Below are 57,853 nucleotides of genomic sequence, written 5' to 3' on the forward strand. Positions count from 1 at the left end.
AATTTATGCTGTAAAGAATGAAGGAAGTTGAGAAGGCAAACGCACTTCCAACCCAGTTCTGACAAGGGGTAATTAATAAAGTGGCCAGTGAGTGTACATCTGTACTTATCCAGACAGGATCTCTATATGAAATTGCTTTTTAATGCCGAGTGTAAATAGTGTTGTAATGATACATCACTGACCCACTCAACGCTTCCATCAAACTGCCTTCTAGGGGTTTTATTGCATCACTTTATTATTTTGTATCCATGCACCGAGGTCATAGAGTTGTTACAAACATGATAAATATGTGACATTTGCTCATTGCCCAGATATCAGCCATGCCTTGGAGCTAAAGTGCTATAAAACCCAATACAGAACAAACACCCTAATAAATGGCAGTAACATAGCTGTCATTTGTTGTCTATACTTATTATTAAAGTTTAATTTTATGTCACCCACAGCTCATAAGTAATGTCAGAAGTGGACAAAGCAATATGGGTTTAATGTGCACTCATTTTCACGGCTCCCCTGTTTGAAGTTAGCTGCAGTTTGTTTATCTCAGTTCGTTAATCAAATCAGCTAATCTCTTATTGCTATTATTTCCATTATGCAAGTTGATAAGCTGGCTATTCTGTAATGAGGCCATGAGGAGGAGGTTGTACCAGGCCTGTGTGAGCTAGTCCGTGTGAATTTATATCAATGATTGTTTCCTTTTATCTAAAAACTGCTCTTCTCTGTGTTTCAAATGCCACACACGACATGAATTTCATCTAAACGGAACCTGAGTGGTGATATTTGGCCAAACTCCTGCTGTGAAATCATACAGACCTGCTGTCTCTATGTTAGAGATAATAGAAGATATCTCTCCAAGGTTTTTCAGATTACTGAGTGAACAATAACCACTTAGAAAAGAACAGATGCAAATGCACACGGCATTAGGTTTCCATATGAGGCTACTTTATTGCTTTATTGGTTTGGTTACAAGATGTTAAAGTGTTTTTATTTCACCCCAAATATGATCAGTTTCAGATCCTCCCACAGCACTTTAGTTGGATAAAATGTGTATTTTTTTCTCAAAATCTTTAAGTTCTTCCCTTTGCCATTTCTTCCTGCGTTTGCTTCTATGTTTCAGATCGTTGCCCTCTGTCCGTTGCAGTTTTTTAGCACTATCTTCAATCATTCTTTGATATAAAGAAGTCATAGTTCAGTCATTGTTTGCAAACCACACAGTCATTGAAACCATCATGTTTCAACCACCATGATTCACAGCTGTATGAGACTCTTTTCATTAAAAGCTGTCTTTGCTGTGCAAAACTCTGATTCAAAATCATTGATTTTTACATTTTCTTTCTTTTTTTTTTTTTTGGCAGACTCGTGGAGACTTATGTTTGGGTCTGCTCCTAGGGGAGTCCCGGGAGTCACGAGTTCGTGAGTTCATGTGTGGATGATTTTTCTTGCTGTGGATTGATTTATTCTGTGTTGAAATAGCTGAGAAGTGGAACTCCACATAAGGATTAGACAATCAGGAAGCTTTGCAGTGTTTAAAACCTACCTCACGCTTCTAATATGCCATTTATCTAAACATCAAATTCAAATTCTAATTTTATTTGTCACGTACACAGTCATACACAGTACGATATGTAGTGAAATGCTTGGACAACTGCTCGTGACCTAAAGAAAACAAAAAAGGAAAAGGCTATGAATAAGATAGGAAATAAATATGAAAAATTAAAAAGGGTAAATTTAACTAGGAAGGAATAGAATATAAATTAAGGTTAAAAATGAAATAACTGTACAACACAAATTAGAATGAAGGGTAAATTTAACTGGGAAGAATAAGATAAAGATAAATATATAAATTAAAGTTGAAAATAAAATAACTGTTCAACAAAATACACAATACACAATATAGAACTATATAAGAATGTATGAAGAAATCTAAATATAAATAAATATATACACAATAACAGCAGCTGTACAAGTATTAACCGGAAATGAAGAATATAGTGACCAGTGTTGTGCAAAAACAATGTCCAGAAAGTCCAGTGTGTGTGTAAGAACCATATGTGTGGGTCAGTACTGTGTGGTGGTGTGATTGAGAGACCGTATCGCCTGCGGGAAGAAGCTCCTCCTCAGTCTCTCTGTGTTGGTCTTCAGGGAGTGGAATCGCTTTCCTGACCTCAACAGAGAGAACAGTCTGTTGTTGGGATGGCTGAGGTCCTTCACGATCTTCCTGGCCTTAGTCCAGCACCGCCTGCTGTAGATTGAGTGCAGGTCAGGGAGCTCGGAGCGGATGGTGCGCTCAGCTGACCGCACAACCCTCTGTAGAGCTCGTCTGTCCTGCATGGTGCTGTTCCCGAACCAGGTTAAGATGTTTCCCGCCAGGATGCTCTCTATGGTGCACGAGTAAAAGTTCCTGAGCACCTTGGAGGGCAGTTGGAAGTCTCTCAAGCGTCTGAGGTGGTAGAGACGCTGTCGGGCCTTTTTCACCACAGTGTTGATGTGACAGGACCATGACAGGTCCTGCGTGATGTGAACTCCGAGGTATTTGAAGCTGTCCACTCTCTCCACTGGGCACTCGTTGATGACGGGGGTCTGGTAGTTCCTCTCCTGCTTAGTGCTGAAGTCCACTATCAGCTCCTTTGTCTTACTGACATTTAGAAGGAGGTTGTTCCTCTGGCACCAGTTCTCCAGATTCCTAATCTCCTTCAGGTAGGCCGTCTCGCTGTTATCAGAGATCAGGCCCACCACGACGGTGTCGTCAGCAAACTTGATGATGGTGGTGGAGCTGGTAGTGGCCACACAGTCATATGTGTACAAAGAGTACAGCAGGGAGCTCAGAACACACCCCTGGGGGGCTCCAGTGCTGAGAGTGGTGGAGGCTGAGACATGTCCGCCCATCCTTACTGCCTGTGGTCTGCCAGTTAGGAAGTTGGAGATCCACTGACACATAGATGAGCTGAGTCCCAGATGCTCCATATATACATATAACCTTTATTAATGTTTTGATGCATGCTCAATCATCCAGGTAAGGAAATCCCCCGGAGAAGTCACCTGGATGAGCAATGAAACGTTTCTCCCACTGAAAACGTTACGTCCAGATGAACAGAATCAACTTTTTGAAAACCTTTATTAATAGACACTATTCCAAAGAAGATCAAATGTTTCTGGTTGAAGTATAATTTCTTTGGCTTGTATGTATTTTTTTAAAACTATGTTTAACTTGAGAAACATAATATGTTTTATTTATATAAGGGATTGATATAGATCCCAGCTGGATACACAACTACCTGCTGAGGTGATGAAAGTAGCTTCTGTAACTGATACAGTGGATTGATGTGATTGGATAATATGGACTATTCTTTTAGGACAGGCCGTAACTTGTTCATTGGTCTTGGATGGGGTTAGCCTTGAAGTCGAAACATGTTGAGGGAACACTAAACAGAAGATGATTTTCTTCGCCCTGCTCTGCCGTTGGCCCTGATGACTGCAGTTACAGCTCTAGTGGGTAAACTGACTGCACTTAGAAGTGTTATTAATGAACTCAAGTCATTATTCCAATTAAATCCCCTTTAATTTCCTTCTGTGAGTTTCCTCAGCGGGCACCTCATCCATCTTCACAGATTGCTGCTCCTCAAAGCCGTGGAGGCGTGGGACGGGGGTGCGATGTAATCGAAAATGATGGTGACCTACAGAGACATGGACTGAGATACAAGGCCTGCCCTTGTCTGAGCGTGAGTGACTGGCTGGCACAATAAACCAGATCCACACGGAGGCCTAAGAGGAATCCACAGTCATGGTTAATTTCTTTGTTTATGAGGCCATCATCACTGTGGGGAGGGATGAGATGTCAGTGAAAAGGACAGTCTCTCTGCACCTGCAGCTATTGCATGTTTATGTTCATATGGATGTCACTATAAAGGGAACAGATCTGGAAATCTCCATTACACTCCTGCTTCACTCTGTAGCAAAGCATCTCTGATTGTGAGCTAAAAAAATCAGGTACAGGCTGATACAGTCACACAGTTCTGCATCACAGCTGTAGCCAGATGCTGATAATCAGATGCATCTGGTAAACTGATCATCAGCAATTGAGCACATCTAAAGAAGAGGGATTTTTCTATAATGTAATCATTTGTCATGAGCCTAATTTACATAAAAAGTTAATGGTATAAAGTTTGAACATATAGAATGGTTGCTGTGAAAATTTAGCTTCATATATCAAATAGTGTTCAAGACACATTTTGAAAAAAATCTGCAGCAATGTTTGATTATAAGTATCTCAAAAACTATTAAAGATAAAGGCCAGGAATTATCACTGGTCCTTACTATCAAAATCAATCAGGGTCTGTAATTTGGGACACGTAATAATAATAATAATGGATTGCATTCAAAGTCCTGTATTTGAGCAAATACTAACACAAGAGTTTATACTGGAAAAGACGTGATGATTTCTGAGTGATATATCATTCAATCACACAATACTGTAAAATAAAGCACGTGGAAAAGCTCCAGCCCAACAATCTGATGTTCACAAGGCATAAACTTTCTTCTTACAGTTTTCCAATTGTTCTAAATCAATTATTAGATCTTTTTAGGGTGATTTTTGTTGTAAAATACCTGTCTGTGGCTCTTAGAGCACCATGAGGGATTTTATAGCATCCACCTTTTTCATTTCTGCTTGGATTTAACTATACTTGGAAAGATGATGCCCTCAAGGCAGAAAGACCTGTTGCTTCCTCCCTAATCAACTAAAATTGGTTGAAATCTACCAATTTTAGTTTAATTAAAATTGGTTGAAATCAATTTTAGTTAAACTAAAAAATTTGTTGAAATCAACCAATTTTAGTGGACGTAAGCACAAATTCTCCATAGAGCAGGTCTGATCCAGCCTTACAGAGCTGCTAGCTGTAGGCTGTAAATCTAGTTATTCTTGCCCCAGTACCATGTAGCTTGTGGAATAGTACTACAGTCTGTAGTGAATTTGGATTTCTGTCTTTTCTGATTTTAAACAAATATTTTTTTTTCTCTTGTGAAGTCCTAAAAGAAGTTGCACCCACCCAGGTCTGTGAGTATACACAGTATTGAAACAGTATAAGAGCAAAAAGAAACTTTTCATTGAATTACAGATGGACACAACCCAACCTTTCCAGCAAGGTAGTCTGTATTCAACATTTTCTGCTTTAGACCAAAGATTTTTTCCCATTTGGAACTGGATAAGGAAATAGATTTGGTGTTTTTGCACGTGTAAAGAAGCATCAGTTGCATCGCAACCCCCTCTGGAGCGGCGAGAGTGGATGCGTGTCAACAATGCAAGAAGAAAGCAGACAACGTGAGCAAAACTTGGGTTTGAGTCTCTGGATGGACGTCAGCGTGTCTGTGCATGGGAATTTAATTATACCCTGTAGAAAAAAACACGTAATGCTTCATCGGCTGACCTGTTTCGCTGTCCCACCAGTCACACGCCGCATAAACAACCCTTTGCTTTCTAGCGTCTGTTTGTATTTCTGATCTCTTGTTTTCCATTCAAAGGCCTCGGTGGAGCAGAGCTCGTTTCCGTGCCGTCAGTCTAAAACAGAAGTTGCTTTTTTGCTCCGACTTGTGTAAGAGGCCCCAGAATGCTGTTTTGCCTTTCTGCTTTCAGATCAAATTTTAGTTATCTCACATGGAAACCCTTCTCTGAGGTTTATCTTCAGTACCATATCTGCAAACCGCAGTCATGCCGACCCCCCCGCTGCTGTTTGCCGCCCTTGTGTCACTGCTCTCTTTATATGATTCATTTTCTTTTTACTCACGTTTCATGTTGACTTGGGGCAGTGTGCAGCCCCGTTATTATCGTGTCTCTGTGATGTATGGATATAAGAAAGAATATAGGAAGTCTTCAGATCTAGTCAGTTTCACATAAGGTTTCAAAGCATGCCACCACCTTAAAGAAGTTGACTCATCAGCATTACCTCAGAAACATTTCCCTCCCACTTAATATTTTCATAACTGCTCAGTTGGTGATGCATAACCTGTGATTTAGCTTCCCTCGGTATGTAAAATCCACTTCTCAGTCATCCACCCTCTAACGACCACAGCACTGCATCTGTCAGTGGTGTGAAGGAGAGAAAGTGTGCTTTGCCCAGCATGTGACACACTGCCCCAACCAGCAGACTCATAACGGAAGGCTGTAGTCACCCATCCACAGCCATGCAGTCAGCTGCTACATGACCCCCAACTCCGTACTCATATTTCCGCCTCAGGAGACAATATAAATTACTCCTTCATCTCTTTTTCTGTCTGTTTTGTTTTTCGAGCTCAGAGATCAAATACCACCTTTGTTTCTTCCTTAAAAGGTGGCTTTGTTTGTAGTCCAAACACGCACACTGACGGCCATGCAGTAACACTGTGGAAAATGAATTTAACCTGCTGATAGATAGCGGTCACTTCTAACAGGGGTCACTGCACAGACATGACATTCCTGCAGTCAGCTCGTGGGGCTGAATCAAAGCCAGCTGAGACACGTGACTGCAGTTTAGTCTGTTGATTTTTGATCCCACAGGCTGCTGTATATGGTCAGAGTTCTTGGAGCTAGGCAGATATTTCCAGGAGGGAAAAAAAAAGGAGGAGGAGGAGGGGAAACAATTTTCGGAGTGCCAAATCTGAATTTTTAGCATGCCCTTGTTTGCTGGAGTCTCTCTTTGCTCTGGATTAACAGCCCCCACCCCATCCACCCACCATTTCACTTTTACCCCACATTTTCCGTTGCTTTGCCCGGGGTTCATGTGAGGCTCCACTGCTTGAAATCTTATTTCGTCGAAGGGTAAAAAACAAGGTGGGGCCGTGTTGAAGAAAGAGGGTGGAGCTGACCTACATTTTGCCCGTCTGCTTCCAGCGAGCTGGCTCGTGTGCTGTGTACCCACAAAGGACTCACTGACTAATATCTATTTTTGCTTCAGACTGTTTGCTATCAGGCATCAAAAGACATAACATTAGACCAGATGGAAGCTTGTAAAAGCCTTTTAGCTCGTAATGTGTTTCAATGAGATTTACATTTGAAGATAATAATAATGGCCCGTTTCCTGGCCTGTTTTCAGACAGTAATGATAAAGAGGCTTTCAAATATAGCATGCCTGAAGCTTTTGACTAAAGTGGCATATTGTGACGCTCCTATCCATCCTATATTAGTGCCAGAACTCAGTTTCCACCTCAGTACGACTCGGGGGTTGATTGCAGCTGTGCAGACTGTTGTATGTTAACTCTTTTTTCGTTTCTTGAGTGTGACAAAAGGTAAAATAACTATTTTATCTAGTGAAAACGGACAGCTTGTTTCTGATTGGATAGTGGAGCGGAACAACAACAAGAAATTAGTTAACATGGACACACACATAAAGATGAATGAACACTAAGACTATAAGAGATTTCAATAGTTATCACGGTGGCTCCATCGGTGAACTTATTAATAAGTTTAGAGGCCAGTGAGGGAACTCTTGGGATTGTGTGATCACTCTGCATGTTACACCCTTTGGCTGGCATTAATAAATGTGACCTAAAAAATAGATCTTTAGAAGCCTGCAGGCTAGTTCAGGCAGGCAACTCTAGCTGTGTTGAACATTGCATAATACACATAACATGCCTCGCTCTCCTTATGTCATAAAGCAAACACACCCACCCAGTTTGGCGCTCCATTTAAGCTGCAAAATTTCCCACTGCTGTGTCTGCTTGCATCGCCCCCTGTTGTTTCAACCTCTTCACCCGTAGGGTCAAAGGAGACCCTGTGTTGACGAATCACTCCACAGCTTTATATCTCATAGCATACCTGTGGGGAGCGATGAGCTCAAGGGCTAGAATCTAAAATCTAAACTGTGTTCTGCAGCTATAATAAATCGTCCGTTTCAAAAGTGACTTTTAACTCTGCCAGTTTTTTGCTGGTAGCTTCCAACTTCCTGACATGCAAGCGTTTCCTTTGGGGAGTGACAGTGTTAGAGACAAGATGCCAAATACAGATAGTTTATACTGTATATGCACATTTATGCAGTTAACCATTCAACAGGAGTCAACCCAGTTTTATTTATTTATTTAATTTTAGCGGGCTTGTGTTGCCTGATTTTAAATAGCTATTAAATCCTAAATAAAGCTATAAATGATCACCGAGGTTCTCATTTGAACTGTACCAAACGTTGGCGTTCATAATGTTTTTGATAGGTTTAAAACACATGGCTGCGGTTTCAAGTCAAAGCACCTATGTTGTAAGCAAAGGTTTCACAATGTCCCTTTAGTAATGTTTTGTCTGAGGTGGCAGTACTAACAAATGTGACTGAATGTTTAAACAGATAATACTTTTGTACTCGGTGACGCTGAAGATGATCTAATCGCTCCACAAAACAGTCTCCAGTTTTCTTTTTCTTCCATGAAAGCTTTCAGATCAGACACTGGCCATTAAATATAGTTATTTAATTAAGTATAATTATGTTAATATTTATTTAAAGATTAATCTCATTGTCTTCTGTCAGACTGACTAAAATTATATTACAGATGCCACCGAATGTTTGTCGTCTGTATGCGTACGTGGGCAGTTGATGCAGTGTTATATGTTTTCATTCCTGCATGCTTTTTTCAGGAAACTGCTCACACCCATCACAACTTAGCAGTCAAGTCAGCGCGCTCCAATTTGAACCACAACATGAGCCGAACATAAACACTGACTTTATTGTGAGATTGCCAAGCAGGATCCTTTATCTCTGTGACACTTAATGTTTGGCTCATTGTTTCCTCGTTCCTGCCACTCCTATCAGCAGACGCTCGTGTCAGGCATTTAGGCCGCGCGCATGCACTCCGGCACCTGTGACTGTGACTTTCCACAAGGTCACCGAGCCTGGATCCCCTCCAAAGTCAACAGTAAGTATAGCACACGGTCAACTCACATTTCCGTTGAGCTCTAGGGAGAGAAAACCCGTCTTTGTTTTGGCCCGTGAAGCTTTGACCTCAAAAAATCTGAAGCTAGTGGATAAATTTAAAGCTGAGCTACAGACTGCCAAAGAGGTATCTGTTAAGAAGGTTAAGAATGTCTCTGCTTTTCTTTTCCTTTCTTTTTTTCCGTCTCTCGTTGCTTTTTTGGCTTGCACACACAACATGTGACCGCTGACCTAATTTTTAGCCCTGGATGGGGAATTGAAAACAAGAACAGAGGAAAGTTTAGGGTAATTTGCCACGAACGAACCCTCCCCTCTCTTACACCCACCCACACCCACGCACATACACGGACACAGCTATACACACAGCACTGTCCTGGGTCCCCCCTGACTGAGCCTTATAAAATCAAAACAAACATTCCACGCTCACCCTGCCCAAACCCACAGTAACACACATGCAGCTGTATGTTACTCAACTATAACTACAGGCATTCCTAGTATTGTGTAATACCTTCCCCAGTGCAATTCAACCTACACCACAATATTGATGTGAATGCAGATTTCATAGCTAAAATGAAAACAAAACAAAATACGGCATTCAGTGTGTGATAAAACACAAAAACACAACAGAACAACACAAGATTTTATCTCCACCAGTGTGGTTTTGAAATGTGCAGTAAGCTCAAGGAAAGACTTTTTTTTTTCCTCTTGTCTTTTTGTCTTGATAATACACAAACATGTTTTTGGCATTTAGCTCTGCGCACTTCCTTAGAACTGTAATACTCATCACGCATTACCAGTAAAAAAAGATTAATCGTGGTGTGCGTCATAAAAGCTTTCACAGCATCCAGTCAACATTTAGATGAGGTGAGTGCGGCTTCGTTTATCACTCCTGTTTCTGTATGTCCGTCCCCCTTTAGGAGCAGCACACTTATCTCAGTCATGTTTACAACCACTCAGTTTTCTGTAGTAGAGTTTTGTAATCATTTTATGACTTCTTACTGTCCCACTATGTAAACACATTCCTTTTCAGGCACTTAACTGCTCCAGTGTACCACAGAGTACCCAATGAAACCATATCTGAAACATCCATTCAGCCTCACATCATCGTTATAAAATTATTGTGAAACTGATGATAGAAAAGAGGCTCAACTTTTGTTGTTTTGTTGTTAAAAACAATGTTTGTTTAAAAAAAAATACTTTTAAGATTAAAATCTTTTGAATCAGTGACACCTTAAGTCTAGTTGACTTTTGCCCTAGTTTATCTTTGTTCAGCAGTCACACCATCAATAAACACTAGCCCGCTTCACTCTGGTACTAGTTCATCTGGGTTTCATCCGTCTACCTATTATTTTTCAGAAACATGCAGGCTCCTTTAGATCTGCACTTCCTGTTCTTGAGTGTAACAAGTGGTTTTCACCTTGTTGTAAAGCTTCTGTATTTCCATTCAGACCTTGCTGCAAAGTTTTTTTTCTTAACCACGGAAATCATTGTGGGATGTTGTCACTCCTAAAATTACGGAGGTTTATTAAGTATTTTGTTTTCAGTCTGTTGATAACTTCCCTCACTTGCGTCAGTATCTCCTTGGATGTCATATTGAGAGTTTCAGTGAAACGATAATAGATGCAAGTTAAACACTTGAGATCAGCTCCAGATCATTTATTAACTTTAGGCCTCAACCTGGCCACAACACTTCTTGTCAGTCAATTGTTCATTAACTTTTGAGGGTCATGTATGAAAATGGCTGTAATTCCTCAACAGTTAATGCAACACTTTTGTAAAAGAGTTAAAGTTGGAAGGCTTCACATCATGACTGTTGATTTCAAATCCACTGGGGTGGTGCACAGAGGCTAAAACGTTTGGCCTCTGTGCACCAGACTTTGAAGGTTCTTAAAAATATACTGAAAGCTTTACTATTACACAGAGAAAGAACTGATACACTGTGAACTCTCTGACACTTTGTGCTCAAAGTCCCTTTGTGTTCCCGCTGTATGAGACCAGGCATCTCCCCCTGAGAAAGTGTCTCATTGGGCCACATTGGGCTGCAGTGAGTGTGTGGAGAGCTGCAGTGCGGGTGTGCCTAAAGCTGTGATGAATGCACAAACAGCACAATTTGTGGTATTTGTGTCACACCTACCGTTTATGACTTCTGTAAGTTAACCCACGGTTTTACCAAGGAAATGCAGGTGTGTGTGGGTGCTGCTTGTGTTGTTTAGGTGGGGCTGCAGCGGAGCGGGCATACTAAGCTGATTTTTCTTTTTTCTCTCTTTTTTTTCCTCCAGCTGCAGTTATTTGCTGTCCTCGCGGCCTTTCAGGAAGGAAGCCTGTGGGGCAAATGACACAGCAAGCTCTTTGTTTTACTCCCTGCAATGTTTTCCCACTCCCTGTCTGAGCCCTGCAGGCCTCCGTCATCATTCATTCTCTGAATCCCAGCCAAGCTCTTTTACTCTGACTCTGGCTGTTGTGAATTCATGCGTGCACACCTGCCGTTTCTTTCTCCCAGTTCCTCTCGTTCTGTCTAATATGAGCTGGCAGAACCTGGTGTTGCAGATAACACTCTCAGCCAGGTCGGTTGCTGCGTGCCAGCTAGGAGCACGCTCACTGCTGCATTTGCATTCTGCTTTGCTAAGGGGGAGGACTAGTAATGGGGAGCCCGCTGCACTGCAGGTGTAGGTGGCGACATGTAATTGGTGTGTCTTTTGTAGGATTTTATTCACACTGAGGGAAACTAGGACCACAACTAGGGCTGGAATTTTTACTAAAATGGCTTTTCTAGATGTAATTTTTTCATGTTAGATGGGTTATTTTCTGTTCTCATGTGCCGGTAAAATTATATTACATTTGTAAAGCTCTGAAACAAAAGGTATCAATTAGAATACATTTTTTAAAAGGTCTGTGGTATTTTTTATGAAATGCTTTTAATTCTCACGTTTAAGCAGAGGCTGAGGCTGCAGATCAACAGAAATTTCTTTATGAGTGTGTGTGTGTGTGTGTGTGTGTGTGTGTGTGTGTGTGTGTGTGTGTGTGTGTGTGTGTGTGTATGACCCAGTCAGCTCAGAGCTAAATCAAGGCCAGACCACTCCCTGTCCCGACTCTATTCACTCCACCAGCCGCTTCAAACCAGTCTGAATGTGGATGCACAACTGCACATGAAATGCTTCATCTTCGTCTCTCAATGTGAAAAACGTGTTTGCAAATGTAAAAAAGCTTTTTAAAAACTTCACCTAATTTCTAAACAGCTGAAGTAATGGTAATGCAAGAATGTAAAGCATTCATATACACATTAATAGTTTCTTTCTGATGTCTGAATGGATTGCAACACAACTTTTACATGAAACTGTCCCGGCTCTCGTTTTCCTGTAACAGCTTGTTAGACACGAGAATGTGACATTTATGATCTCACATGAGCAGGGGTGGGTGCCGAGGACTGTTGGCTAATACTGATAGCAGGAAAGTCAGGCTGGCCTAGAAACTTTGAAGTTGTTATGTGTTTCCATTATGTGCTCCACATTCATTGCCAAGAAAAAAAAAGTACTCAAAAGTGTTGGGCTCATATAATAAAGTCTGATAATATGAGAGAAAAACCATCTAAATGCAACATGACCTATAATATAATATAAGAAGGTTGCTGCCCCAAACTAACAACTCTGCTGTGCAGCATTTTTAACTGCTTCAGCAGAGCGACTGCCACATTGGTGGCTCTGATTACCCTAACTCACAATTGGGATGGTACTACAGCCACACTAGTGAAAACAGTAGTCGGAGATCACAGCATTGTGTGCAATGAACTTCCAAGCCAATTGTCTTTGGAAATGACAGCTTCAAAGACAGGGACCAATTCTGCATCCATTGACAGTCAGTTGCCATCTGAGAGTTTAGCATATCAAGGAAGCAATGAAACTGCGATAAAGAGAGAATCAGTCAGCAATCAGTTTGCCAGTTACATGCAATCTGTTTGTGGTAATTCAATGATTAACTGGAGACAAACTAGGAAAAATTTGCAAATCTGCTGCCAGTGCATTCGCAGAGATTCACATTCATAACTTCTATTCAGAGTCCAGCCAGGACGTTGTAGATTTGATATAAAGAATTAGAAATTCCTCCACAGATAGTGATATAGTTGCCTCCTCATGGCATTTAACTCCAAAAAAAGACAGGCACTCAGCAGCTTTGCATTAATATAGAAATATAATCATAAAACAAAAAGTTAGCAACTGTTTGGATCAAGACCTCCAATCTGTACGATACTGTTTTCAGCCAGTCCGAGTGAGACATTGAGATTGGTTTGGTGACAGGTTGCCCCCCACCAGGCAGTTGGCTTGGGATCATAGTAGCTGCCTAGAAGCTGAGGGTGTTGCACACATAACTTATAGACTTTGCCACAACGATTGACATTCAATCTATGACAGTGCAATTGCTGGTTGCTCTTTTCAGTCAGTAATGACTGAGATGTAATGTGAACTGTCCTGGTTTAGTTAACTTATCTAACCTGTGCTTATTATTTCTAGATTACGTCAAGTCGCTGTTTTGACTGAATACTTTGATGAAACCATTAAAAGCCCGAAGTTATCCTGGCATTCATGCTTGTGATGAATATATGTAAGCTCCTTGTCATACCCTGTGTATGCTGCTCCTTCTTTATACCCTACTCACTTGTGCTTTCTAGGGCTAATGAATCTGTATAACATGGATGAGATGTGAACTGTGCCGCAGGCTATGAGTTAGTTATGCAAGAAAAAAAGGGTTTTGGTCTTTACTTGCTCTTTTAACGGCCTCAAATAAATGTGGGGCCTTTTTCCCCCGAAGAAACACTTCAAAGCAGTGTTTTGTTGTCTTTATGTAACCACCATGTGTCATAGAGTTAGTGTAACAGACTCTGTAATAAGAACCTAGACTTGAGAAATGTGCCTTTAGGGTTCTGACTGACTAATTAGGTCAACAGCACTGTGCTATTGTGCGAATTCTGAATATATACACTCTGTGTTTGCATGAGCACATGTAATGTATGCTTATATGGATGTGTGTGTTTATGTAGAAACTGAAGAACATTTGCAAAGAGTCATAACTGCCCCCAATGACAAATGGAGGAAAATGGGCTTCTGTTGATTTACAGTGTGCAGACCGGGGCTTCTTCAGTCGTCTTACCTGAAGATGTGTTACAAATTTCTTGTATACCACTTCCCATCTTTCTCCCGTCAGCACAAACCAGTCACAGTAGATGGCCGCCCCTCCCTGAGCTCGGTTCTGTCTGAGGTTTCTTCCTGTTAAAAGGGAGTTCTTCCTTACCGCTGTCACCGAGTGCTTGCTGGCTTATAGGGTGCCATCTGATCGTTGGGGTTTTCTCTTTATTATTGTAGGGTCTTTACCTTACAATTTTAAGAACCTTGAGGCACCCCCCTCCCATTCCCTTCTGCTCTGTGCTCACATGCCTCTTTTACTCCTCCCACTGCCTTTCCTGCTCCACTAACCCTTTTACCCCAGACTGAGAAGGGGAGCCAGGTAACACGAGAGCCCTGTTTCTGCTTTGTTTGTCAAGAGTATCTCTGCTGCCACAGACAAACAAGAATGACACGGATGGAGCCTTAACCTTGATCGATCCATCTATCAGCACCCCCCACTCATCTCCCTCTCTCTGTGTCTCCCTCTCTCCCTGTGTTTCAGTCTCATTCTCCTCTCTTTTCCGTTGTTACGCACACTGACCTACTTTCCTGACCTGTTTATGCAGGCTCCGGTGGTGCAGCCATTCAAGTCAAATCAGGAAAATAAGAGACGCAGCAAAAAAATGCTGCCTGAGCTCTGTTATTCTCACAGGGAGTGTCACCTTGGAATGATCCTATGGGTGCTGGGTAGGCTGGCTATTATAAGGAATGCCCTGTAAGAGCCAAAATCCTATGAGATGATACTTTGTATACTTCTTTTTCTTTTCGTACATGTGTGCTCTTGGGCACTGGTGTGTGTGTGTGTGTGTGTGTGTGTGTGTGTGTGTGTGTGTGTGTGTGTGTGTGTGTGTGTGTGTGTGTGTGTGTGTGTGTGTGTGTGTGACAGTGCACTGTGAAAGGCACTGATGTGTCAGCCTCAAAGAGGTGCTTTGTTTGGAGGCTTAGATCAAGTTAGCCTACTGGGTTAACTCCCCCCAGTGTTGCTCCTCCCTTTGCCCTTTATGTTATTATGAAAATGACCCATTTTGCTTTAAAGGAGGGTGGGAAAGAAATGATCCAGACAGTTTCTGCATGTGACACCTGAGCCAAAGGGCAGTCTAGTGATCGATCCCTGAATATAGAATCCAAATACTAGTGCTGAACTCCGGCTAACACTCGCTTTGTGTTTAAACGGGGCTCCGTATAGCCCGTGAGTCTGAATGCGGACTTAGACAGGATTACACAGCAGCATTTTCTGTTTTAATACAATAAACGCACTGGGACTTGATCAGGAGGTTGGCAGGACAGTTGAGCTGGTGGCAGCAGTCAGAGGCTCAGACTGGCTCTGCCCTGGCTTTGTCCTCTGCATCACACAGCGCTGACTCTCACAGGTCAGATGCTGTTCAGTCCGGTCTGTGTTGCTCCTCTGCTATAAATATTCACCGACGTTATGTGGGGTACACCTGTTTAAGTTGTTGCAAATCTAAAGCGATCCCTTAACCTTTTGGCTGAACGTTTCACGTCAAGAGTGGGATAGAGTTGATATTTTTGTTTCATTTTAAAAGCCCTCAACGTCACGTGGAGAGAAATCAGAGGTTGAAAGCACGAGTCATAAGCCGCCAGAGAAGCCGTAATCAGAAGAACGCACGCACAAGTGTAATGTTTAGTGGTTATTTCATGCAATGAGCTTGGGTGTCTGTGTAGAAGTAGGCCAGTGTTACATCAGACGAGTTTTCTGGCGCCACCAGGCAAAGTGTGTCAGTGTGTTAGTGCGACGCTCCTCTCTCTGCAGATTGGTCTCGGATGCCAAAAAAGAGCAAGTGGGGACATTTAGCTAAGTACAAGGCTATCTCTGCTTAGTGAAAACAGGGTGTTCCTGCTAAACTTTTTGAGAACAGCAAGAAGGATCTTTATAGGAAGAACCTTTATAAACTTCAAGAAACACAAGAAAAATTGCTCTAATTTAACATGTTTGCGTTCTCATTGTGACTCACTCTCTTATGCCAATCACTGAGTAATTATTACCTAACTGATGACTCTTGCATAAGGTTCATGGATCATCATCTCAGTTGATAGCAGAAACTAGGCTGCCAGCTTGGATATGGTGCCTACAGACTGTGTTTTTGTACACTGCCAGCCAAGAGTCGTACACAGATCCAAACGACTGCTCACTTCAGTGTCAGCCGTGTGCAGCGGGCTGTAAAAGTCAGTGGATAAGGTGGATATGAACGTGCACGTAGCATCAATGTAGGTGCGATTGCATTAAGCCACCAAAACACAAACAAGGACAAACAAGAATTTTTCTTGATATGTTGACGGGTCAACATTATTTCTTTTTTATTTGAGTTTTCTTGAAATGCTCCCATCTTCCACAATGAACATTAGTGTCTTTACATATGTCAAAAGGAAGCGATGGTAATGACCAACCAGACCAACCACCACCCATCTCTACACACCACACTATCTTTGCCTTTTTTCTTTTCTTTTTTTTTGTCCTTGTCTTTTTCATTAAAACCATCAGCAAAACCACAAACATTACTGATTAATACACACTGAAAAGGGTGGGGGGAGCGTAATGAGGCAAATACATGTCATCACAGTCAGTAGGAAAAAAGACACAGTATAGAGGAAAACAGAACATCACCTCTTGACTATAAAACAAAACAAAACAAAACAGGATATAAAAACCAATGAAACAAACGTTACAGTGTTGTTTGAGGGCGGGGAGGGGAAACTTTACATTTATACACAAGCACCAAAAAGCCAAACATGGTACATAGACTTTTTTCTTTTAAAAACTAGAATCCAGTGAAGGCAATTCAGCACTGCCCAGTAGCAGAACTACCACGAATAACCCCTGATAATGAACAACGGAGAAAAATGGGAAACAAGGGAAGTGCCCTCTCTTCGTTCATTTCAGAATTGTTTACTCGATCGAAGAGTTAGAGAACTTCGCTGTAGCGTCAGCTTATGAGCTGTATTAACTCAGTTACGCATGTTGAATGCGAGCCATAGGGGCCATGCTTGGTCACACTACAAAACCACTTTTTCATGACAATAAAAGTAAACAGTAGTTGTGGAGGGCTCTTTTCTTAGGTGTTTCCACAAGAGGAACTTTGAGACTCAGTGCACTGTAGTGTGTTTCATAAGAATGTGACTTAATTCCTCCTGCTTTCGTTCATGCCTCCCAAGCGTCCCATGTCTGACGTGAAAGTTCAAAATCAAGGCTGCAGTATGCATCTAAAAAGAGCTGTACACATTCTCCATCTATGTTCCTGTGGGCTTTTTCTACAGTGATGGGCGTGTGAAGGGAGGGGAAATAAATACACTGGGCCAGTGAATGGTAACAACAAGAAGAAGATATGGTCGATAAAGCTCAAATGAACTAAAGGCTCATAGCCTGCAGCTGGTGAAGTCCACCGAATATTTAAAGGCTGGTTAAAGGTAAGAAAATTCAAAGATTCTTTTTTCTTTTTTTAACGAGGCCTTTGCCTCAGGGAACAACACGTTCTCCATTCAGTGCTGTTGGCGCTCCAAAATGGACGGCCGTTTAAGTGTAAACTAGGCATTAACTAACCGATTAATGCTAAAGCTCAACAATCAAGTGAGAGGTGATTCAAATCGAATGGGTCCTGTAGCCACAGTAGACAATGAAGAGAGTCGATTCGAGACAGGAGGGTCGCTTTCAGAATCCTCCAAAGATTTGTTGCAGTTTTTTTTGTTTTGTTTTTTGTTTTTTTGGTTCAATTTGTATTCAAATTTGTTTTGTAAAATATATGTTTAAAATAGATACATATATTCATATATCACAGTACTATACAAACCAAGTGCTTAAAAAATAAAGGTGATGGTGATCTTTTGAGAAATAATGGAGATGACTAGGGAAAGCATGGGGTGGTAGAGGTAGGGTCTGGGAAGAGGTATGGAACTTCTTATTGATAGTATTGTTGGTGCTTCTTTGGTCGAGGGAATGTCCCCAGTGTATGTTTGCATTTGATTTTAATTAAGGCAGATAGCCATACACGTGTATGCTCCTCTACAGTCGGATATGTACCAAAATTTTAGCACTGATAAAGCCTGAAGCGTTTATTTTTCTACATTCTTTATTTGTGTTTTTGTTATCAAAATGTGCTTTCACTGATGTACTCAACTGTATATTGTTGGATGACAAAAGTAGAAAAAGTGGACAGTTCCATTCCTCTTCTCATCACATAAACAAAAGTGCATCTGTAAGTATGGAGAGGATGTAAGAAATTACAACTCTGTACAATATATACAAATATAATACAGCCCTACAAGATGATCAGCCTCGTTGGGTGGGAGTGGAGTAGAAAAGCTAAGTTTCCTGTCCCGAGGGCTGAAAAGGGGCGAGTCAATCATAGGGCAAAAGGCATGATGGCAGGGTAGTTCTTCGATGAGAAATTGTGTCTTTGAGTCATTGAAGTTGTCATAACGACTTCAACTAAAAGTCCATGTCACCTAATCGCGCCTCTTGTTCCTTCGTCCACCTGTCTCCTTTTTTCCACCTTCCTTCCTGGCCCCCTCCCCTGAGGCCGCCTGTTTACAACCTCCGCCTGAGCTCTCTTGCTTAATGTTTCGTGGGGGCGTCAGGGACAAGTAGGGATGCTGGGGGAGAGGTGGCGGCGTAGCGGAGGGAGGGGTGGTTGGGGACTCTTGGCCGGAGCAGTTGCTGCCGCTACTGCTGCTGCTGCCGGTGCTCATGGCCCGGTGTTTGAGTCTCAGTTTGTGGGGCAAAGCGGTTCCCCTCACCTCCCCCTGAGGGTCCCAGCACTGAGCCTGAGGGCCCTGGGAGGAGGGCAGAGGCGAGGCAGGTTGGTGGATGGTAAGATGCGGGTTGTGGAAGCTGCCCATTTCTGAGCACAACGAGGAGGGAAGCTCATCGTCGTCTGTGGATGCCTCTTTTTCTGGACTGCAAGGATCTCCTTCACTGGATGTGGCCTCCTTACAAGAGGAGGTTGATTGGCCTTGGTAATAAGCCTCATGCCTGGGCCCGCCCTCATAAGTAAGAACAGGTGGCTCCTCGTCTTGTGTGCTGAGGTATGAGTGAGGCTGCTGGAGATGGTGGTACAAGTGTGAGTGGCTGACACCCTCCACTTGTTTGTGGTGGAGCTCCGCAGATGAATCGCTCTCCTGATGCTGCTCCTGCTGCAGTTGCTGCTGGGGGAGTTGGCAAACACGGTACACCTGTCTCTCTCTAGCCTCATTACGGCAGTCTGAGAGCTCATACGGAGGGGAATCTAATGTCTTCCTCTCAAGCTGCTTCGTCACCTCGGCCACTGTTTCCGTGGAGCTCTCTGTAATGGGCTGTTGGCTAGCACACACTTGGCTGCCGGTGCTGCCCTGCTTCTGCACGTTCAGCAGCTCGGCATCCTGCGTCCTGGTCAAGGAGTCCACGGGATAAGAGGCACTGCTGGCACCGTACAGAATGACGCTCCTCTGGGCAGCAGGCGGATGAGAGGCGGCCTGGCTGACAGTGTTGATAGAGGTAACGGGCTCCTGATGGGGTTGGGGCTGTTGGTGAAGGTGGTGCTGCTGCTGCTCTTGGCTGTGATATGTAGCCTCTAACTCCTGAGAATGCTGCTGGATCTGGTGGTGGGTGGGCACAGAGGCCAGTCCACGGTGGATGTTAAACATGATCTGGGTGGTGGTGCCGTTGGCGATGTCCATCTCCAGCCTGTCACCTTCCTGCTTGATCTCAAAGGGGATTGGCTCTGGGCTGTCTCTGGAGGAGCCGTCAGACATGTCAGAGAGGGAACCACGTGGAGAGTATTTCACCAGCTGCCTGTGGCCTTCACTGCGTCCCGACTGCTCCGTTTCAGAGGAGTCAGAGTTCACCATCACCTGAGAACCACTAGAGTAACCACTGGAGTAGTACTGAGTTGAGGAGGAGGAGGAACCTCCATTTCCTGCGTTGCTACCCGCACTGATTTGTTGACTCTTTTCAATGTAGGAGGCAGTGCTTATTAAGCCGAAGCGCAGCTTCAGCTGGAGCAGCTCTGTCTTGAGCCTCACATTCTCATCGTTCAGTGCAATGACGCGGTTCTCCAGAACCATATCATTGAGACGCCGCTTCTCCCGGGAGCGCTTGGCGGCCTCGTTGTTTTTACGGCGCTTCTCCCAGTAGGAGGCGTCCTTTTTCTCATCGGAAATGAACTCCCGCTTTCGCCTGCAGGTCATGTTGGGCTTGGGTTTGATGAGACGCCCCATACGAGTTGGAGTCCCTTGGATAGAAGGCAGAGACTCTTCATAACCGCTGAAGGTCTCAAGGCAGTTTAGGTTATTCCCTGAGTTTTTGTTTAACGTTTTGAGAGCCGATGTTAGATTTTCCATTTTTGTCGAGAGGCAGCCAGTTTGAAATGTTGCTGGGTGAACTGAGTGAAGAATTAGGCCAGAGGTTAAAGGTGGGGGGGGGGGGAGGTTGGGGTAGTGATGAAAACAACTGGTCTCCCAAGGCTCTGGGTCTAGTTATTGTAGATGTGGTATACTTATGCCAGGTAAACAGTCAAGTGTCCAAATTAGCCAAAAAGATAAAGAACAACTGTAGCTCAGCATTAGCAACCCACATTTATCCACTTGAAGGGTTATCAATTCAGTGTCCGAGCTCCTCGGAGTACTACAGACCCAAAGCAGTTCAGATCAGTCCTTTAGTTCCCTCTTTTTCTTCCCAAATTCTTGCTTTAGTTGGTTGTTAAAGGTTTAGCATAGAGCACACGGAGCTAAACTGGCAAGGAGGTGTCCCAGATCTCCACGTAAACAGCAGGATGTAGGTCGGCCTGTCTACCTCAGCGTGTCAGTCTCTTGGGGAGCGCCGCTCTCCCTCCCTCCGTCTTTCTCTGTTCTCTCTGCAGTTGACTGCAAGATGAAAGCCTGCAGAGATAAAAAACAGAAAAAAAAAAACATTTGTTAATCCACTGCTGACTATTGCTGTTCCATCCTGCAGCCTCACATCAGAACTACAGTTATTTGAACTTTTTTTTTTTTTTTAAATCATTTTCCAGCTTCTTTTGGCATGCAAAATAATATAATAAATACATGTCTATAACAGAAAAGCTTTCCTCTGCTGTTGGGATGTCTGGCCTTTACTGAGTGTGTCGCCCCTGGCAACCAGTGAATAGATGCTAGACCTCACTATCTGACCTTTCGGCCTTGCTATTGATCCGATCCGTCTGGAACCTATGACCCCCGGCCCGGTCATGTTGACTTTTGTGATGCAATGTGAGCAGTGGGTTCATCGCCAGGCTGATGATCCTGTTTTGTTTCAACACCCAGGATTTAAAAAACACACTTGTTCAATGCTGCATGCTAAAATGTCGCAAGGTCTGAGCTAATAAGGTTTTATGTAGGCGGCTGAGGGCAAAACTAAAGCCTTGTAAATTAAATAGAAGTATATCGCAATCGAGGCAGGCACACACACATGAAATAAAAACACAGAAATTGCATCAGTCTGGGACATGCTGAGAGCATGAAAACTAAACTGTTTAAGGATTAGCTCTTTTTTTGTTTTGCCAGATGAATATGTGGGCCAGACAGAGCAAACAGTGAGTCAGTCTCAGAGCCGTGGGGTTCCCTGACACACACACCAGACTGGCTCTCCACTGAGAAACCCCATCCACGAACACTGCTACCCCCCGCCTTGGTTCATCCGCACAGGAATGTGACAGCATTCTTTTCCGAAACAACTCAGTGCCAAATCGATGATGCAGAGTGAGCAGATAAGGCAGACAAAGGCATCGTTAATGCAGGTCAAGGATAAAAAAGCTGAAGAGAGATATGGAGGTGTGGGGGGCAGCTGGGAGGTGGGGCTTTGATAAATATAGGTCAGTGGCCCCAGGAAAGAAGGGAGGCGGGAAGCAGAAACACAGGCTGGGATAACACAGAATCGTTAGATTGGGGGTAAAATGCGAGGGTGGTCAGACCATGGCGAGGAACACCTCAGCGCTCAGTAATTAGCTGAACAGGTGCACCTTTATACCAAAGTAGTACAATTCTGCTGATTTTGAGGCTACGCAGAATTAAGCAAATCAGCAATTCTTCTAAATGCTTCCATCTGTTTAAAGGCTCGGTGGCTCGGTGGTGTTCAAAGTCAGTTGGTTTGTTGGTCCACAACTTTGGATTGGAGCTAAGTATCTCAACAGCTAGGCCACATTTCCTACATTTTCTAGAGCTATCAAAATGGTTCAATTATCCCATTAAGCATCTCAGTATTGCCTGGATAGATTGGCACAGACTTTTTGTGCAAATTGTAATGATCTGTTACTCCCCCAATTTCCACACTGAGATTTGTGATTTCTGACAACTTTTGTGATTTGTAATGTGACCTGACAGACTCCTGTTGCAAAAATAATTAGGCAGCGCATGCAGTTGTTGTTCTTCTGCATGACTTGTTCTTTCAGAGGTGTCAGACAGCAACAGTTCTCCCTGCTCTTAAATGAACTGGTCCAATTGGAAAAGCGCCTAAAAACTCGGGAGGTCAAGCTTATCAAGTTGCATAGAAAATGGAATGGTAATCTCATCCCAAGTGCAGCAAATCATCTGCATTTCCAGGTTGAAGTGCGTAAGCGCTGCTGTTACACTGTGACAATCTGTAATCTCATAATCTAGTGAGATATTTGCAGCGACTGTGCTCTGCTTGTCCTGTGGATTTCATATTGTTACGTAACTCCTCACAATAAACACGGATTTCAGCCCACTTTTTTTTTAGTTCTCATATACAGAAGAAACCAGACTAACTATAAAACAGGGCCACAAGTTTTGGCTTTTTGAAACTGTCTTTCAGAGTAATCCAATAAAAGCTACATTAGAGTTACACCATATTTGAAAGTCTCAGCTGAATGGTTTAAGGGTGTCCTCGTGAGCCTCCGACATGTGGCTGCTGGGCACGGCAACGCAAGAACGAGGGTAGAGACTGTTTCTCAGCCTGTCCCACTGACCCACAAACTGGGGACCGACCGCACTCTGTAAATACGTCTTAGCTGCCTCCAACTGTACGGCCTGCTGGAATATAGGTCAGCCCAGCAGTGGAGAGGTGAAGAGACAAGGGAGGGGCTGACAAAAAAGAAAGACAAAAAAAGAAAAGAAAAAAAGAAGGATGCATGGAAAATGAGAGCATTGTGCAAATATAGACAGAGGTGAGAGCAAGTGGAGCGAAGACAAAGAAACGAAGAGGAATCAGTGAGGGAGAGTTAAAACAAAGAAAAGGGATGGAGATGAGATTATACTGTAGCTGGATGGGGGTGGGTGAGTGTTGGGGGGGGGGGGGGGGTAAACAGTGGCAATTGCGACAGTGTTGGTATTGCATCAGAAGAAGGATCACCCATAGCAACAAAAAGGGGGAGAAAGAAGGGGGTTAGCCAATCATATTGGACTTTGTCTCAATGTTTCTGGACCAGTGGCTTGACACGACCCGAAGCAGATGGTGAGAAAACCATGTTCCGTAACAAAAGGAGGGTCGACTGACGTCACGTGAACATTATTCCACATCTCGCCTACAGTCAGGACGAGCCAGACGCATGAATTAACTCCTCTGTTTAATTAACTCACAGTGGAGGCTCGTGCTTTTTTTTCTTTTTATTTGTCTCTCCCTCTTTTGCACCTTCAAATATTCAGGCTGTGTGAATGAGCATGAATCATAGCAGAAGGTGTTGATGCTCTTCTTTCACTACTGAGCCTGCGTTACGTTTCATGTGTGCGCCATCAGAAAGAAACAATAGATTTCACATCTCCAAAGATGCTTTAAAACCCACAAAGGCATCGCCGCCAAGAACGAAGCGCAAAGTGTTTCATTTTGCATGCGTTTGAACCACACTGCCTAACCTCTGCACACGGTTCCTCAACCTAGACCGCTCTTTCCAGTCTATCATCTAGTCTCCACAAGTCACTGCCAGGTTTCTGTGGCACTTGTGGAATGATAGCACGGTAAAAGAATCCAAGTCGCCCCCGCCCGCACAACCACAGGGGCCGAACCGCAAGAGTCTAAATGTGGCAGTGAGCTTTGGAAATAGTGAAGTCAGTTCAAAAGCCAGCACACGTGTTTCTGTGGAGCACTTCAGGAAATGGGTTGCAGGTCTGACATAAAAGGAGAAGGGTGTGTGCACATGGGTCGGGGGTGCACATGCTTCAGAGAAAAGGCGAATGATGAAACCGCTGTCCAACCCCCCCAACCAGCCACTCACCCTTAGGAAAAATGCAATTTAAGGCACATGGTGCAGTGCCCCTGGGGGGAGGGGGGGGGGGGGTGTCACTGGGCTACAAGTCTTTTTTTTGGGGGGGGGGGGGGGGGGGGTGTTAACTTTATATAAAGGCTTGGACAGCATGCCATCAAGGCAAGGCAGAGTCCTCTGTAAGCTTGTTCCATGAACACAGGCCATATCACTCTGGATACTCAGCCTCTCTCCAAAAGGAAAAAAAGAAAAAGAAAGCAGAGGGACTCAGTCCATGTGTTGCACCAGTCACATGTGCTCCATTGGCCTACTAAATGCTGTAATTCGCCTCTGTGCTGGATCCAAACCGCAGCACAATAACAAAGCACAAACCCTCATCTTTTATCATCTTACATGTGCCAGGAAACCCCGAGAAAGCCGAGAGGCCGCAAAGTAGGACAGCATGGAAACCACGCCATACTCCTGACCATGAACTCTATTTAGGCTGGATAAAGAAAGGTTTTATCTGTTTTATTTTTTCAGAACTAGATTAAAAGAGGGAGTTGGCTCAGTCGCGCAATGCAATGATGCAATAGTCGTGGAATGACATGAAAGTTTTTTTGTTTCTTTCTTTCTTCCTCTTTTCAAAAATGTACACGTGTTAAAATGAAGCTGCTCGCAGTGCCACTTTTCTATTTCTGCATGACCGCCTCGTTTCTTTGTTACGGCGGGGCGAGGATTTATTTTGGTGGTGTTCTGATTCTGCCTTCCTCGTCAGCGGCAGTGGTGCGCCTCATCCCCTCCTCTCCACCCACCCCAGGACAGATGTGACCTACATTCTTAGCTGGCATAGAGACCCAGTGTGTGCGCCAACCAATTGGCAGCGACCTCTGCGCAGCAAAGCGCAGCGCTGCTTCGCCGCAGACTACGAGCTTCCGCAGATTGCATAATCTGCCCCTTTCTTTAATCCATTTGTTATTTAATTTATTTATTATGCAACCTGGAACCTTTGTTTAACACACCGCATATACACTGTGGCCACAGCGTGACCCCCAAACTGCGTGAAATCCCTTTAAGGAACGCATCGCTCCGCTGAGGACGGGGAAGCCGACCCACAGCAAAAACCTGAAATCATTTTTGTTTCTCTTTCTAAATCTGCTGTTTATACCATGCGGTGTGTAAAAACACCCGCACGCTGCTGGAGCGGAGATCTGGAAGAGAACAACGGGTACGATGCCCACGTGCTGTGTAAACCGCACAAAGCTGTTTGGGGAGATGAAGCCAAGGTGACTTTCAAAACAAACCCAAGCCGTAGAGTTACTTGTTACTAGCCGTAGAGTTACTAGTGCCTGAATTCAGCCCCCGCTCTAGTTGAGGAATGTTGCGGCTTCAGCCGGTGCTGACCTGCGGTGAAGCGCGGCTCATGTTCAACGTTATAATATCCTGATGCATATTTACACCAGGCGGACCCACGGAAGACCCAGAAATAAATAAATCTGAGCCAGTGAGCAGCCCAGTCAGAGAAACATGTCCCCCCACATTCCTCCTTTGTTGGACCGTCTAACAAATCGTGTTCGTGCACAGCGGATTCTCGGTCATCTTAGGAAAAGCGTGTATCCCAACTCTGCCGCAAAATTTACCCACCGCCTCAAAATCGCCTTCCAAGCGAAACTCGACAAGCTTTCCACGCGCTGCCATATTTACGAAAAATAAGCACGCGTCTATTGTAGCTGTCTGCCGAGCTACTGAGGAACACCAAGAAACATCTGACCCACATTTGATCCAGATGTTCTGATCCACACACACACATACATACACGCGCGCCTCACCTCGCACTCGGCTGCACTCATCGGAGCCCGTGAACTTCACCATTCCTCAAACGCGATCCACGCTGGCTCCCATCAGTCCGAGCCGGGGTTGTAAACAAAGGAGAGACAAGCAGAGCCGAGCGTCCGTGCGTATCCACGCGATCATGCCTCGATCACGCGTGTCGGTGTGCTCCGGTTTGTATTGTGCTTGCTTCAGACTAATACGAGCCTACGGGCCACTAAAGGGTTAAGGAGGGCTGCACAGCCGCGTTAACCTTTACAAAGAGCTGCTACACGTGACAGAGAGAAGTGTGTCCTCGGAGCCTGCATGGGATTTTTCCAGCTGTCTGCACGGACTAGCCTACTAACCCAAAAGAAAGCGAGGACAGATTTGTAGCTGCTCCAGAGCCCCGCAGCACGTAAACCCGACTCTTATTCACGCAGCTTTTGCAAAAACAACAACAACAACAATAATAATTATTGTGAATAATAATTTATTATTATTATTATTATTATTATTATTATTATTATTATTATTATTATTATTATTATAATAAGACCAAAAAGAAGGGTGTATAAGCTGGTGGAGTTCCCATTAATATCAAGTATTAGCCTATATATTTATTATTATCAGCCTATTTATAGGTCTGGTAATAATAACTGTTATTAAATATGATATAACTGCACCATGTATTCAGGTTAAATAACAATTACGTGAGCCACGTGTGTTACGAAAGCAGGTGTGCGGGTTAAGCACAGCAGATTGGCTCCTAAAAGCACCACAACAAACCATGAATATTCAATTTGGGCATGCGCGCTAAGAAGCGGATGCGTTGACCCTGCCTACAACTCCGCTCCACGGCGGGCTGTCCGCACTCACCTGCCCCTGCTTCCACCAAGCAGCCGCACCTTTTTTTTCTTTCTTTCTGAAGGAATCCCATAATCTTTTTGCAAAGCCCCCCGATCCCCCCCGGTCCCCCACACCGACTTCCTCCCATCCGCTTCCTCTCTCTGACACAGATCCTCATATAGCTCCATACACTCTCAAGGAGGCGGGGTACAGCCTCGCCTTGACATTGAGGCGAACACATCCAGGCACCAAAACAAATTGTAAACGCGGCGACCAGCTGCTCAGAGGAAAAAAGCAACTCAAGAATATATATATATATATATATATATATATATATATATATATATATATATATATATATATGCTCTGATCCACACACACATACATGTATTGGGCATGTATGCACCAGTCAATAACAACAACTTACCTTTTTGCTTTAAAAGCGACAGGATCCACACACAGTCCGGCTCCTGCCCAACAGTCCGCTTTGCTGGCTCTGTCTCTCTCTCCTTACAGTATCTCCCTCTCTCTGTCACACACACACGCCGTTTGCCACTTTGAAAACACCAGCTCTCCCGATTAGTGCAGGTATATGCGAGAGTGAGAACACAGTGCCTTGTTTTGAGCGCGCTCCTCATGTCATGTTTGCTCCAATTCCTCCCTCCCTCCAACTCTCTCTCTCTCTCTCTTTCGCTCTCTCGCTCTCCCTCCGTGTGTGTGTGTCTCTGAATGTATGTTAGTAGGTCAGTTGTTGCATAACAGGACGCTTTGGGTGCCTAGTCACGTTTTTTTGTTTCTCTCTCGGATGTGGCCCCCTCCCTGTCTCTTTCTTCTTGCCTTCAAATCCTGTTTGGGGTGGGGGTGGGGTGGGGTCAGGGGTAGTGGGGGGGGGGGGGGGTTCAGGGGGAGGAGACAGGTCCAGTAGGGGAGGGACTATGCTCAAAGGCAATTTCAGCCAGATGAGGGCATATGATACCCATAATGAGATTGCTAGATATTGAAAAAGCACACACACACAGACAGGCTGGTCCGGGGAAATCAGAGTCGCATCCTCTGTGCAGATACCCAACTTGACATGCCTGCCACGCAGCTTCTTGAGTGTGCTAGTCAACCTGCTTTTAAAAGTGAAAAGATCAATTTGACATTTCAGCTGAGCCCGACAACACTGACAACACCAAAGCTTCAGCAGCTGGGCAGTTTGGCTTTAACGTTGTAATTTGCACTGTTGCCCCATTTTAACCATACGCCACAACCTTCTATGTAACCTGATGTGCACCTCCTGAGAAACGTAACTACACGTGTACCGCATAACACAGGTGTGGGCAACTCCAGGCCTCGAGGGCCGGTGTCCTGCAGGTTTTAGATGTCACCCTGGGTCAACACACCTGAATTAAATGATGAGTTCATTACCAGGCCACTGGAGAACTTCAAGACATGTTGAGGAGGTCATTTAGCCATTTAAATCAGCTGTGTTGGATCAAGGACACATCTAAACCTGAAGGACACTGACCCTTGAGGCCTGGAGTTTCCCACCCCTGGCATAACGCAACAACTTGAATAGTGTGGGAGGTTGGATAAAAGGAGTTTCCAGTTACTATGTAAGTTAGGACGACTGGAAATAAAGGGGCACCCATCCTACATGGGATCTGCAAAAGTACCCTACATGGCTTCTTACTGAGCACTGGGAAGCACAAGAACTGTGAGAAGTACAGTTTTTGGATTTAATATTCTTGAACATTTGAATATTTCCTCTTTGTATTATTTTATATCAACTTTTCACTCCATTTCCAAGTAGGATGCTTTAGAGCAGGGAAACACATTTTATATTGAAGACTACATAAATTTGATCTTAAGTGAATCTTCCCATCCTGTCTGCATAAAGACATTTACCTACGCATGTAATCCCAAAGCTAGAAGTGCAGTTCCAACAGCGTGTCCTAGATTTCCCACATGATATAGAAATAGTGCTGTAGTGAGTGAAAAAAATCTGAAAATCTAAATTATAAGAAATTGATGTGTAAAATTATAGAAAAAAATTGTGGTAGCTCACATTTTCTTGTTTGTGTACCCAGTGTAGAAAAACTGAAATTTCTTCAATCACTGGTGAAAAAACAGGAACTTCTCTGGTATTTAATGTTTAGTTATTACTTAATTACTGTGGTGGGGCATAGCCAAAAAAAGCTGTCAAATTTACATTTAAAATACATTTAAAAGTACATAAAGTTATGTCTTCTCTCACATTTTCCAACGCCATCCAGTGGGCCGAGTTTTTGGCGGGCTCATTTTGACCCCCAGGCCTTTTGTTTGATACCAGTGTTTTAGAGGCTATGAATACATGATATAAGTCAGCTTTAGAAATATCTAATTATTTAATCTTGTGTAAATCTTGGCAGTTCTTGCTGACATTAACATAAAAAACAGATATGTGAGAGGTAAAGCAGCATGACATTAAAAAATCTCTTAAAAAACAAGTGCCAGTTTCTCCCACAGGAACTTACTTCAGTACTTTGAGGTCATGCTCGTGTATTTCTACCTCAGTGCACATTTGAATATAGCGTTTTAAATGTAATCCAACACAAAATAAGTCAAAGTTGACTTTCAGTAAAAAAGGCAGAGGTATTTCCAGTCTGCTGGTGCAAACTCAAACTGGAAATATGATTTAATTGAGGAAAAAACAATGATAAAAATAATGTCTTTCATTTTTCAAGTTCAGGCAACACGTGACGTGTGTGCGGCACGTGCTGCCTCTTTGGCCTCCAGCTACCTCGCCGATGGGGCAGTTTTGACTTCTTTTGTTGTCACTCAGGGAAGAACTTTTGGGCAAACCTGTGCGTGACCTTTAGAGGAAACCATGGACATTTTAGTCAGTGTTGCAAGTGGACGAACGCAAGTGAAAATCTTTAGTTTTGTTATGTTGGAGGTGTTTCCTGGCAGTCACGGTTCTTGCATTCGCAGAACTGCTCCGCGTACAGTATGTTCCCAAACGACTGTGCTCAATAATCCAGTCAAACCAGCTCACCTGGACTCATTGTAAGCATGTTGTGTAATTTTGATTAGTCCTCACCGCAAGCAGGAATGTGTGTCATGCTCAGAGGTGTAAAGTCTGGAGGAGGCTCAAACAAAGAGGAGAACAGTTAAGCTATTTGGTTCATCTTACTTCTCCACTTTAAACAACACCCATTTGGTTTGGCTTATGAGTGGGCTGAATGGATACCTGTCAGTGTGGCATGCAGGGGGACTGGATCAGAGACAGACTCACACCAGGAAGTGTGACTAACGTACTGGACGGGACTAATCAGCAATGTAATTGAGTTGTGATTTACAAAGACAATATATCAAACACTGCAACACCTTAAAACAAACAAACAAACCACCAGCTAGAACTACAAATATACTCACTAGCCTCTTTATTAGGTATACCTGTTCATCCGATTGTTATGCTACAAAAAATTAAGGCCATTCTGAAAACACCCAACTATTACATCCCAGTACTATAGCAAGGTGTACCTGAAAAAGTAGCATTAGTTGAAAGTTGAAACCCACCCAAAACAAAACGCAGGAACAGAAGCACATTTCCCATTGTGGTGCATCACCCCTACTTTCAGGAAACACAGCAGCTGCATGTTTCTCTACATCGTTCTGCAGATGTTTTCACTGGGTGACAGGTGAGGAGTGCAGATGGGCCGCACTCTTTTTCTGCAGAAATATATTACCAGCGTCCATTTTTGTTTTGCCCATTTAAAAAAAAAAAAAATGTTACAAATTGAAAATAAGCATGTATGTGGTAATCTGGGCGTAAAAGCCTGGTGATGTACCCTTTGAATGCAGTTTGGATCATCACCGGAGCGCCTCTGTGTGAGATAGCCCTGCTGCAGACACAGTGATGCTTCAGGCTCTCGGTAAAATGTGCATTATCCACAGAGTGATTTAAATTGGCAAAAGATTGCCTGAACGGCTGCCTTAAAGGCTGACTTCTGCTGCGGATGTGTTCATTATCTCCTTTTATCTTCAAGGCTGCGCTCTTCTTTTTTATGTCAGTGTCAAAAAAAGAAAAAGAAAGAAAAAGAATGGTTTGTGTGAGTGTTCACAATGAGAAATTGATCCTCTTTCACTAAAACATGAGGAAATTCCAGCGTATTACTTTAAGAATTGCAAGTTAAATACGTGTCAGTAATCGCAATTAGGCCATCTCTTTTTTCCTCCCCTGGCTTGAAGCATGTGTACGACTTTTCACCTTTTAAATGAGGAATTCCTTTTTTCCCTCTGAGCTCTAGTTTGATAAAAACACACCACCTAAATTGCTGCAACTTTTTGCATTAGATGCTGAGATCCTTTTTCTTTTACCCACATGTTTTCAGATTTGTGAAGCTGCCACACCGCCTTGTCTTTGTTCCAACGCATCATCAGAGGGTAACCCCCTAATGAGAAGCATCATTTTCAACATGTATGAATCACCATTCTTTCGCTTTATCTCCTTCTTCAGCCGGAGGAGACAAACATCACGATGTGAGCAGAGGCACCGGCCGTGAACTTGGGTCCCCCTCCCCCATTCAAACCACACACAGACTCACTCTCTCTCTCTGTCTGTCTGCGCATCACTCCCTCTTTTTTTCCCCCTTGCACCCCATCCTTATCCCCACCCCAACCCGACCCCTTCTAGCTATGTCTGCAAGCGTTCCCATGGCAACTGTCGCACTGTCTGCCTAGCAACAGGCTTTATCCTTTCACTAGAAAAAAAGAGGGGAGCAGAAAGAGGGGGTTGTGTGTGTGGGGAGGGGAGGGGGGGGTGTATGGGTGCATGGATGTGGGTGAGGATGATCGTGGAACGGCAGCATGTTGCAGTGGATCCATTAAAGCAGACTCCCTTTCTCCCCTCACCACACCTGCAGCAACTGCCTCTACCTTGTTCCCTTTCAGTTTCACCGCAGGCTTTCTTCACTTCACTCTCAGCCTGTTTTACTAATCAAATCTATTCTAATCCAGTGTTTGTATTTCGACATTTCAGAGGCTTATAGACAGCTCATCTTATTGCAGGGCGGATCTTTGTGTGTGTGTGTCTCTCAGCTGCTTTCTAGTGTATTTAAAAGCTTTCACAAGTCTTTGTTTTGCAATAAGAAAAAACAGTTACGCTGATTTTATGTCATTTGATTTCATGTCACTTTTCCATGTAATTTGGTTACATAATTACAATGTAAAACATCCAGTTATTGGAATCCAGTTAAATGAAATGTACTTTATTGGTGTTTATTCAGTTTACACCTTAATGATCAAATATTCAACCAAATAAACCTTTGATGTTTATATACTTTAGCTGCATTTTACTCGAAATTGTTGCCTCATGATTGTGAGTGCAAATAATCACAGTGACACACGACAAGCTGAATAAGCAGTTTACTACTCATAACAAAATAATAATAAGACACTAATTGAAGGCTCAGCTTTCTGCACGTTTCTTCTGATACATTAGTTGGCTTTAACTCTTGTGCATCACCATGTGAACTAGCTTCCAACATGTACAGGAACAATGAAAACTGCAGCCATCCACAGTAGGATTAACAAGATTTGGGTTAACGGTGAGGGCACACAGTGAAGAGATTGTCTTTGCTGCCCTCTGCTGACGCCAACGAGGCATGATTCGTTATTATTTTTCCAGACCGAGCACAAGGTGACAGTCTGGGGTAGCTACTGAGCGACAGGCATTTTTGTTGACTGCTAGCAAATGTATGATAACACACATATACTTGTACATAATGTCTGTGCTTGTGTGGGGTGGTGATTTATGCCGCATAACCATCAGTGAGGTCGTGTTTCTCCTTGTGGCTCAAGGAAGCAGAGCAGGTCATTTACAGCGTGTGAATCTTAGACAGGAAGCACTGACAGAAAAAAAGTGCTCATAAGAATGTGTGTGAATAGGCGAATGAAGCATGTAGAGTACAAAAGCCCTTTATGAGAAGTAGTCCATCTACCATTTACATGCATTTGAGTAGGAAAGCTAAGATGTTCTTCACTGCTGTTTCATAGTATTACATGAAGTGGATGAAGGAAATGAACGGCAGTGCATTCCTTCCTTGTTGAGGACTGTGCAAAAGGTTGTCAAGGTCTTCTGGTGGCCTTCGGGGTGCACATGACCTCACTATATTCATGTTAACCCTTCTTCATGACTTGAATTCTCTCCTGTCACTTATATTTCCAGCTGTTATCTTTGAGCTCTTGTGTTTTCCAAGGTCTGTAACAGAACTGTTGAGTAACAGCGGGCTCGCCCACTGTCTCTGTCTGCCTGGCTGTCAGCCCATCTTGCCGCCTGCAGGGACTGTGGGAGAGAAACTCCTCTTCTCTTCAGTCGACCCTTCTCTCATTCCCGTTCGCATTCTTCCTTTTTTTCTGCAATTCACTGTCTGGGAAAGAATTTCCAGCCCCAAAAGAGGCTGTGTTAAGTTTTTTAAGTTTGATAACCATTTATAATACCAATGAGCAATGATTGACTCGCCACCGTGATGCTGGATCCATCAAACGTTTCTTTTATTTTTGAATATGAAAACGCACAGAGAGACATTACTATTTTATCATTACCTCGGCACAGAAAACAGGGAGGTAACACAAATATGTTGAAACCCAGGCATGGAGAAAGATCAGTAGTAGGTGTGAAACACTAAAACAGAGCAGAAGTTACAGTGTGGTTCCCAAAAGACACACAACAACACCAGAGTAACAAGTAACACCCCGCCCTCCCCGAGACCCGGGGAGGTTTTGATGGCTATTAACCTCACCTCTGTGTGTGTTTACTGTCTGTCTCTGCCTGTGTTTGCGGGTTTTTTGCAGACCCATCTCAGCGGCGGGAAACTGTTTGTGCAGTAAGTCATACCGCTCTAATTACCGGACTGCAACTTCCCGCATCTCAGTGTGGCAACGACCTGCTGGCCGACTTCCAGCCGCATTTTAATCTGGCATCGCCGAGCGGTGTGAGGTTTGTGCTGTGATGATGTGATGTAAACAGCTTTGTGCTGCATGTTTTTAGTTGTCACAGTGTATGTAATAAAGAAGCTATTATCCACTTAACACCAATACAGTTAAGACTCCCTGTCTGGGGGAACATAGATTGCTCAGACTGAGTGTTTGTTATAGACAGCAGGTTTATGAGATGAGCTTTAAAGACATTTATTATAATACAATACAATACTTGAGATAAAAACAACACATGATGAGCTAGACTTAAAAGTCCTTTTTGGCTTTCTTAAAGTAAACTTTGCCCTTAAAAGTCTAGACGCCGGCAAATGCTGACTGGCTCACAGCATCTGTCCTCAGTTGGTTTTGGCCATGAGCTGCTCTGTGAAAAGCTTTTTCAGCTGAGCCACCTCCTCGCTGAGAGAGTTTAGCTGACACTTCAGGTAAGTGTTCTCGTGCTGGTACTGGACCTCAGGTTGCACTTGAGCAGGAGGGGGCTGGAGGCTGTAGTTGGATGTCGGAGCACTGTATTGAGGGGAGTGTCGCCCCCTCCTGCTTTCCTCCCCCTCGATGTGCTGGATCCAGGAGCTGGCACATGCTGGGCCTGCTCCTGCCTCGCTGCCTCCGCTCAGTCCTTTCTCTCTTGGAGCTTCCCGGCCTGCACTAGATAGCGTGGGGCTGCGTCTGGCGACGCCACCGTCTCCCTGGGCATCGGTTCCGTCGTTGCTTCCGGGGATCTTGAAACGCAATTTGTGAGGAAGGTTTTTCATCGCCTCTGCGTGATCCATCTTCCCCCCAGTTAGTCCTGCAGCGTGGTGGGGATCTGTAGGCGAATGGTGGAGGTCATACCCCAGCTCCTCACCCCGGTGTGGGGATAATTTCCCATGGTCGCTAAGGCGGTCTTCAAAGAAAATCGGACTGCCCACACTGGACCCACCTGGCGTAGAGAAGCCCGAGTCTTCTGACATGTTCCCAGCATCCCTGGAGCCCCTGCTGCTCATCTGGCCTGCTTGGTTGTTGGGATGTGGTGCTGAGGAGCCTTGGAGGCCTCCGTCCCCCCTTTGGAGGTAATATTGAGGAGTCAAGGGTTGAGGGGTGTGCTGGGGAGCTGTAGTGAGGGGCAGTATTGGGGCGTTGGAGGGGTCTTTAACCAGGCCAAAGCGGAACTTGAGTGCCAACAGCTCTGCTCGGAGTCGCGCGTTTTCCTCCAGCAGAGCCAGCACACGGCTCTCCAGGACCATGTCGTTCACGCGCCGCTTCTCTCGTGAGCGCTTAGCCGCCTCGTTGTTCTTCCTCCTCTTGTCCCAGTAGCTGTCGTCCTTCTTCTCGTGAGGTATGAACTCGCGCTTGCGGCGGGCACTGGAGGAAGGGCTCTCTTTGCGTTTGACGGCTGAGGTGCGGCCCAGCAGCGAGCGCGCCAGCAGGCTGCTGGAAGTCAGGATGGACACAGCTTCATCTGTGAAAGACAAAGCTCCTCCCGCTCCCCCTCCAGCAGAAGCCACTGCTGTGGGTGATTCCACGGCACGGAGCACTCTGACGTCTTCTTGGCCCCCCATCTCCTGGGAGTCCTCCTCAAACATCTGGGTAGTTGGATGATTAAATCCCGGCTGGCGATGAACGTCAAGTGCCACTGTGTGGTGCTGAGGGCTCACTGAACTCTGTTGGACGTCTGACGGGAATGTAGCAACAGCGCCTCCTGGTGATCAATTTGAGAGAGAGGACAAGGGAAGAGGGATTTAGTGGTTACGCAAGAACTATTACAACACAATATTATGTAACTCCATTACGACTCTCCAATAAAACTGGAGCAACTTCCATATAACCTTGCAAGCCCTCACTCACTCAGTGTGAGACAGGAGAGTGCTGGAAACTCCAAACTGTCAGTCACACCACACATTTTTTGGCAGTACTCCGAGTATAAGGCAGTAAATAAGAAGTACATGTAAAAATACATCTAGATAACAAGGTGACCCGATCACAGTCTAACCTACATTTACATTTAGTACTTCAAGTTTGTCCTTCTTCTGCAAATTCTATCGGAACCCCTAATCAACGGATTCACGACCGGTTTCCGGTGTGTCCGTCTCCACTCGCTCCATCAGCGCTGACCCACATGTCTGACACCGACATGCTGATCCCTGACCGGCTGCTTTTCTTTTTTTTTTTAAATCATCTGCCATGACCCTACTCATCTTCTTCATTTTTCTTCATCATGAGCGCAGTTTGAGGCAGCCGTAGGTGCTTTTGAAAAAGTCAAAAGTGCGACGATTTTTATGAAATACATAAAACATAAAGTGAACATTAGCGAGGGAGTAAAAATCACAGTCCCGCAGAAAAGGACACCCAGGTGTTTAAACACAAAAATACATTTTTAATTTATTGGTGTTATAGTAGGCTGATCAGATCACTGTAAGGAAACTCTGTTTACAAAATGATAATAATTGTACCTCAGTGGAATGAGGAGTTTCCTCCGCGGGTGCGCATGGCCGCTCTCGGCGTTTCCAAACGTGTTTTTGGTCCTGTTCAGGAAGAACGCGCTTTTCCTTCCTCTGTGGTGTCCACAAACCGCGGCTTCACTCGCCTCTGTTATCCAATATTATCATCGGTGTAGCGCACCTCCACTCTGCTCCACTTGGAATGCCGCAGCTCCTATTTGTAACGTCGAGTTCAGCTCAGGACGGTCCCTATCCTCACTTGAACCAGATGGGCCCCTGTTTGTGTGTGTGTTCCTGAGTGAGACCGCCCCCCTCCCCCGTCACCCCTCCCACCATCCAAAGGAGCGCTCTCATCGACCGTTCGCATAACACGGCGGTTCAGACACCATCATCATCACCACCACCATCATCTGACCTCCCTCGCCCCGCCTTCTCTGAGAGGATAATCTTCCCATAACAATTAGGTAATATTGCGCCTTTCTCTCTCTCTCGCTCTGCCTTTCTCTGGAGCATAATGAGACACCGGCTGTGAGTCAGTCTTACAAGAAAAGCATATAACCCCTTATATCAATCACAGGCTATGGAGCATTTTTTTTTTAGAAGTGTGAAGTGTGATTACAGTTTTTATATAACACCCTGCTGGAGCACTCTTGAACCCCGGGTCCTCTTTAGTAGCTCTAATACAGCATGTAACGTTCTTGATCAGCTTCGAGAGTTTTACTAATTGTCAGGAGAACTGTAGATTCTCCCGTGCTCCAGCTTAGCACATAGCACAATATAGAAATATCTTTCCTTATGTAACTATACTTTAATACACTTGATTGTAATGGCTCCACTGTCATGGAGGTTTCTTCCTGGTAAAATGGACTTTTTCCTTCCCACTGTCACCAAGTGCTTGCCTGTGTGAGGGTGTCATGTGATTGTTGGGGTTTTCTATATATTATTGTAGGGTCTTCACCTTACAATATAAAGTGCCTTGAGGCGACTTTTGTTGTGATTTGACGCTTTATAAATAAAGCTGAATTGAATAGAGCAACAAATAAATAATCTGCAATACTAGATAATGGCAAAAGCACAACGTATAATAATAAAAACCGAACAGGTTTTGCAATAATGGGGAAGTAAAAAGAACCTGGTATTATGTTCTTAAATAACTCTAAGCTGTCCTAACCCTTCCTGGTGTTTCACTGTGTTTCAGCATCAGTAACTGCAAATTATTTTGGCAAGGCTACACCCTACAAGCTTAATATCAGGACGTGTCATGCAGGAGGAGTGCAGTGTTGAAGTTCAATTACATGACCTGCAGCCTTTTAGTTTATCTTTGTATGTTTCTAATGCAGTTTTTAATGCAGTTGGCACAAAGTCAATGGCAGTTATCACAGTGTAGGGATACTGTATGCAGAGAACATGGAGGTGAACTGTGCACACCTTCTACATAGGTAAAGTAAGCAGGAGTTTAACAGCATAATTTTGCATTGCATGTGACTACTTTTTGCATCGCAGTTGTTTGCAACATTTATATGAACCCTTGAGTTTTGCGAACATTTTTGTTATTTCCTCTTTTTTTTCTTTCCAAACCCACTGCTGAATGTTTGATAGTCATTATTACAAAATCATCCATTTTCCTTTTAAACAAAAAGCAGAAGTTATCCATAACTTTTTTTTTGTCTTTGCAACAAATAAGCAAATGCTTCAAGTTTCGAATGTCGTACGAGGGGCCCGTGAACAAATTCACACAACGTCTTTTTGTCTTTGTTCCCCATTATGTGTCAAAGGCATGTGTACAGGTTTAGCAGGTTCCTCTAGTAATGTATGTCACAAGCAGATTTCAGTATAGTTAGAGCAACATTGCACAATACTACCAGGAACTTTAGTTAGAATGTAGTCCGAGTTTCTTTCTAAGAAACTACAGGATCCGTAAATAATGTTTTCAAAATAGTTTATAGAATAAAAAATTTGGTGTGTATGGCCAAAATGTCATCGTCTGGTATACAAAATGATATTTAGTGCGTCATTTTGAAATAAAGAACATTTTTAGAACTGGGAAGTTTAAATGTTGTCTGTTGGTTTTAACAATGCTTTAACTGTTGCTGAAGTTGAGGGTGTTCGATCTTAGAGTAGCATCTTGGACACTGTACATCATATTACACATTGTTAACCCAGAGTGTCATTAGTCCATTTGAAGTGCCTTTGATTCAGACTGTACGTTTGTTGATACAGGTACTTATTCCTGCATGTTTGTGGCAGGGAACACGTGGCTTTGTGTGCTGAGTGTGACAGCTGGGGCACAAAACCTCATCTGACCCCAGTTTTCATGGTGAACACTGCATGTGCACAAGCGACAATGAACTGCATGCACACCATCATATCATAAATGTAAACCCTCTGTGCAAACACGCTCATTTTGACAGTGCGATACACTTTGAGCTGCTTGCTCTTTACTGTTTGACCACCTTCGGTTCCCGATAGAGGCCAGTTATAGCATAGGTGCTCAAAACAAGACTTTGTTCATGTGGACTTTTCCACCTACAGTAAAAGCTGCATTTTAGAAAATGCACTTTTTAAATTTTCTAAGTTTTGCATCAATACTTAGCAAATTAAATAGGTATTTGTGATGCTAATGACAGTTCTGTTTTAGAATACGTTTGTGAGGATTCAGTGAAAAGATTTTTATCACAGGAAGTGCACATATTGCAGCTATTCTGCTTTCCCGCTGAGAGATACAAGCTTGTCTCCAAAAAGGCTATATTTAATTGAAGGTGATATAGCTAACTTTGTTCTGTGTGAACTGAATGCCAAGAATGCATTTCGCAAAATTTGGGACAAAGGCAATAAACAACCGGAAAAGGCCACATCCGAGGGAGACAAAGTCCAAAGAGGTTGCTGTCTTCTCTTGGGCTAAACGTAAGATGGAGTGAGATAAAATGCAAAACAAAAAGAACAAAGACATGGTTACCATGTCCTAAAGAGTAGAGGAACTGTTCAGCTTGTTATCAGCACACAGTTCAAAAGTCAGCATGAGGGTTAGTGGGGGGGCGTTAACTGATATATTCAGGGTTTGTACATATGTGTTTTTTGTGGAAAGAGCAAGGGAATGCTAAGCCTCCCTTTGTGTACATGATAAAACCATGGCTAACTTGAAAAAGTTTTGGTGCTAATCTGGCCTCCATGCATTGCAGTGAAAATGGTTGGTGCATCCAACTTTTGGAAGTGGGTTTGCATGCAGGTGGTTAGCTTAGCACAAAGCTAAAAAGGCAGGAAGGAGGAGAGCAGGCCTTTAAAAGTGACGGGCCCTTGAAAGTGGTCAAGTGAACTGAATAAACTTAAAAGTTACAGTGTCTAAAATCTCACCTGTAGACATCAATAATTTGCATTCAGTTAAGTTTTGTTTTCTTACCCCTCTAAATGTATAATCGTAGCTACAGTGGCTCCTGTAGGACAAACAACTCTGACCGCTGTTCCCCAGTAGTGAGTGTTGGCTGTAGATCTGCTGTTTATCTGCAGGAGGCTGTAAAACTTTGTGAAAGGAGTCTTATGCGAGTCAATAAATCAGTGAAGTTCACTTCTGTCTGATGCCAGCGATACTGAGGTGAGTTGCTGAGGATATCCTAAAGTTTTCTGTCAGTAAGTGCTGTTATTAGCTGCTGTTAGCTGCTTTGAAATGGATCTAACACTGTTTGGATCTTTAGGACCTTTAGTGAACTCTCATACGATGTGGGAATTTAAACTGTTGATCAGCGAGAAAGTGTAATTTTTTGGAAACTCAAGCCCAACATTAGCTGGCATAATGTTAGCTTGTAGTGGGCCTGCTGTCAGCTGTCTGGATACGGGAGGATGGTGTATCTAATCTGCTGACAATAAGTAATTGCGACAGTATTGGGAATGAAAAAAGCATGTTTATGCATCTTTTCTCGTGTTAGAGCCTTGACTTCAGTTCAGGAGATGAGACTTGAGGTGAGGAGGAAGAAGATGAGGTGGTAGAGGAGGAGGGAGACACAATGAGGAATAGATGATGAAAATATACATGTTTATAAGACTTACTATGTATCCCTCACAAACATGTGGTCATTAGATAAAGAAAACACCATCAGGTGGAATGTCGATGTCCATCTTGGCCACTGTATTTAAGACACCACAGTAACATGGTGGCTTCCATAAAGGCTCCTATATATTTGTAATGGTTTCATTCTAAGTTTATGAGAACGCATCAGTTTGTTGGAAGATGTAATTACACGCTATTCGGTGTATGTTTATGAGTAGAACATTTTTGGATTCTGATAAATAACCTAAAAAAATTACCTACTGTACCTTTAAGGAACAATGACTGAGCAAGATAACAAAGAAAACATAGTGAACTAAGTGCTCAAACAAAACAAAACCATCCAAACAAACAGAGAACAAAGAGGAACCAGAGCCACATACAGGAAATCAAGTATCAGCAAATAACTATGCAAAAACAAGAGCAACAGTGAGTCAAATCAAGTAAACATATATTCAACTATTAATTGAAGTGACAGCTATGATATGCCAGACACATAACACACTCTGGTTGGAACTATGATTACGTGGCCATCACACAGGAATGCACAGATACTATATCGGTGGTACACTGGTGTCAGCCTTTCAGCAAACACCAGTGTTGTGTCAGCACTGGTTTAACATGATGAAGAGTTAAAAGGCGTTACAGCAGTTTATGTGTTTATTTTTCAATATAATGAAACTTTCTAATGAAAAATGCAAAATAAGTAACCACATGAACCAACAGCATTACTGTGAGTTTAAACATCACATCAGTAACAGCATTGCTCTGTAGTAGGGGTTCAGTGTTGGCTCATCGTAGTGTTTTTTTTTTTAACTAAAACAAACAGCAAAGATACATTAAGTTCCTTAGATGTGTGATCTTACATTATAGACTTGAGCAAGTAGCCCTGCTTAAGCATTAACCGGTCAGTTTGATCTCAGTTCTGTCAGAGTAAAGCTTTTTTTTTGTTCTGGTTTTTCGTGTGACATCAGTTTGGGTAAACAACATAGATCATCGCCACTTATGGTTAACAACAGTGTGTTCATGCAATGGCAGCTTAGAAACATGACTGAGTGTAACACTAGCCTGATTCTGCTTTTACAATATGCATTGTGGATACTTTGCAACAGTGTGTGCATCCTATCTGCACACCTTACTCCTTAAACTTTATAAAATTGCACAATAGTTGGCACAAGCAAGAAAAAACACCGTGTTCATAGCTGTGTTTATTGGAGCACACCATTTAGGTACATTTGGAAATAATTGACAGGGGAAATTACAGTAGCAGCGAGCAGGCTTTATGAGCTGCTAACACCCGTGGGTCTCATAATTCAGAGTGTCGGGAAGGTTCTTAGGTAGAAAAAGTCAATTATAAAGGCAGGTGAGAGGAAGAATATTATGATTAATATTCAACTTGATAGTCAAAAAAGTCTGTAAGTGCATAAATGGAGCCTTTGGTCAGAAGGCCGTCCTTCATTTAACGTATAAACTGAAAATGATCTTTCACCACTGACTTTGTCGTAGCCATTTTTTAAAAAGATCATTATTTTAAATGATCAGTTTGCGCACAGTTTGAAATATTTAAAATCGTTGGAGAGATTTAATTGAGAAAGTTTTATTTTGTATTTAAAAATAGCACTTATTCAATAAAAGGTCATTCTCACATTCGTGTTTGATCTGTGCAACAGGAAGTGAGTTGTGCCATGCACAGTTCACAGTTAAGCTTTTGAAATATGTCAACACATTTTCTCGAGAAGGTTGTCTGCTTTAGGTTTCTGTGGAAGTGAACAAAAAAAAAAGAAACAAAAAAACATGTAACCACAGTGTGACCCCTAGCAACAGCAAATTTGACAAAAATATGTTACAAAATGACTTCCCCATGATAATTTGTTTGGTAAGCTGTTCGCACAAGATGCAAGACATTTTATACAAACAGTTGACTGTTTTAATTATCTTTCATTTCCTCAAAATGATCCAACTGGCAAGTCAGAACCCTTGTAGTCGGTGTTGAAAGAAAACAATGTTAAGAGAGGTGGAGGCACATGAGTTCAACCAGTTCGTGCTGAATTCTTAACATGCTATTAAAGGCTCTTATGGAACAGCTCACCTTGTAGCTTTGACCTGCAGGGGGAAAGAGGGCAGATAACTCTGCAAACAGAGCATGCTGTCTCAACTGGAAAACATCTCATGTCTCGGGGGGAACGTGAATATTTCCAGGGCTTTCATTTGATGCAGTGAAAATTATGTGCCGTATTATAAGAATAGAAGAAAAATAACAAGAGCTTAATTCTAATCCCAGAGTGCACAGAGGAAGGACAAGAATAATAAATGTGAAGTTTAGAAATGACTAAAGTTTCTCCAGGTTGTGTATTTATATAAACTCAGTGGCCACTCTGTTAGGTGCACCTTGATAATAGTGGTTTGGACCCCGTTTTGCCTTCATTATTGCTTTATTTATTTGTAGCATGGACTCAACAAAATGCTGGAAACATTCCTCAGAGATTTTGTTCCTTAATGACAAAATAGCATCAAATATTTGCTGCAGATGATCTTTGTTCTCCATGTTGATGGATGCTTGGTATGAATTTCAGAAGGTCATCTTGACCATATATACAGGGAGTGCAGAATTATTAGGCAAGTTGTATTTTTGAGGAATAATTTTATTATTGAACAACAACCATGTTCTCAATGAACCCAAAAAACTCATTAATATCAAAGCTGAATGTTTTTGGAAGTAGTTTTTAGTTTGTTGTTAGTTTTAGCTATTTTAGGGGGATATCTGTGTGTGCAGGTGACTATTACTGTGCATAATTATTAGGCAACTTAACAAAAAACAAATATATACCCATTTCAATTATTTTTACCAGTGAAACAAATATAACATCTCCACATTCACAAATATACATTTCTGACATTCAAAAACAAAACAAAAAAAAAATCAGCGACCAATTTAGCCACCTTTCCACGCTGTGGAGTACTTGGACGCGTGTGATGGAGCATTGTCCTGCATGAAAATCATGTTTTTCTTGAAGGATGCAGACTTCTTCCTGTACCACTGCTTGAAGAAGGTGTCTTCCAGAAACTGGCAGTAGGACTGGGAGTTGAGCTTGACTCCATCCTCAACCCGAAAAGGCCCCACAAGCTCATCTTTGATGATACCAGCCCAAACCAGTACTCCACCTCCACCTTGCTGGCGTCTGAGTCGGACTGGAGCTCTCTGCCCTTTACCAATCCAGCCACGGGCCCATCCATCTGGCCCATCAAGACTCACTCTCATTTCATCAGTCCATAAAACCTTAGAAAAATCAGTCTTGAGATATTTCTTGGCCCAGTCTTGATGTTTCAGCTTGTGTGTCTTGTTCAGTGGTGGTCGTCTTTCAGCCTTTCTTACCTTGGCCATGTCTCTGAGTATTGCACACCTTGTGCTTTTGGGCACTCCAGTGATGTTGCAGCTCTGAAATATGGCCAAACTGGTGGCAAGTGGCATCTTGGCAGCTGCACGCTTGACTTTTCTCAGTTCATGGGCAGTTATTTTGCGCCTTGGTTTTTCCACACGCTTCTTGCGACCCTGTTGACTATTTTGAATGAAACGCTTGATTGTTCGATGATCACGCTTCAGAAGCTTTGCAATTTTGAGACTGCTGCATCCCTCTGCAAGATATCTCACTATTTTTGACTTTTCTGAGCCTGTCAAGTCCTTCTTTTGACCCATTTTGCCAAAGGAAAGGACGTTGCCTAATAATTATGCACACCTGATATAGGGTGTTGATGTCATTAGACCACACCCCTTCTCATTACAGAGATGCACATCACCTAATATGCTTAATTGGTAGTAGGCTTTCGAGCCTATACAGCTTGGAGTAAGACAACATGCATGAAGAGGATGATGTAGACAAAATACTCATTTGCCTAATAATTCTGCACTCCCTGTACATACCTAAGCTCACTAGCATGCTGCTCCTGGCTGATTAGATAACAAGCAGCTGAACTTTACAAAGTGACTGGTGAGTGTAAATATCATATGGTGATGAGATGCGTAGCAGCTGGCACTGATAACTGACAGCTTCTGAAAAATCCCAGTCAAAATGTTCTTTCTCGGTTTTAATTAGCATGCTTCTCATTTAACAGTCACACTTTTCAAACTTACAGTGAAGCATCCAAGTGACTGATGAGTAATGCAGTCGGTGTATTGTATTAATGTAGCTTCTCTGTTTATAATAAGACCTTTCTGGAAAACCAACAGTGATAGATAAGCAACAGTAACTAAGCTGTGCGGTGTTGCCAGATGTAAGACATTTTTACAATAATTATTGCATTCGTATGATTGTTTTTGTCTTACTTTTATCTTAATTTAGCCTTCTTAGATATTTATGATCATTAGCATCAAATAATAAAACTCCATATTGCACAGCAATTTGAGCATTTTGTAACCTTTAGCATCACTTATCTCCCAATGCTATCTGCTGCGTTTTAAGATTGTAATATGTGCATATGTGATTACGTGTTTCACTTTTAATGTGTGACATCTTTAGAGCCCTCAGAGCAGGAGGCTGAAGTGCTCTGCTATTCCTCCATTACAACGCTTCGTTAGCTTGTCAACATGTGGAAACATGCTGAGAAGCTAACATGTGTGCTCAACATCTGTTCCTGTGTGTACCTGTGGTTTTAAGAAGAGCAAAAAGAATTAAATTCTCATTGTTTCAAAGTTACAAAGAATCTCTAATTATAGTTATTATTTATACTGCATGGACAAAATGTGGAAAAACAATTGCACTATATGGACAAGAGTACAGGTTCACCTACACATTACACCGAGAGGAGTTGCTCTGGAAACCCATACCATCTGAACAGTCTTTTTACTGGTACAGCAGGTCGGTTGAACGTGCATAAACGTGAACTTTTTCTACAGACCAGCAAGTTTGCATCAATAAATCTTTATAGTGCAATTTCTTGATTGCGTTTGGCAGTCAGTTTCCATTTTTCCACACATAAACACTTGTTATGATTGTCAGTTGTTATTGGATGTCTTTGAGTTTTAAACAATGTGTGTAACAAAAACAAGACACTTTTCTGAGTAAAATTCACACTTTTATGACTTTTTTACTTAGTGGCTCAATAGATACACCAAAAAAGTAGCATCTAGTTGAACTTTTTTTGTGTGATTTTCTGCCTCTTTGGAGCTAAAAGAGGCCACCCAGGCACATGAGATATCATTGGGAAGGCCAGGATGTCCTCTATTTAGCACATCAGGACTTAGTAGGGTAGCTCAAATAATTCAAAAGATATAGACCAAAACCAAATGTCCATTACAGAGGATGAGGTCTCAGGAGAATATTGTAAATACAGATTATTTGCAACTCTTCTTGAAAATGTACTTCAGTTTAAATTTATCTCTGACATTCAAGTCAAGTCATCCACGAGTTTATTTCACAGAAATTTTTCTTGAAAAGAGGAACTGCTTTCACCCTCTGTTTCCCCTGTATTTAGTGTGACAAAAAGCACCTCACAGTGTGTAATTATTAAGAAATTACACAACACGTACAGTAGCAGAACATTGCTAAGTGTTAACAGTAGAACAAAAGTTTGAAGAAGAAGCTGGTAGACAAAACACAAACTCTGAAACTGCGTTTGAGTCATATTTCACTGGATTTCCTCATAATTCGCTTGCTCTGGGTTGGAATCTATCTGCAGCGGTGGGAAGCAGGAAGGACATAAATATCTGTTCCCTGTTCTTTCAAAGTGGGTGGCACAGATGAGACTCACAGCAAGGTTGTTTACACCAGCTGACCGGTTTCACAAAAACAGCCACTGGGAGTCAGACAGATGAGCCGGGAGGCTTTAGTCAAAGATGACGGCTGAAGGCTGAGGGTTATGTAAGGTGCACTGCTGGAAGTGCTCGGGACGAGCTTTAAATACACTCTGCATGTAACCTCGGGGATAGTCCAGCGAGGAGGACAGGAATGGGAGGGGGCCGTCACTCCGCTGACACACTTAGCTGTTACAACGAGAAGGTCATTTTGAAAGCCATCTCGCCGCTGACCACGTTCAGTGAGCGTCACCTGTCAGAGGCCCTTTATCTGATCCCTTCTCCTGTTTAGCATGCTCATTTTGTCCCCATACACATCTTCTGTTTCTGTGTCCTCTCTGATCTTTAAGAACAACCTGCTTTATTATGGCTTTGCACAACATCGCTTTGCAGCGCCACAGTATCGCCTGATGACACGAACTTGGCCTCATTTCACCTGCTGTATAATGTTATCTAATGTGATACACACTGTGCTAGTCACTTGGTATTATGAAAGATAAAAACAGCCTACATTGCTGTAATATTGAATATTAACAAATATGCCTGCTGCTTAAATGGAGTTTTATAATCGACTTCCAGCTTTGCTGATTCCCCTCTCTCGTTTTCTCACTAACTTTAGGCTCTTCCTAGAATTGCACACACACTGTTATATACTTGCTCCTTTTGTGACACATCCTGTGCCTCCTTTTACGATGACTGCCAAACCGAAAGTGTCTGGAACACTGCCCTCAGAGAAATTACTCTTTGAGAAAAATGTGAAGCAGGACAAGATTGGTAGCAAGCAGCAGCCAGTTATCTTAGACTGGAGGAATTCCGAGCAAATTAAACAAACATGAATATTTGTGGATACTTGTACTAGCAAACAGTACAAGAAGTCTGCACTCCGGTGTTTTTGGCAAGTGAAATTCTCATGATATATGTATTATAATACATATAATCCGGGCCACGGACTGGGCCGCGAGAGTTGAGGCTCGGGTGTGAAATGTATGGTTTTCAGGGGTTTTATTGTTATTTTTTTTAATCGTTTTTATCATTAACTCTGTTTCTCTGGGCCTTTTCCCGTGTGTTATGAAAAGATCTTCTTCTTTTTGGTACCAGTACTAGTTTTATTTTGTTGTATTTATCCGTAACACCTTAAAGGCCAGTTTGTGAAAATATTGTCAGACATAAACCGGTCCGTGGCGCCAAAAATGTTGGAGACCGCTGTAATAAGTAATTATTTATTTATATGTTTCCACATCTGTGTCTGCAGATGCTCCTTGTTTAAGACCTTAGTGATACAGGTCTAGAGACCAGCCAGAAACCCCTGGCAACCTCGGGTTGTTAATTAGAGATGTATATTTCCTGTCTAGCAACCTGGTTGCTGGAGATTGCTGCATATAGTTTGCTGGCAAGTTGTGTCTATTGTGCAAACCACTGGCAGCCATGGGAGCCTACTAATGATCAAATCAATGCAGGGAGGCTTTCGACATGCTCCTGTATACTTCCTTTGGACCAATTTCATGCTAGTGATTGCCAGGAAACACTCGCCGAGTGTGATGCACTCCACTCTCTTCCAAATGTGGTCACTTGCTGATAAAAACAGAAAGAAAACAAAAACAAAAAACCCTGAGATGTCAATAGTACTCCACAAACAAAAGAGTGAAGTCACAGAGCCCACACCCATCTTTTATATACAGTTTGTGCTTCATTAATATCAGTATGAATATGTTAGTTTGGTTCTCAAAATGTTCAGTTTTTGCTGAAAGAACATTTTCTTCAGCTTTATATAAAGGACGAGTGAGTAAAACAATTCCTACATCCTACCTCCAAATTTAGCCTTGCTGGTAATTATTTATGGTTCGGCTGATGACTAAGAAAAATGCAGTTAAAACGAGAGCCATGCTCATGTTGTGAATCATCAATCCCTCGAGACATGTATGCAGAAACATGTTTATGTAACAGCTTGTCTATACCAGGACACGTAGCCTCCATCCAAGGCTCATACACATGAGAGATGTATCGCAGCGGCTATAAATAGGCTGTGACTCATTTTGTTTGACTTGGGGGGCTGTTTCATAACAAGCAGACGTGTGCCCATGCGGGTATATGTTTATTGATAAGTTGTTGTCACTGCCTCTGTTTGTATGCTGCCCATCCAAATGCTTCAGTCGGATTACTGCATCAATCGATGACCTTAGTGTACTCAACCAGCCAGGTGGGGTGTTTATTTGTTTTTTTCTCACCAGGGAAACCACGAGCAGGTAACCTCACCAACGACGGTGTCGGCACAGAACTTCCTGCCGGCTCCGTAATCACACAAAAATGTCAGCATCATTTAAATGTTGGCCTTTGACACAAATTAGAGGGAAACATTTGGAATGGCATTCAGACTTATTGTGAGGCTGGAGCCAAGAGCCTCAGACCCGCTTTCCTCTTCATGCTTCTATTCTTGGGCTCTTAAATACGTCACGCTGTTACCAAAGCAACCACTTCTGACCGTTTGGGGAGGGGTAGGGGAGTGGGGGGTTAGGACTTGGGGAGAAGTGGGGGTGGAGACTTATGAAATGCTCATAAAACAAATTACATTTATTAGCGGGGACATGTCTCGGGAGAATGTGAGGGGATTAATCAAAAAGGCAGCTGCAGAAGGAATGACAAACCGAGCCAGCGTTTATTTTTAAAAGGATGTTTCGAAATGTAATCAAGCAAACAGAACAGTTACCAGAAGGCCTCTTTCCTATGACCTGCCATCGACCAAAGTGATGCAGGGAGAGTGCAAAAATGTCCTCCCAGATCTGTCTGAGTGTTGAGCTTTATCCCGTAGTGCCAAAGAGGTGTGAAGAGTCAGACTCCATGTGATAGAATAATGACAAATGACTGGTTTCCTTGATTGACCCACCATTCAGAGGAGCCACAGCACTGTATAAACCAGTGCTCTCCCATTTTCACTGAAATACAAACAAGCAACAGGACCAGAGTCTTTTCCCAGATAGCATCCTCCCCCAACATCCTCCACCAAGTCATTCTGAAATAAAAAGGGTGGTGAGTAAACAGCAATTAATGACAGTCACGGTGTTTAGCTGCCGACGGACTGCTGTGAGATCTGTTAGCAGGCAAATCAATAACACAATGCTTATTTGGAGACATTTAGACACAGCTTTCAAAGAGAGTTGTTGGGTCTGTGTTTCCACAAGCCCCGCTAGTTTAGAAACTTATTCTCGTTAACAACATAAACAAGACGAACATCTTTTACTTGCTAGCAAGGGAAGTCTTTGGTCAAGAACCAGCTCCTGGAGCTCATGCTAACCTGTCTCCAGCCCAAAGTCATAAAAGCAGGAAGCAACAGCACAAGAAACAGATCTTTCAGATAGCATGTTTCTGCAATAAAACCTCCCCCAGCACAGAGTGGCTGGAGAGGTGCTCAGGATCAAAGGAATGTGTTGATCCTACTGCTTGAACCAAGACTGCAAATTTAAGAACATAATGACAGCATTCAACAATTAGACTTAACAAGAGTTCTTAGCTGAATAGCTAGCTTTGTGATGCAACTGCATGACCTTTAAGCACATTTTTTTTAAACATTTAACCTTAAATGGCAGAAATGAATCTGGCAAGAGAAAAAGAGAAGGACGTAAACGTTCAGCAACATGAATCATGCAAAACTTTCATCCCCTCCCCTTGTTTGATCCTCTTTTGTTCCCCTGGAGTGTGGACGGAGCTGTAAAACTTTTTTAAAACGTTTGCACACAGTATTACGGAGAGATTTGGAGAGTCACATGGTGTTTTTACCAGACATTTGCTTTTCCATGTAATTGTAAATGAATTGTAAATGTCCTTTTCTCTCAGCTACCCGTCTGCATCACAGTCGCAACGTGGCTGAAAGTTAATGTGGTTGAAGGAAATAGGTGTTAGAAGTGAATGACATATTTGTTTAGATGTCACGGGGGCAGGTGACTTGGGTGAATAATTATTCCTTTTCAAAGACTATATGAGTGCTATAACCAGTTATGTAAAGCATGCTGTGCGGTTGCATAATCTCTTCATAATCAGAGGGCAGTCCAGATAAAGATGGCCCAGTTTCCACCTAGCTCATTGCAGAATGACAGTGGCACAGTGTCCTTAGTGCTCAGGTTCACTCAAGGCTGCCTTGGCAAAGCTTTGGTATTCTTGAACTTCAGTCATCAAAACAGCCCTCGATAGCCCCATCCAAATGAATGCTGCCTGTATTAACCGCATGTATATGAGCAGATGGCAGATGAAGCTGTTTGTGGTGAGTCACTATTTGTTAATTTGCTAACCTTTCCACCCTCCAAAAACTCTTCTCAATGACATTACATGCTAGAAATAATAGAATCTAAACCCTTTAAGCCACATGACAAATGGGTGTTGATTTCACAGATTAGATCCCAAGTAGACATGCAACACAGTGTTGCAACATCTGTTTATACTGGCCAGGCTCTCATGTATCTGCCCAGTGTTTGTTTTTAATCACTCCTTATGATTGGAATTTGATTATGAAATATTTAAAGCTGTACCTTCATAGATATTTTCAGTTATTAAACGATAATTATGTGCTTTGATTGGAACCATTAAAGTAGCATTTTTACTTTTTACCCATTATTTGCATTTGTTCTAAGTCTTAATTCATCAATAGTAGTCCCACACAGTGTGCCAGTCACATACCTCTGTGTAATCAGTGATGAGGTTATTCAAAAGAACAAAAAAAATAGTGTGTAATTACATCTTCAAACAAACTGATCCATTCTCGTAAACTTATAATTAGTGCATTATAATCACACAGGAGTAGGTTTTCGGTTTGTGGAAGCCGCCATGTTTCCCCACCATATTTAAATATAGTGGCTGTGATGGAGCTCTCCCTTCCAAGTAATGGCGTTTTACATATGTAACTATGGAATGCCAGGACTGCCAAAGTGAATTAATTAAATACGCCATTAAATAATGAATTAAATGTGTCAATAATTAATTAATTAAATATGTATTTAATTAATTAATTCCAATTTTAATTAATTATTGACACATTTAATTAATTTTTAAAGGTGTATTTAGTTAAATTATTTTGGCAGTCCTGGCATTCCATACTTAGCCACTATCTTGCCACAAAACGTCAAAGGTGGAGGAGAAGAGAAATCATAGGTGTTCTGGGACATTTTAATTTGTGCCTGCACCTATAAACTCAAGATATGGAGGATCATACTTATGTTTTATTGTCTGAGAAGGGGTCCACTTCACCAATGAAGTCAAAACATGAAGGAAAGAGACAACGTGATTGGCATTTGGATGAAATGTCATCGTCTTCCTTCTCGTCGCAAGCCCCATCTCCCGAACTGAAGTCAGGGCTTTAACACATAAAAATGCTTATTTATTCCCAATATTGTTGCAATTACTTAGTGTCAGCAGACTTGACATGTGACCCTCATGTCTCTGGACAGCTGACAAGAGCCAGCAAAACAATAGGAGCTGGTTATAAACCATATTACCATAATACATAACATCAGCTAACAGTGGCAAAAACAGCAGCACTACTGACAGTTCCGATTATCTTCAACAACTTACCTCTGTGTGGCTTTAGCATTAGAGCTTTAATTTAGCAGAGAAGTGAGCTTCTCTGACTCATTGACTCGTATCAAACTCCCTTCACAGAGTTTTGCAGTCTCTTCAGGAGTAAGTAAAGCTGGACGCTTCTCACCCAGCATTGGCAGCAGAGGTAAACAGTAGACTGACAGCCTGCCACATATAGGACAAAAACTCTGGGGCAGATCCTGATCAAACAGTAGTAGAAACATGCCGGCCGGAGTTATTATGGGATAACTGTTTGCCGTACAGTAGCCACTATAGCTAGGATTATGGAGTTGAATTGGGAGCGGTAATAAAACAAAACTCAATTAACTGCAGTGGGCAGTTAACTGACTTTTAACCACTAGTGACACCCAGTGGTGAAAATTTTTTAGGTTAACCCTCTGAGGTCTAAGTCATCACTGGTGATGACCCAAACCCTGGCTCCTGTCGCTAACCTGAACTCTGGCTTGGAAAGTAGAACATTTAGATTTAGGTTTAAATCATTTTATTTTCCAAGAATTTGGAGAATCATCTAAATAATTAGAGAAATGACACATTCTCACAGTGTTAGGGTTAAGGTCATCACAGATGAGGGTTAGGGTTGACTTAGATTTAAGAGGATTAATTAAACTTTAGAACTGCTCTTCTCTGGTTCTCATATTTTGACTTTTTAAAAAAACTTTATTTATAGGACAAGGCTCATTCAAAGTCTGATGTAAAAACATACTTTTAGAATGATGTCATTTTTTAAGGACCTTTGAAAAGGAGCTGTTATCTGTCTCCCAAGAGTTTGCAAGAGTCCGTGTTCATAGATTTGTGTACAAATGGAGGGAAGAGACTGTTACCCTCCCCAGATGTGGTTGACCAACAAAAATCCAATAGCAAGAGTTGTTACAATCATACAAAGATCCCACAGTAACTTCTAAGCAGCTAAGGCCTCTCCAAACCAGTTCCAGCTGATGAGCCAAGGACTTGAGGTGAGTCGTTCATGTAAGAAAACCTAAACATCCAAACCTCCAAATCAAGTCATACTTAGCATGATAAATCAGGGCCAATGATAGTCAGTTTTATTGCAGCAGATCACATTTAATGCAGGAGATCAAATCAGCAACGACTTTTATTGATTCTTTACCTCACAAATGTGTATTATTCAGTCTTTTTCCTGGATAAAACAACAACCAAAGATAATTTTTTTGTTTTATTACTTTAATTGGACTTTTAAGAAATCCCCCCAATAGATGAGTATAGAGAAAGACCAGAGAAAATGCAGTAAACAGTCTCAGGGTAGATTTGAACCTCTGCTCTGTGTTAGTTGTGTGGGTTGCCTGCTCAACCCAGTGAACTAAACCAGCTCCACAACAAGTTTTTAGATCATTTTTATGCAGAAACAGAGACACAGACTTTTCCAGTAACTCTAGGTGAACTGATTGTTCAGTACATCATTATGCCATCAGTAACCTCAAGCACTGCTGTCAAAAAATTCTTTCACATCAAATAAACAGCTCATCTACATCAAACCTTAAACTGAGCTGGATGTTGGGTGCTTTATTTAATCAAATGATTACATCAGGCAGACTGTACCATATCTAGACTGAAAGTGTACATTAAACGGTTACTTATTACATTGTAGGACTAACTGATATGTTCTGCCAACAAATTGCTATCTAGGGTAGCTTGCTGAAAATTGCTGGAGTGCAAACTTTGTTAGCCCAGCCTAACCTGATAGTTTCACAAAGCAGGAAAAAAAAGAAAAAAGGTTCGGCACATTCAGAAATGAAGGATTTTTAATGTCAAACATGACAACTGGTCATTTTTTACTCTTTTCAGGTAAGCACGCTATGATACGGAAGCTTTGACCACATTAAGACAAGAGGAGTTTTCGAGCCTTCATCCTGATTGCTTTAACCTCTGATATTGTTTTAAAGAAGAAACAGAATACATTACATGAGAAAATCATTACCTTTCATAACAAGAAGTGGATCTTGCACAGTCTCATCCTCCTGTAACCAACCAAGGCTATGAAATCCCTTTTGCGCCACTCTTATATCTCATTTTCAGTGCTTGTAAATATTACAGTGTGACACACAAAAAAGAAGCCGTGGTTTTCAGCTGAAAACAGGTGCCCAGCTTGGGGAGGTGACAAGTGATGGGAACTGGGCAGGAGAAAGACAGGTGAATTGGCACAGATGTGCTATACATCTGTGCACAAAATAGTTTCCCACCACAGGAAATTTATTTAGATGTGCTATACACATCGGGAGGAAAAAGGTCTGGGAAGTTCCTACTTCCACAACTTCCACAACCTGGACCTTGACAAGCAGTAGAAAGTGGATGGATCCTTATACTTCTTATACTTGAAATATGCTGGATAGACTTTATAAATTAATATAATTTAACAGGTTATTAATTTGTTTATTAAATAATGAGGTTTATGTATGTGAAAGTAATCAACAGATGTCATTAAAACAAACTAAATACAGGCACTCACTAACTATCTATGTCTACATCTATCTATATAGCTATTTATATATGTATTGAAACACATCCGTCCTTTCCAACTATAACTACTGTGACGTACACTTATCAGTGAGTGTCCCTATTTTGTTTGTTTTCTAATTTGTCAAGACTAAACCCCTGATACATGTTTAACATTTGGAGTTGAGTGCACTGCTGCTTTCTATTACACTTGCTGTAAATGCTCAGAGTAAATTGTTTTACTTGGATCTGTTTGAAGTGAGACGAGATCATTAATTTGGGCATCTCCAGCACACAGCGCTGGCTGGGAGCACAACCGCCCCTCCCGCCTGCTCTTCAAACCTTCTGTTTACGAGCAGCTTGGCTTGTTTTAGACAGAGGGGGGAACTGAGGGGTTGTTTTTGTTTGGTTGTCTTTTTGTTGGGGGGGGGGGCTGTGAATCATGCAAATCTACTCAATCCAAAAACAATTTAATTGCAGCTGGAGCTGATCACAGTAGGTCTACTTTTCAGCTCATTAGATTTTTTTTTTCATTCATTTTTAAGAGGCAAAGGAGGGAATTTGTTAAAAATCTTTTTGCAGGCCGCATGTGTCTGACTTCTATTCAGTTTACAAATCCTGTTGAACTCGGAAAGTATTTTTGTTATGATCCTATATCCACAACGGCCTGTACCACAGTGCTATTGTTGTCTCACGGGAGGACCCCTTTTTGGGTTTAACATTTACCAAGGATGTAATCTTCAATTTTATGTAATACAGACCGAATCCTAATCCCATACAGGGGGTGGATTTTCTAGATAGTCGAACGAGAGGATCGGGATTCCTATAAATCCTAAAATGGAATAGGAGGCAGTTCAGCAGGAGAAGCGTCTAGTCAGGCAAAGCGTGCAAAAAGGGCTTTGAACAGTTGGCTGAAAAGGCTTAACCCAGACTGAACTGCTCCCTTGATGCTCAAAGGAATAGTTCAAAGATGAAAACCTAGCTGTGTGAAAGGATTTGCTTCCCAGTAATTGTTGAAATCTCTGCAGCCTTAGGGAGGCTGTCCATTTACTTATGAACACTCACAGTAAAGAACGTGTGTCTTTCTCACACTAAGCCACACTCATTGCACAAGCAGCCATATAATTACATGTAATAATTGTCCTTGTCACTGGTCGAACACTTTCTGAAACCATCAATTATACTTTCATCTAAAAGGATAAGTGCTGTGTGCAAAGGCTACCTTCAAATGGAAAGTTACAGAGGAGCTATTGTAAAATGTTGCCTAATGTTACTTATCTAGTTTATGATGCTTTAAGAAGTAATTGGCATTAGTTTATGGCAGCTGAATGGGACAAAGATTAACCGGTAGTTACTTCAAATACTTTTTTCCTAATGATAACAATGAAAAATTGCACAATGCACTTGTAAAATTCAGAATAAAGTCTCTGTAACTGTTTGTTTCTAAAAAAGGAAATGTTCATTCACTTTAAAATATATTATACTGATTTATTTTTACTGTTTTGCAGTTAACCCACAACTAAACAAACAGAACAGATAAGTGCAAATTATACACACAAACACTTGATTTGCTTACTTAAATATGCCAAAGAGCGGCATATTTCTGCTTTTCAGAAAAGCAAATGTTTCTCCAAGCAGACAGACGAGTACAATGCAATACAAGAGTAACTGACGCCTTTAACAAACACACTCATCGTCTCATGGTGCATCGCTTCGTTATATTATTGTTGACTGTTGTAATGTGGGATAATGGAATTAGACAGTTGAGTTGTTATTGTGCAAACAGAAAGAGCGAGGGCGAGGAGGAGGGGGAAAGTGAAAGCGAATAGAGGGGTTTGTTGAGGACAATGGCTCGACTGAGCAGGGCCATCTGAGGTCTGTTTATTCTGTCCTTACCTCATGATCCCTGCCACCCAGTGTTTATTCATTCATTTCACGTCAGTAATTCAAGAAGACGTCAAATAGCCCGAACATGTTTCTTAGTGGAAAGAGAAGACGTGATGAAATATGCATACTTTACATAAGCGCACAATGGGCAGTTGCTTCTATACATCACTCTCATACATAATCCCACAGATGAAGTCAAGCAGTCTTCATCCCCTGAACTCATGTTCCACATGTATTGTATTTGATGTGCCATTTCAAATGGGTTTGGTAAACATGTAACGTCATCATGTGTTTAAGTCTCACTAGGAAAGAAGCTGTGAACACTACAGCAGCGGTCCCCAACCTTTTTTGCACCATGGACCGGTTTATGCCCGACAATATTTTCACGGACTGGCCTTTAAGGTGTCGCGGATAAATACAAAAAAAAAAACCTAGTACCGGTACCAAAACACACGTGAAAAGACCCAGGAAAACCAAGTTAATGATAAAAACGATAACAAAATAACGCTGAAAACTGATAAAAACCCTGAAAACCATACATTTCACACCTCTACTCTTGTGGCCCGATACCAAACGACTCACGGACCGGTACCGGCCCGAGGCCCGGGGGTTGGGGACCGCTGCACTACAGGTCTTTAAAATTTTGGCATTGGCTTGTGAGTTATGCAATATGGCTCCAAGTAGTAAGGACTTGCCATTACTTGAAAAAGAAACCAGTGGGACTTCATATGAGAGGAAGCACTAACACAGCCATACTACCAACAGAAGGAACAGTGGCTGTCCTGAAAACGAACACCCACACAGTTTGCTGTTTATGTAACCTTGCAACAAAACAGTAAGTGCTTCTGACTTGGCCCAAGGATTGCATGTGGAAACTGACTGCTCAGACAGTCACTTTACATGAAGTCAACCTCAGCAGATGCTCTCCAAGAAGAAAACCAGTGCTCACAAAACTGCTGAGAGGAGACTTTGCCAAAGAACAAGAACAGCCCTGTGAATATTACATGGCATTACTTGGTAATAGTTTGAATCAGGGATGGTGAGGATCTGGTCACGACTAATTAAGTAACTACGTATAGCGCCGACCATGTAGCATGGAGGGGGCAGTGTGCTGATATGGAGCTACACGAGCGCAGAAGCTGTGGGGGAGATGACATTTATAGATGGCACCATGAAAACAAGTTTGTGTACCCATGTACTGAATGAAAAGATGACTAAGAAGTTTGGCAGGAGAGAATTGATCCAAAACAGACTTTTTAAAGAAGGAAAAAGTTTAAAGTGTGACCATGCTAACTATATGCCATCGCCATAACTCCATTTGATGAACAAATGTGTCATAGAAACAAAGTCTGGTGCACATATAGTTAAAAATATCAGCACATTTATGAAAGGTGTGCTCAGTTGTTGCATCACTTGTTGGTTCATACAATACAGTACAGTGCAAGTCCTGAGCCACACCTTATTTCTTCATATTTTTCTAGGAAAATGGGAAATAGGTGCAGTGATTTATTGAAACATGTGCAAACAAACATGGAAATACAATATGTAAGGCAAAATATTTTGTTGAACAACCTTTGTTCTTCAACAAGTGGTGTTGAAGAACAAAGTGGCTCTCTTAGGCAGCTTTCTTGTTAAGTAGATGGCCTGTATTTGTATAGCGCTTTACTAGTGCCTAAGGACCCCAAAGCGCTTTACACGTTCAGTCATCCACACATTCACACACACAGGTGATGGCAAGCTACATTGTAGCCACAGCCACCCTGGGGCGCACTGACAGAGGCGAGGCTGCCGACCACTGGCGCGACCGGGCCCTCTGACCACCACCAGTAGACAACGGGTGAAGTGTCTTGCCCAAGGACACAATGACCGAGACTGTCCAAGCCGAGGCTCGAACCG

General features: G+C 42.5%; 2 protein-coding genes across 3 annotated transcripts; both read right to left on the minus strand.

Annotated features, from left to right (window-relative positions):
* Positions 1-16,312: 16,312 nt before the first annotated feature.
* On the minus strand, positions 16,313-27,634 carry nfil3-2 (nuclear factor, interleukin 3 regulated, member 2). 2 transcript variants are annotated; one of them, XM_026165863.1, is made up of 2 exons: positions 27,260-27,634; positions 16,313-20,902 (listed from the first exon to the last, which is right to left on the minus strand). In XM_026165863.1, the coding sequence occupies exon 2, from the start codon at positions 20,363-20,365 to the stop codon at positions 18,494-18,496; it is 1,872 nt and encodes a 623-aa protein (XP_026021648.1). In that variant the 5' UTR covers positions 20,366-20,902; positions 27,260-27,634; the 3' UTR covers positions 16,313-18,493. The 2 variants fall into 2 exon arrangements, with proteins under 2 accessions (XP_026021648.1, XP_026021649.1); XM_026165864.1 differs by lacking the exon at positions 27,260-27,634 and adding an exon at positions 26,004-26,361.
* A 5,693-nt stretch (positions 27,635-33,327) lies between these two features.
* Positions 33,328-36,513, minus strand: nfil3-6 (nuclear factor, interleukin 3 regulated, member 6). Its single transcript, XM_026165865.1, has 2 exons — positions 36,222-36,513; positions 33,328-35,470 (listed from the first exon to the last, which is right to left on the minus strand). The coding sequence occupies exon 2, from the start codon at positions 35,352-35,354 to the stop codon at positions 34,131-34,133; it is 1,224 nt and encodes a 407-aa protein (XP_026021650.1). The 5' UTR covers positions 35,355-35,470; positions 36,222-36,513; the 3' UTR covers positions 33,328-34,130.
* Between the last annotated feature and the right edge of the window lie 21,340 nt (positions 36,514-57,853).

This window comes from Astatotilapia calliptera, chromosome 4 (genome assembly GCF_900246225.1).
Source record: "Astatotilapia calliptera chromosome 4, fAstCal1.2, whole genome shotgun sequence".
NCBI lineage: Eukaryota > Metazoa > Chordata > Actinopteri > Cichliformes > Cichlidae > Astatotilapia > Astatotilapia calliptera.

What these genes read in the sequence shown, in the direction of transcription:
- nfil3-2 (XM_026165863.1), bottom strand. Translation starts at nt 20,365, where the DNA reads ATGGAAAATCTAACATCGGCTCTCAAAACGTTAAACAAAAACTCAGGG.
- nfil3-6 (XM_026165865.1), bottom strand. Translation starts at nt 35,354, where the DNA reads ATGTTTGAGGAGGACTCCCAGGAGATGGGGGGCCAAGAAGACGTCAGA.